A 72,089-nucleotide genomic window follows, 5' to 3' on the forward strand; every position below is an offset into this window, starting at 1 on the left:
TTTGATAGGAATAACTTATCTATGAAATTCTGGCACTTTCTTTTCCATCAGTGAGTCTGCAGAAAGCCGCTCATATAGAGACTGTAGTGGTGAGAATGACTTTTCACACAGATAGTCAGAGGGAGTGGTGATTTAGGAAAGGAATGATGAAGTCCTGCTAACCTTTAGCCCTTCTTTAGACTTTGCAGATATAGCAGCTCACTGTAAAAGACCCGTTCGATGCTTAATGATTATCTTATGCTGAGGAATTTCATAATGACCAAGGCCTTGATGAGATCTCTAATTTGTTAAAACTTCTAAAATATCTGTTGGCTGAATCATCCACAGGAAATACCTAACACCGTGTTATGGCAAAATTGTGCTCCTATGACTCCAAGATATAGTACTATACAGTATTTTGTTGCCAATTCAAGGACATCAAAAAAGTAAATCAAACCATCATCATACTCGCAAAAGATTAAAGCTTGTACCCTTTTGTACTCAGCATGGAAGCTGTTTGAATTAAGGAAGCCTTATTGTGTCAAGTTTCATGTGAAGATATTTCTTAGGAAAAAGTCTCTGCAAATTAGTGGAAATGTTTTAACATTACTCCCACTGAGGAATATTTACAAAATGAAAAAAAAGTTCAAGCCCCTGTAAGCAATATTGCTCCCTTCTATTTGATAGTGTTGCGCCAAATAGGATTATGCAAGAAGGAGCTGCGTGTGATGGAGAGGAGCGGAGACTTCCATGATTTACAAGCCTGACAGGATCAATTAGGAGGGCACACTCAGTGGGCTATTACTCAACACAGACAAAATGAAAAGCCTGCCTTTCATTTGCATCTATGCAGCCATGAGGGAAGCGAGTAGTAGTGTAGCTGAAAAGAGATACTCTTTTTTTCCAACAAGGGAGCCTATTAAAAGCTAAAATAGCCTCTGCATTTGTATTTTGCATGATACAGTAAAGACTTTTTGCTCTTTATTTCCTTGTGTGCTGTATCCTGTTGATAGACTATTGACACTTACAGAATACAACATGCTACAAATATAAAAGGGTATGTATTGTTAGTTGCTCATTATTATCAGAATATGTATAATTGCCATGCAGTACAACTGGTGGGATGATACATAACATTACACTGTACGCTACTGTCATTTTCTGTTACCCACTATATAGTCTGTAATTAAAGACTGGTAATGGCTTTTTCTGTTAATCTAAACCAATGGAATGTGTGGGCTAGACTTTAAAGTAAAAGAATAAATATAAGATGAGAGGATAGGTATTCATGCCACAGCTAATGATTATTAGTCCAAGATGATAGGCATTCAATATCATTTTTCTATACAACACATTCTGGCTGTTTACTTCCATATGAGTGAGTGCAGGTACAGTAGATGAAAGTCTACAAAAAGGACAGCAAAGCAATTAGAGCAGCTGCAGTATTTCTAGGCTGGCCTAATGGGTCACGTGTAAATGCAGCAACGAGGGACTTCAAGCAGCTCCCGTCCCAACATCTGCTGAATAAATAAAGAGATCTCTCCAAAAAAGCACAATGTTCTTTGACAGCTGATCAAAGTGGGGAATGATGCATGCATGTGTGTGTGTGTGTGTGTGTGTGTGTGTGTGTGTGTGTGTGTGTGTGTGTGTGTGTGTGTGTGTGTGTGTGTGTGTGTATGTCCATGACTGGAGGAGCATACCGAACACATCCTATGTTGTGTATAACTTTGTACAAAGACCTGGGCTGCACACATTCATTTTTGTCATACACAAAGTAGAGGAGATAAAGATTTAAGCAGTCCTATTTTTGTTTTATCCCACACCCACCTGCTCCTACAGGATTTTGGACTATAACCGCCTGCTCCTGCAAAAACACCATCCAATCCCCCCTTGTTCTCATGTGAGTTTGATCACTGCAAACTCAACAAAGTTTTCTGTTGAAAATCTGTCTCCCACTTCCCACATGGAAGATAAGACAGATTTTATGGGAATCATACAGTAATTCAGTTAACAAGTCACCTTTAAAAGGTGTGAACTGAAGATAAACTTGAGCAGTGGTAACAAAAAGTGGATTTAAAAAAAACTGTACATCATGCATCAAGTCCTCATACCTAAGCTGCAACTGAGTTTTGTCATCACATGAGGTTGCCAGGCAACCAGAAGATATTCCAGGAAGTTACTGTGCCCGGCCAAGAAATAGTCCAGCGAGTGGGTAGGAGCCACTTGTTAATCTACGATCATTTCTAAAAGTGTCTTCAGTCCCCATGCCTTTGGGAAACACCCCTTAAGGTTTGTAAAATAAGATTTACTGCATGTAACCGACTATAGGACAAGTCTACAAAAAGGGAGCGCAAGAGAGCAACTTAAATTGATACCATATTTGGAGGTATAATTCAAATACTGGAAGGCAATTTATTGCATGGTTCAGACCAACAATTACAGCCTCTCATATGAATTAAAATACATGAAATATAAACTAGACATATGGAATTCTTATTGTGCATTCATCCCATTATATCCCATTGCAGACCTCTAAAAGGGAGGCATGAACATTTAATAAAAGTCTATCCATCCGTTCTCAACCCCAGCCGTTCATTTCTCCTATGCCTTATCTGTATGAAAGGTCACCCAAGTCTTGGATGTAACACTACAGTATACGTATGATAGCTATAGTGAATATCAGTAACCATTATCTACAATGCAGACAAGCATTGTTAAAGGGGGCAGCTAATAAGAACCACTGGCATTTGCTGTGCTGTACCTAACAAGGATACAGAGCCATTTTCTTGTTGGCTGTTCAACATAATCTTCCTTTCACTCTTCACTCAGTGCCCTTCAGTAACAAACATTAAACTCCCTGATTGGCATATAGACCCAAAGTGTTTGGTGTTTGGAGTTGGTGTATGCCATTAATGATTTATTAGGTGTTTTTGTTTGTTGTTTGCTGTAAATTATGTATCTAAAATATCTGTGTGCCACCACTGTCATTGTTTCTAAGCAACCAGAGTTCCTAAAGACCAAAGCAGTATTTTTCTAAAAGAGAGTGAGACCAATTCGATGGCAACTATCTGGATCTGCATGCACAATGATCATCTTCACAGATTAGAAACATATTTTTTGACAGCGACCGCAGTTTTTAAAAAGAATGCCCCCGGGTGTCATGTATACAGTTACAAGAGTTGTTTTTAATTTTGTTTTCAACAGAGAAACATCCATTTTTAATTCATGACGTTTAAACTCAAATTAATATCATTATACTTATTTAATTGTTATTCACTGGAATGAACATCCACAAAGTATGGTGTGTAAACTACAGCACAATAATGAACTCTTCCAAATAAATCAATGTTATCAACTTGTTTTGGAAAGTTGTCAACTAAACTGTATGTTTATGTCTTTCCTATATCCACATGCTACATAGCTCACGTCCTTGAGGCTAAAGAGTGACACTTAAAATCAGTTTGAAAGTGGAGATGCCATTATTTACAGAACTTTACATTATTTACATTGTTTACAGAACTTAGTGTAGAAAATCCATAATTGCTAACGCACAACCCACAACAACTCACACTGCCTCTACTTAACATTGGGTAACATTAGTAGATAGGCTGAAGCTCACATATCCCGGGTTTATATCTCTGATAGACCAAATCTTACCTGAAGCAATATTTTGCAAGACTGATCTGTGATGTTAGTGCTTTCCAAATTGATTTCTCACCATTCAGGAAAAGCTTAAACATCTGAACAGTGTTAACTGTATTCCTTCTCTCGTTTGATCCATATAATCACACAGTGTTTAAAGTAATGTATAAAATGCCTACATGTAAATACACCATCCCCTTCATGTAAGGGCAGAAGAAAGAGGCAAATGCTGGGGAAAACATTGCTTTTAGGGTTACATAATTGGAAACCTACTGCTTCTCATGCCGGAATAACCAATTTGCCTGCGACCTGTGTCACACAGCTATAATTACCTCCATCCAATTAGAGATAGATCTTTAGCTCAGCCTACGGCCGGTACCTTGAATTTCCTTTGCCAGGAATATTCCCTTTTGACTTCAGATCTCTTTTTATTGTGCCTTTCATCAAAATCGGGGGCCCCAGCCCCACACAAAATTAATTGGTTGGTATTCTGCTGAGTCACAGCAGCTGGAGGTATGTGTGCTTACATCTGTCTGGATTGCAAGAGAAAGCTAAAGAATGATTGACCTTTTTTTTGTGAATTATTGCCAGGTGCACATTTACAGCAGGCAGCCTATTCTCTGTGACTTTGGCTGATGTGAGAAACATACCACATACAGAAGACATCCTAAGCTACCATATACAGTAGTGTATGTATTTTGGCAAAAAGAAGTCAATGGGCATTGGAAACTGCACTGAAACATTCAATAAGCGGTATATGTCCAGTCTATAGAGATCAACGATGGGTGTTCAAGAGCACACAGTGCAAACCCAGTGATGAGTAAGCACTTCCACTATTGCTCTTGACAGATCTGACAGCTTCTCTCCAGTAATACCAAGCTGCAGCTTCATCTCAAGGGTGTCTGAATTGAGACAGATTATTTGGGGAGTGATTTAGAACTTTCATTATTAAGTCTTCTGCAATGCAATCGGCTGCGATTCAATGGCGCCGCCTTGAACAGAGGTTCTGCGAGACAAAGTCTGAAAACGATTTCAGCTAACATAGCCATGCAAGTAGCATTTCCGAGATTAACCAGTGTTCCACTACATGTGGTATGGGACAGAGCATTATAACTGAGTAGGAGACGAAGAATACACAAAGATAGGATAGGATTGAAATAAAATGAAAGAATGGCAAGTCAGTTAGAAAGGTGATGTGGGGAAGTGGTTTCAACCCTAGAGTAGCTGATATATTCATGGACCACCAGAATTGATATTCTGCAACTGCAGTCCTAACAGCAAAGTCTTCTGTTCCAGGTTTAATGTGTGTTTGCAGGTCTGTGTATGCACCGACTGCATATAATATGATACTATATACAGTGTGTGATGTGAATGTTTGTTTGATTTGTGTGTGTGTGTGTGTGTGTGTGTGTGTGTGTGTGTGTGTGTGTGTGTGTGTGTGTGTGTGTGTGTGTGTGTGTGTGTGTCTGTGTGTGTTAATGGCTGGCTGGCTACAGGTCATCACACATCATATTAAGCATCTAGTTAAAGACTGCCATATGGTGAGCTGAACTGTGGAGACATGAATTTTTTTCTTTATTTACACAAATTAAAATACACATTTAGTCTGGTTTCATTAATTTGTGCAGTATTATTATTGAGCATGAGCTGCTTGAAAGAAAGTGGTTCCAAACCCCCCCACCCATAAACATTAAAAGTCATCAAGAAAACTAATTCTATGCTATTTCACCTTAAAGTGAAGAACATTGGCCAAAGGGTAATATAGTTGAAAAATGGTTACAATGCAGATAAATAATCTCATAGAGTATATTATGCAATAGATTACAGTGCTCAGAGCACTGAATGATAAATGCCTACATGCCTGCATGGTCTTGAGTGACATAACATAAATCTAATTTCAATATGCACTGGTGCTGATGTGGCCCACAAGGTTAAAGACACTAATGGTTATGTGGGAATATTGTGTTCGTTGGTAATAAAGTATCATAAATCATGGTTCAAATATGCTGTATCAAGGGTTAATCCCCTGATATTCCAGCTGCTTAAAGCACAGTCTGTATGTCTGCTTCACTAAATAGCCGGTGGGGTTAGTTACCACTGAGATAGCATATGAGCTCAAATGGAAAAACTGATGAGTAACAGTTATTTAATATGGATGAGCAAAGATGTCATCTTCACACATGAGGAAACTTCAAAGCCATATATGGTGAGTCACAAATAATGCCCCACTGAGAGTGGTGTTCTGTAGTTCTTATATTAACCGAGATATATCAAAGTCCTAACTACACATGTGTGATTAACATTTTTTTCATCTAACCTATTTAATATTGTTCGAAGCTCATCGCTTTTACAAAGCCGCACAGATTGCATATTTTTACTAATTCTGCGTATGTTCTGTTCTTCAGTGCTATTCTGAGAGGCATAATTTTTTCGATAAGATAAAACCGCTGCAAAACGATTGCATATCTGAAAATATCTGATTAGTCTCAACAATATGGGCTGCCATGGAAACAAACATCTTCCTGTTTGAAGTAGTGCTTGTGAAGAGAAATAGGAAGCACATCCAGCATCACTGGGGATCAGAGATCATTTCTCACATTGAAGTGTGTCGTCGACCAGTGCCTGCAGTTGGTGTTGACACAGACTGGCAGCAAACAAAATCTGGGCCATTATGTATTTAATGATGGAGAGGAGGTACAGCCCCCCCACCCCAACAGACCGTAACTGTTACTCTTTAGGCACTGTGGACACCCGGTCAGCACTACAAAGAGACTTAAAGCTGATATGTGCACAATGTGCAAGTATTGAAGTGCCTGCTGTACAGTGTGAAAGAAAACCATCAATAGAAAGGATAAAGACTGGGTTATTGGGCAGTAACACTAAGCATTTCTTTGTTTATCTTTGTTGCTGTTTTTTCACTTTTTGTAACCAAAAATTTGATTAAGAGCATGTTTTTTTAAATTGTTTTCCCCACTGAGATTATTATATGGTATGTAGTCATATTCTGCAAATATGTCATGCTTACAGAAGCTCAAACCATTTGCACTAAGGGAATAAACTGTCACATCCTGCATAAACCTCAAACTGCTGGTACATTATGTTTACAAGAAAAGTAACAGTTAAGAGGGGTTTTGTGCAGATATTCATGGTCCCCAAAGGATTAAACACACAAACTTTGGGGATACCCTGACATTTCCTCTACACCACCATGAGGTTGACATTTGCGGTTCATAATAAAATACCTTGACAGCTATGTGATGGATTACATAAGAATTTGCTACATATATTCAAGGTCCCCAGATGATAAATTATAATGTCTTTGATGATCCTCTGAGTTTTCCTCTAGCACCACCAGCAGATCAAAGTTTTCATTCATTCAGTGAAATACCTCAACATGTACTTGATGAATGAAGACAACAAAAACAAGAAAATGTGGTGCAAACATTCATGTTTCCAACGCAATGAGTCCTACTGACTTTGGTGATCCCCTGACTTTCCCTCTAGCCACCATGAGGTTGACATTTTAGTTATTGTAATATGTCATAATGGATGGATTGCTGTACAATTTGGACATTAATGGTTCCTTACAGAGCCACTAGCATGGCAGTGGACTCTTAGTCGTGTTTATGTATAGTAACACTGAATCAAATGATAACCCTTGTAATGGTTTGCTAATGCCAGGCCCACTGATTCTGTTTGTAATTTTCCCTTGCGGGATTAATAAAGTATGTATTCTTCTTCTTTGTTAAATCAGGTATTACTGTCAATATATCTCTGGAAATCTGCCAAATTATCTCAAAGTGAAGACCAATTTCATAATCTAATATTCAAATCAACTTTCACTTGTGTGCAAACATTAAAACTCTGTTACAAACTTACCCATTATCCTATCTAAAAAACTGTCAAAATTCCTTGTCTATCGTGTGTTGATCCAATGAAAGCATGCTGCTCTGAGTCCCTCACGCTAGATTAGCTGTGTTTGAATGTGGTCTCAGGAGGGATGGGCACACAGTGCATATGCAAATAGATTTACAGACAACCAATTACACTGAGAAACTCCTCAAACAAAAGTAGGCCACAAAGGAGAGACCTGTCATTTCTGGATAGGGAAGGCAAAGAGAGCAAAGAGTCAAAGAGTGACTGAGAGTCAGATACACAGTAAGACAAGGTTTACATTTTAATGTGTTGGATTATTTTATAAATAGTATTGTATTCTGATTGAGTTGTGTCCCTGGTATGGATGAGAGGGACACTGAGACTAATTTCAAAACACCAGTATATTATGACTGATTTGTAATTGTGTTTATACACCACAGTAAATAGTCAGCCAGTAATCATCTGCAGCCAATGGAGAAATAATTGGGTTATGTAACAATTCTATATTACATTGATTATTTATTTATTTTGAGTTTACGTGCCTGTGTTGTATAATGGAAATGAGTTAAGCAGCATTAGCATTGGCTTCTCTGTGGGAGTTTTTACAGATAGTTAAGCCAATTGTCCAGAGACATTAATAGTGATTAACGGTGCTGTGTTTTTATTGCCATTTATCGGGATAAAACTGGAGTGGCAGTTTGCTGTGAAGACTCCTAAAATAGACCAGGAGTCAATACACCAATGACTGTTATCTCCTTAACGAGGACAATATCATTTAACATTATGGCAGTTTGGAGAATGACCACCATCTGTGTTCAACAAGGCGTGCAGTTCTTGCGAGTGTGTGTGTGTGTGTGTGTGCGTGTACGTGAATATCTGTACCACATGTCATGACAATCCATTCAAACGTTTAGCCACAAATGTCAACCTTGTGGTGATGCTAGATGAAAGGTCATTGGATCACCAAAGTCATTAGGGTTCACCATCTTGCAACCATGCATAGCTGTACCAAATGCTGTGCCAATTCATCCAGTAGTGGGAACTTTTGACCTGACCTACTGGTGGTACAAGAGGAAAATTAAGTGGATCACCAAAATCAGTAGGATTAATCCTATGGGGATGTTAATACAAAAATGTCATGACAATTCATCCAATAGCTGTTGAGATATTTCAGTCTGCACCACAGTGGTGGACTGACTGAACAACTGACCAACATTGCTATCCCTGTTGCCACGCCACTAGCATGACATAGAACTGCAACATGATCAGATGTGATGTCATCAGCTATGATCATTGTATGTTTAGTGCTGGTTCAAATATCATTTACCAAAAGCCTTTTTTTTAGCAGGTGAAATCCGGATATGTGAAGCAACCTCTCATGAGGAAGTCCTTGTTTATGCATATTTGTGGCTATGTGGAGTGATCTCACTTGTTCTGATCCCCATGTGTTTGCTGCATACAGTAGGAAAATAATTGTGAATAATTAAGATGAAAGATAAAAGCGTATGTGTACTGCTATGGCTGTTTTTATAAGCTATAGCAACCATTTCTCTGTCACCTAGGGATGCTCTGTGGATCTGAGGGAAGCATTTGACAGTGCACACTTCCCTCACCTGTGAGACTAACAAAAATGACTAGTGTTTGTGTCTGAACCTCAACATTCTCTTTCAATCTTTTATAAAACATCTGCTGTTTTGCCGTTCACACATTTTCACTTTCCCAAGCCTTCATTCAAATAAATATTTCCCTGGTTTAAATGGTGTATGACCACATTAAAACGTCTTAAAAAAACACTTGAAATTCCATGCTTTTTGGTCTAAACGTCATACCCAAATTAAAAGTGGTACAGCTCCCATATACTTTGACACTCTGGGGTGTGCCTGATATCATTGGAAAGGTAACACTCTCAAGGTTTTGTCAGGGTGATTCTAGGCCTTACTGACAGAGTTACAGAGGCTAGAATGGAGGGTTTTTATTTCCGTCCAAGTCATACATCTGTAAAATGACTAAAATACACTGCTGTAAAAACATCTAGGTGAGATACAACACAAGACCATAGCCACATGTCTCAGCTTACTACAGAAAAAAATGTGAAGACAAAAGACTCAAAAAATGGATTTTATATGAATTTCTTTCTACAGGTATGTCTGTCCGTTTTTCTTAGATCCATTTGGAAAGTTCAAAGAAAAAAGCCCAAAAAGTGCAAAATACAAAACTTCTCAAATACAAAAACACACCCACATCAATCACACACATACTTGAAATAACTATATACATAATGATATAGAAATAAATAATTATAAATGTTTCAGGGAGTGCTATGCATTATAACAGTCCCTGTTTGTGCTTTGAAACAGCTACAGCCATTACAGGGTTAAAAATGTCTTCATGTTGCATGGGCTCATTTGAATCGTCTCTTTATTGGCTAAAAAGGTAGGAGGGTCTCGTAACATGAAATTGTAACTGGCTGAAGCAAATGTCGATTGAAGCCCCCGTGACCCAGATCGACTGCTGACCTATCATTGGGCTTTCAGCTGGCTATCTCCGGCTCCCGGGAACGGATTGGCTTAGGAAAGGTCTTGTTTGATTCTTAAGACTTCAGAGAATAGAATGGATGCCCTCATTGGCCGTTAGAAGTCTAGCATGAGACGCGTTTGAAAAGCCCGGAAGTGGAATAGAGTTTGTCTTTTTCTGTAATTCGTAATTTCAAGATTGTTAGGCAAACAGCTAGGTTTGGATAAAATGGCTTGGATATTCCATTTCCTTGGAGTGTTGGCAAGGTATGAAAAAAAGGTTTTTGGGACAACATCACCGATGTCGATAAAGGGAGAATGAAAAAGGTATGAATACTCACAGTACAGATCCATTTGTCCGACACGACTTAAGCGTGGTGTCGCGACGTCACACATCCATGGTTGATGCTCCACGCCCTTGACCGGCAGCTGATTGGACGAATGTGTGACATGGGTCTGGCTTCTCAAGAATTTCAACAGAGTGTCATGGCGGCTCGTTGAGAATAGGGTTAGGGTTAGGGTTAATAGTTCACCGAAACGTGTTTCTGAAAACATTTTAAGCGAGAAATAGGCCATACAGTTGCTGAATCTGTCTTCATGCCAATGCCTTCTTCATTTCAGATCGACAAAGTTCAACGGATTCATTTGCATAAAGATGGGCATCGGCCAGCTTTTTGACTCGCAGCATTTTTTCAAATGCAGCACCACCTTCCCGGAATGCTTTGCGTGCACTTTGAAGTCGCTTGACGTCACCCATAGGAATAGAGTGGAGCGTAGCGCGACAGAAGCGTTGCACAGTCAAATGGATCTGTACCGACACTCGACTCTCGACACTAGCTGTGCAGTCTACTTCTGTATTTCATTATGATGACATGATGATTACAGTGGTATAACTGCTATAAATCATCTCATGCTTTGTGTGTGGGCTTAATTGAATCATGAGAGGCGAAGCTTTCAATTGTTATGTTGCATGACCGTATATTTTGAAGATTTAATGCTTTAAAGTTATAACAAAGTTTATGAGTGGAGGTAACAGCGACGCCACGAAGTGTGTCGTTCACGGTACACTGTTCTTAAAGAGGTTTAAAGTCTCTGCATGTACAATATGTCCTTAGGGATCCGACCATAATGCATGGTTAAGCTGACAGTCATCGGCGAGCAGTGAGAGAGAGAGAGAGCTCTTTTTTTGCATAAATCTAGACACTCCCCTCACAGCCTTTGGCAGGTCAATAAATGGCATAGTAGAGAAGAGATTAAGGAAATTGGTGAAGGGGGGATTTTCCCTACTTGTCATCTCTGTGTTGTTCCACTCATTAAGCACAGTGAAATTAAGCTGGTGTTGAGACTGAGGGCAATCTGTGGTTTGTGGCGGGTTGGATCAGCATGCATGCAGTGGGCGCAGTCAAAAGCTTGTCATAGGTCTATGAACAGGCAGGGCTGAGAGGAAAACAGACAATTAAATCAATAAGACAGCAGTCAGCTGATCACTGTGCTGGCTACCGCTCCCCCTTGCCGTTTTGGAATAAAAACTCCTTTAAAAAAGCTTTTTTTTCCTCTTTAGCTTGAGGTTGCTTAGATAATGCAAAGAATGAGAACTGTACTTTAAAAATATAAAATTGACTTAGAGCTCCATTCAATTTTATATTTAATATGCTTTTATTGGTAATTATTGGTATGACTGTAATAAAGACAATATTGTAGCCTAAGTATATTATTCATACCATAGTAAATTACTAAACTTGTATCAACTGTTACTGTGAAAGCTACATTGGCAAGATTTAATCTATAACCAAAATCTCTTAGAAAACTGTATGAAGCAGAGTGCCAAACAAACAATTCTGTATGATCCCCAGGAAAATAAAAGTATTAGTTCACTGAATGTACTCCCAGCTTCGTCTGCAATCAATACAACAGTATGTTTCAGGGAAATTAAACTCAACAATGAAACAGTAAGGCCACGTGTAAGTTTCAGAAAACTGTAAACTATATAACAATGTCAATTTCAATGATATTTGTATAGCACCTTTCATTACATGTAAACCCAAAGTGCTTTACATTTAAAACAGCATATACATTAAAACTAAGTATGAATAGAAATAGGAATACACAAAAGACAATCAACAAAAACAAACATTTTTTGTTTGGTTTTGATTGTGGACACAGTTGTGATGGACCTCAGGTCATCAGGCAGCTTGTTCCAGAAAACAGGACCACAGTAACTAAAGGCACGTTCACCAGACCTGGATCTTTTTCTGGGTACTGTGCTAGAAGTCCTCTGCCTGATGATCTGAGAGGCCTGATGGGGTTGTGATTAGTGAGCAAGTCAGAGATATACTGAGGAGCTAAACCATTAGGTGCTTTATAGACTATTAGCAGGATTTTGAAAGTGATTCTGTATTGTACCTGGAGCCAATGAAGTGATTTAAGTACCGGAGTAAAGTGTTCTGATTTACGTGTACATGGACTTGAGAGTCAGTCAGTTTGAGAAATAAATGCTCTAAGTGTTGATGTATTTTTTAAGTGATAAAATATGGGCTGAAATATGTTCCACCAGAAACTGAATTTGAATCATTTATATTTGAATTTGAATTGCTAAACTTGAATAATTGCATTGAAAAACTGAATTTGAATCACATAATTTGAAATTGTATTCTTTAATTTGAATCACTGCGTTGAAAAACTAAATCTGAATAATAAAAATAATAATAATTTGAAATTGAATTTATTCGTTTGGAACTGAAGTCCAATAAAATTTGATCCTCACTGAAAATTCAACTCTCTATATATCTTCACATTCAGTTCTCACAATTCAATTTCAAGTTACTGTGACAGACATCCGGGTAGTTGAAGGATGAAGGAAGAGCAATCGAGCGCAGATCGATAGAGTTCAGTGGCGCAGATACACAGGACTCCTCTTCGGCCAATCAGCACCTACGTTTTGGAGCACAGTACCCGCCATGAAACGAGGAAGAAGTGCTTGCCTTGCCTTGACCCAGAGACTGGCCTGAGCCGCATGACCACCATGGATTCGGCTGGGACAAATACGGTAATGACAATTTAACATATATCTACGATCTAACGATCTTTTGTTTAACTCTTGTTAACTGTTGTTAATGATATAGCGTCCGCGAGCATAAACAAATCATGTTTCATGAGTACTGTGCTCCAAACGAATAAACTCAATTTCAAATTATGTGATTCAAATTCAGTTTTTCAATGCAATTATTCAAGTTTAGCAATTCAAATTCAAATATAAATGATTCAAATTCAGTTTCTGGTGGCACATATTTCAGCCCATAATAAAATGCTGTTTTGGTGATATTGGTGATGTGGTTTTCAAAATTGAGTATCAGTAACAAAAATAATGCCATGGTTGTGAATACATTTTTTGTCTATGATTTTGAGGACCAACCACCTGCATTTAGCAGTAGAACGTTTTTGGACATCCAGCAATTAATATCGTTAATACAGTTTAATGGTTTGTTAACAGAGTTGATATCATCAGAGGAAAGCGAAATTGTCATCGGCATATGACTGGTAGGATATATTGTGTTTCTTAATGATAATACCAGGCGGGAGCATGTACCGATTATTTGCCTGAACCGATGTGATCTTAAAATGAAATTCCGGTTTGTCAAAGAATCGTAAGTAAAAAAAGTACTTTTTTTTCATTTATGATGTTACGCCATTACCATGGTTACGTTAGCACGCCCTGTGAGAGTGCGAGTGAGAAAGAAGGAGACAGGAGAAGCAATGTCAGCTAAACAAGCGCGACCGATTTTGCAAACACTGGATTACATAGACTTTATTGTTGAGTTTGAAGGCAAGAAGGCAATGAAAGTGACTTTCACTTTATCCAGCATGGTAAGTTGAACGCTATATAAAGCTTTAGAAAGAATATGCGACATAGTGACATGCAGCTGAGCTGCCATGCCGAAGGTCAGACGGCATATTATTCTGAAAGGTAAATAGGCCGTTATCTATCTTAACATCTCTCTGGCAATGCCTTTCATCCTATCTATGTTGGCATGTATTTCAGCAACATGGACAGAGGGCGTACGTCCACATTTAACACAAGCACACATAGCAAGGCACACGAGAACACACACACACACACACACACACACACACACACACACACACACAATAATATTATCTGTAGTATTTTTAAAGCAATGAAAGACCGATTTAAACAATTAAGTAGGGATGGAATCTTCAGAGAGAACAAGTGCTAGACTTCAGGCGCTGAATTACCTCCTCTAAATCTTCGGAGTTGACAGGTGAGAATGTTGACAAAAAATATTTATGGTGAGGCTTTTCAACTATAGGGCAACTTTGGTTTACTTTGATTTTAGCTTCTTTATTTAGTCCAACTCCTGAGAAAACTATTTAGGTGTCTTTGGTTTGCTAAATGTTTGCCTTTCTTCACCAGCTAAAAGGATTTAAGGTCTTTTGAGATTTTATCCATAATGATATAGATTTAATTGCTGAATTTTACAATTTTATTATTATTCTTCATAATTTTGTGAAAAATATATATATTTTTTTTAACCTTTCAGTGATGTTAATATTTAATGTTTTCATTGCAAATAAACTAAGCTTAAAGCACCCTTAGGCTTTTCCAATACTGCCACCAGAACGTGGAAAGAAACAATAAAAAAAGAAACACAGGAGCTTTAAATAAAGCAGCCTGCTGACCTGAAAACTAGAAATTAATAAATAACTTAAAAAAAAAATTATTGTAGAGGAGCAATGTTCTAAACTAAAAAATGCTGGCTTTAGATCCCCCAAAAGGGCTGCATCAACTTAATAAAAACATGATTGATCTTGTCCCAATATGATAATTTGAGTATGCAAATTATAGCCCTTCTACCCAAAAGACAACAGATCTCCACAGAGTGTAATATTGTATTATAAACTAACATCTTGTTTTCACAATGTATGTTTTTTAAAGAGTCATATTTGTAACTTGTAGCAGTTGTTGTTTGCATTACTACAGAAACACAGTAGATTATTTATTGGCTTGCATTAGGACTTTATGGACTTTACATTCTAAGAAACTTAGAGAAACCTAAGAAATTTAAGATGTCCGCAAAATCAATATTCCCCGTTTACCAGTGAAGTAGGCTATATTTTTCTCTGTGCATCTCTATTCCTGTCTCACTGTCTCTATTAAGCCTACTGCCTCTCGTCATTTCATTTCCCTCCTGTTGGCTCCTTACCTCCTCTATTTACCCTTTTGTACAGCTACAGTACTTCGCTTTTCCTTTGCTCGTCTCAGCCCCTTTCACCACCTCTCATAAGCAACGTGTCAGATGTATGAAAGTAACGGGGGCAAGAGACATCCAATTAAAAGCACAATCCATTATTATTATTTCACAGTTCCCCCTGTATGCCGTCTCCTGAAGCCCTTCAGATTATATAACAGCTCAGTGTCACCGTAGCCAGCCTGTGGAGGACAAGTTAAGGGGGTCTACGTCGGTGATGCAGCTCAGCGACTCTGGACTTTCCCCAGCAGCTTGCGTACTACCCGTCACCCCTCCTCCTCCTTCTCCTCCTCCTCCTCCTTCCTCCCTTTGCCATATCCACCCACCAGCCCACCCTCTCCCTGCCTTTCTAACACACACATACACACAGACACTCAATCACGAATGCACAGGGATTGCAGCAGCAGCACCGCGAGATGGAGATCTCCGCTGCGTGTGTGAGTGCCTATTCCCGGTGAGTGCAGGGACAAGAGCGAATGAGTGTCAGTGATGCTTGAATGAGGTGTATAAAGGAGAAGAGAGCAGAGAAAAAGGCAGAAGGGGGATAACAGTGAGGACCCAATGAGGTTTTGAGGCAATGTCTTTCTGCTTTTTTCCCTCTCCCATCCCAATAACCTGAATCTTTGCCTGATGTGCCACAACTACTCCAGCTGTCACTGTGCCGGCTGCCTCTCTCTCGGTCCTCCCGCAGCCTGTGAGAGCTGCTCCAGTGGCTGGACAGTACCCTGCTGGCACCCACTGAATACATGGATAAACACTGGCTCTACAGGGGATCTGCGCTTTCTTGTCCTTTGCACCTCTGATCTGTTTCTCAAGGTAAGAGTTCTGCTTCTTATTTTGGAGTTGCTTAAATATTCACAGTTACTGCAAAATAAAGTGGGGGTTTCATCTGGTCTGCATTTTAAAATCTTAATTGAATCAAAGTGGATATCAGATGCATGCATCAATTCTGATACAATACTGTTGAAGTCTTTTGGTTAGTGATGCATGCATGTGTATGATCCCTGTATCTTTTAGATATGGATACATTAGGGAGGGGACATTTCTGCATCCAAGCATTAAAAGGTTTAATGACTAATCAGGAGAACACAGCAAGGTTTTTCTTCACTATTGAAAATGAAGATGAATGGTGATGAAATTTGACTTGGACTTATATACTTATCATAATGTGTGTCTATGCAGCCTTTGACAGACAAGCAGTATTTATCAGATGATGCAGAGGCTGATTATCGAGATTGCTGTACTTGTGAATTGTCTGGGCTTGATAGTGAAGAATATTGATGAGCTCTCACTAATAGACTATTGTATATCGTGCTGTAACAGACTGCCGGAATGATGATCATTTATTGGAAAACACCGATCGTATTAAGTGGCGTAGACTATACGACAAATTTGTATGCGATGAGTGATGTGCTCCTCAAGGCTGAATTTGATAAAAGGTGGATTCAGATTAATGACATGTGTGATCTGGGAAGCTCTAGGGTACTGCATCACATACAGAGCTGCACTTGTATTTGCTCTGAGTTGTTGCCTCCCCCCTTCTCTCTGTCCCTCTATTTTTTACATGTCATTCCTTGACTACCTGACATTACAGGAATCACAGACGGACACAGCTTTAAGGTGTCAAACACACTGTGGCTTGTCTATCTCAGCATCTTTTTCACTTGTAAATCATCTTCTACATTACACCACAGTCAATCATCAAATCGACCTGAGTACACATGTATGCCCATAGCCCAACCCCTTATTAATCAATGAACTCATCAGGCTGATGCACTACAAATATAAGTGCTAAAGTTTAAGACTGTCTTATCCATTATGTTATACAAAAAGAGACCCACACTACAGCATTAAAGCATGGGATCACAAAAGCCCCCAAATACCCTTCTGCATATCAGCCTCTCCAAACTTACTCTTCCCAAGGATCCATTTCACAGCCAGTGCTCTCATCCAGGAGATAGAGGGAAGGGAGCCTTTTAAAACCTCCCGCTTTTCCCCATAACAGAAAGTGCTGCTCAGTGATAAATCTTTTAAGCCAATGTCATAAAGCAAACTTTCACAGGTGTAGCCGGCAGCACGGATACAGATAGCTCTGGACGACTGCTGGAATAAGATGGTGTGTGTATGTGTGTCTTTGTGTGTGCATGACTGTGGAGATCTCAAAATTGGCTTGGATTGCTTTCAAAAATTGAACAAAAGACAATATAAATTCTGGGACCAAAGGGGTTTACGTTGTTGCTGGAAGAAGAACGTGATGGTGTGATGAGAAAAAGATTACTGCAACGTGGAGGATGTAGGGGGGCCAGAACCTATACTGTATAATTGCACAGTATTTTAGGAATGCATTTGCCTACGCACACACACACAACCTTATGGATTGAACAAAGAGAGCGGTATCTCGTCCTTTACATTGTGCTTTTTGGTGCAATGTCATGCTCTGTAATTTATGCAAAAAGTCCATAGTATAGTACAGTATAGAATGCATGGGGGATGATGAGCACAGCATCAACCTGTTATATAATGAAGATTGAAGCATTTAGCTTGTGATACACACTATTTTTAGCACATGATTACTAAAATGATGAGCTGCAGCATTGACGAGCATCCCGTGTTCACAATGCACTTAGTTTGTATTGATGGTGCAGTGGAGGTTACGATGTTTGAGGCCATTATAATAACATTACTTAACCATTAATGAGAGTGGCTAGACAGTGTTATCCTATTTAAATATCCTACAGATGCACTTCAGTAATTATTGTGTTGATCCAGGCTGTCACGGATGTAAGACGATCTAAGCAAAGCCGCCTCTTTGCTCTTTCACTTTGTTTTTCAATGGGGCATAAATCATGAGTCAGCAGCGTTATAGACCTGCAGTTGCATGGAAAAATGGATCCATTCCCCCTATTAACATTTTTTACAAACAACCACGTTTCTACAACGTTAGGGTTATGATAAATCAATCATGATACTGTTGTGAAACGTGTCTTCTTTCTCATACATGCAGCATTTTAGCATTAAGAACTGAAGGGCAATTGGAACGTGGCCTGCCAGGATACGTAAGGAGATTTCAGAGGATTACTTTTGCAATTTTAGAGTCAATGCATTAGTTATAATCCTTTGGATAGCTGAGGCCAAATCAGGGAAGGACCTCAGGTCATTAGCAGAGATATAGCTTGCTTTGAGAGGAGGAGGAGGACGAGAACGCAGACGACGAGGCGAAGGAGATTCTCGCTCAACCATCTGAATATATTCATATGTCACGTCAGTCTCTCTCTCAGTCTGTGTGTATCTGATACCAATAATAATAAGTAATTGAAGAGCTTTTCTTGACTCCCTTTGCGTGAAATACCATTTAGCTACTTTACATGCCTCTCATGACTGCATAAGAAATTGTATGCACTTAGAGGAGACTTCCTGCAGATGTGATTACCTTTTCAGTGGTGTGAGACCGGTATTTCTGAGTTGTGAAATAGTATGATCCCATGTGAATCAGCCTTGAACAAATTTATTTTTATCCGTGGATCGGCTTCTGACAAACAACTTACGCTAAATCAAAGTGCATACTAAGCTATGTTTCAGAACAAATACCACCCCCAATAAAATTCAGCTGCTCCAAATTCCAAAACAACTGTGTTTAAATTCATGACACAGCATACCATATTGTTCTTGTATAATGAGACTGAGCTAGTTGCATGTTGTTGTTTTTTCTCATCTGGCACTGAATGCATTGCAATGACTGAAGTGACACTAGAAGCTGTTGGCTTGCCATTTTATTCCAGCATTAATAGGAAGCAAGATGAAACATAGTTGCCTCTAAATATATTCCATTTCATCAACAGTTTGAGCTCAGGGTTAGATTACAGTGGACAGTCTGCAAGGTGAAACACATGGCAGGACTCCCAAGAAATACAACCTCATGCTTTTTATTATCTTCCCTTGCCTGCTGTTGTGTGTGAGTCTGTGCATGTTTCTGTTTGTGCACACACTCCTGGCAAAGGCCTCTTTTTAAAAAGGTAACAGCACACACACACACACACACACACACACACACACACACACACACACACACACACACACACACACACACACACACACACACACACACACACACACACTAATACACATAAAAATGCCCATATGCATGCATATACCCTCACACAAAAACAATGCAGAGTCACAACAAACAAAAGTTTTGCCATCATTGTAAAGTGTGTATTCACATGACACTGAGTTACTCGTTCTTTGGTGAGTGCTTTTACACATTTAATCATTACGTCACTGGAACTCAACATGCACTGAAGATCAACTGCAAATCAGAAATGAACATTCATCTTTTCTACTCATGTTTTTCCTTTTACTAATTTCATGGGAGTCGTGAAACTTGACAGTAAGGAAATGTCTCTTCAGTATAAATTTCCCCACCAGAACAATCACATTGATGGATTTACAATGTCTCCGACTGATAAAACATGATTACTTTCAGAGAAGCAGCGACACCATGAATAGCTTGCTTTTGTGTGGTAATAAATGATTCAATGGAGTATATTTATTACGTGGTGTCTTGTCATATGAAAATGATTAACCAGCTTCTTCTGATGTTTCCTTTCAACCGTATCAGATATAAATTCAGTTCCTTGTGCTGCATGTCAATCTCAAGCAATGAAAAATGTGTTTCATCACAGATGAGACAGAAAATGCAACATTTCTTAGTTGATCATGGGCCTTAATTTGAAACTCTGCATGGGGAGTGACTACAGCAGCGATCCGTGTATTATGAAAGTAATGTTTAGCTCCTTTGCATGATCAAAGCAGTTGTGATTTATTACATATCTATATATGATTTGTGATCATATGATTTGTGTGTCATAAAGACGCATACTCGCTATTTCGCGTGTTTATCAACACCGTTTGGCCTCCATTGACTTACATTACCTTGCAATTGCGTGTGAATTGATGCTGTATGAAAGGCTGAAAATCCATGTGAGGAGGTTGGTTGGGGTGGTGGATAACACAGGACTTTCACCCAGGACTTTCACCCAGGAGAGCGGGGATTGCGTCCCACGTGTGATGTTTCCTTTCCATGTTTGTTCTTTTCCTAAACCCAACCCCGTTCTTCTTTTCCTAATCCCAACCGTTTTTTCTTTTCAACCTAAACCCAACCCCGTTCTTCTTTTCCTGAGCCCAACTGTTTCTTCTTTTCAACCTAAACTCAACCCCGTTCTTCTTTTCCTAATTCAAACTGTTTTGTCTTTTCAACCCAACCCCCACACGCCACATGGCTTTAGAAAGACGTTGCAGACTGCAGTCAGCTGTATACAACGTAAACATACACGGGGACAGCTGAAAATGCGTACAGATAACACGCCTCTTGGCTTTAGGAAAGTGGCGTGTATGTTTACGCAAAATCATGATGTCATGTTGAAATATGAATTAAACATTAGAAATTAGTTACTAATTCATGTTAATGATTGGTTAAACGAGATACATCTTGTAAATGAAGCACATCGAATCCAGCTTGTCTAATGATGCATTTACAAACACTATAAATTATAATTATTTTGATTAGCAGATCATAACAACTAGGGTTTGAATGCTTCAAATCAATTATTTAAACTGTTATACAAACCCATGTTTTATAAACCATTGTGCTAAAACAGTTGTTAGAAAATATGCTTCACACGTTTTGGAGACTTGACCACTCTTACTCTAAAGTGAAAACTGTTGCTCATTTAAGAACATGTTCCAGTGATTTCAAACCATTCATAAACATATTCAATCACTTTGTCAACTGTTTGTTTCTCAAGTTGCCCTTTAATAAAAAGTTGTAACAACAGTAATCTGTAATCAAAGAATTAAAGTTTAAGTTCAATTCAGTCAACCAACTTATGTGAAACCGATTCATTATGTGATCGCAGAGCATGTAGAGACTTTATATTTGGTGTCTAGGCTCTGACCTCGTCACTCCACTCAGCACAGCGTAGATTGGGGAGTGAAGACAATACATTTCCCCCTAGGGAGTTTAGACACAGAGCCTGCAGGTGGATACAGGTGGAGGAGCCAAACACCAGCTATTAGTATGAATGGGCCACAACTGCTGTATGGTCATTTCCTCTGCCATGGACCTTAGACCACAAGGGGAATATATTATATACTAAACACCGTCTACTAGTAGGCCAACCACCCCACAGCTATTCCTTAACAAAACACATCCAACCATTGTGGGGAACATATCAAGCAACGTAAATGCAAAAAGAATGCACAAAATAAATCTTCTCAAATGTCATGTAGCACTGATAAGTAGATGACCATAAGTGGTTGGATATACAGGAAGTTTGAAGGAGACAATAAGTGCGGCTGAGTGTGCCAGTGCAGAGCAGACAACAGGAGTTCAGCCGTTTAGATTAATTATGATATGAAGGACAGTAAAGCGAGCTGTCACATAACCCCATTTATTTGACTTAGAACGTTTCCCTAATGTATAGCTGAACAGGATCTGTGTGAATAAAATGTACATGTGATTCTGCTATGTGCGACAAAAGAGGCCCCATGAAGCAAAGAGAATGGGCTGTGTGCAAGGCCGCTGTGTGTTTAAATCACTAAAGCTAATGTACACTCTTACCTTCTAACAAGTAAAGAGAGATTGGAGTCTACAGTGATCCAATAGAACATCCAAAGAATTGCATGAGCCGAGGGGAAATAAGCCACAAAACAGATTAAGCCCAAAATACGTAATGCTGAGCCATTGCTATTTCACAACTACATAAATCAATAACATAAATGAGTCATAATGCATTTGTTAAAAAAAAAAAGCCACAAGAAAAATCAGGTCCGCTATTCAAAGTTTTCATTCACAAGCACATCTGACAGTAATTACAGCCTGAAGCTTTGACATTCGTCCTATAGTGTAATTATATTGTCAAATACACAAATACCTCTTGAATGACATAAACTCATGTTAAATATATGTTAGCATAACCAGCAAAAACTTAGCTTGGTGAGGTAAAGCCATCATCTGGTATCTCGACAGTGATAACACCCCGAGGTTAACAGCTACACTGTGCTTCCAGCTCGAGGTTTGTATTTGAGGCTGAAAACTGACATAAGTCAATGAACAGTTTCTGAATAGTGACAGCAGGAGCGATGAGCGTTGCGTAAACACAATTATTATTCTAAAAAGGTGTCCTGAAGCAAATGAAGACTTTTGGCAGGCGAGCTTGCTTATGAAAAACTACATAACTGCATAACTGGCAATCACAATTTTTGGCAGAGTTAGCAATGAGCTGTGCAGCAGAAGGACTAGCAGGACTATTGGAAGGTGCTATTTTAGGCGCCCCTGGTTCTGGAAATAAGGACGTTCCATTAATTTTCTCCATAGCCAATGTTAGGTGACTCACAGTTGAAGCACCTTTTAAAGCTGTGATGGACATGAAACTCTCGAGGTTCAATCAATAGTGAAAAATATGAACAACTGTATTATCAAATATAATAATAATAATTTATATTTATTGATCTTGCAATGGAAAATACAATTTTGTAATTCAAAATATTGTGGTTATTTAATAAAAAGTAAAGACTTGTGTAAACGTCAGGTGAGAAATTAACTAGGACTCTGAAGGTGCATTTCCGTAAGAAACATTATGCGTTCAAGGTTTGCAATAAGTCAAAATTATGGCAATAACCTAAACCTATAGGCTACAATGAGTTTTGGGGAAAACAATAATTGTGGGACTAATTACATGTTACATAATTGGAGAGTTTGACTTGTACATGCAGTATGACTATTATTTATTTTTGTCGTGTAGTGGTTTTCAGTGTTTTACTTTTGGCACATTTCATTTAATGTGTATTGATAGAGACCATGTTATACATTTTGGATCTTTGATTTGGAATTTTGGATCACAGATTGTGTCTTTAATAAAGGCTTATAATGTGTTTCCAGAATGTAAAGTTATGGTCCCAGAGGAGAAAAGAATCATTTGTTACAGTATCTCACAGGAGTGATTATAGATTAAATTCCTTCTCACTATGTAACAGAGTAACACACAGACACTGATGTTTTTTCTCTTTTACCTTTTTCAGGAAATATGGTGAGCAAAGAAGACACCAAATGCATTGTTCTGTCAAATTCGGATGAATCAGATTCAGAGACAGGCCCATCACACAACCTTGATGCACAGTCAGGACCAGAATTAGGCAAACAGCAGGTGAAGAAGAGAAACAAGGCCTTACAAGTGCGTTTTAGGGATATTTGTGACGCTCAGAATGAGCATCGGGGAAAACACTCCAGATCCATTTCCTGCAAAGTGACACACAAAAAGTACATGACCATGCCTGCCAGACGCTCTATTCCAAACGTGACCAAGAGTACTGGTGTCCAGACCTCACCGGACCTCACTAAGCAATACAAGACTTTCCCTTTTGACAGGAAAAAAGGACATACATTTAAACATACTGCTTTGGTGGAAGATTATAAAGGACAAAACAATGGCTTTTTGAGTGATATAAAGACAGGAGGAAAGGATGGACAACCTATCGGGGAGTCCTCCAAGTACAAGGGTAAGATTGTGGGGCAGACAAAAGCATTGCTTCACCACACTGATGACAATAGCGATACAGAGGATTTGCTTTCCAGTGCCAACTGTGTGGATGAACCCTCTTGTCCAGACCCTTCACATTTCTCAGAAGAGTGCCATCAGAGCAGCCCTCCTTCCAAAAGAGAAACAGAGTACCAAGTTTGTGGGACAAGGACCAAAAACAAAGGATTACCCAAAGAAGACATGGAAGCTGGCACTTCCTCAAAGCGCCAGCTGGCTAACTCAGAGTTTTCACAGGACACGTCAAAGGGCAGGGGCCCTGTTGCGTGGAACTCTTTGACACAGGTGGAGTCTTTAGGAAGCCCGTCTGTGAGCTGCAAACGGAAAAAGGGTCCACAGCTAAACGAACAGCAGTCACAAACACTTCCCCATAGTGCCAAATGTGCCGTGCAGTCACAAGGGCAGTGTCGGACAAGGCATGTGTCAGCCTCCTCTAAACTCCAGCAAACAGTTGGAGGGGATGAGGGCTTTCCTCCAAAAGACACAGGAGCCCCAGGCATGGGGAGCAGCCAGCAGATAATGCCCTTATCTGGAGACAAGGATATCAAAGCACAGCTGCAGGCCATGGAGAGCCTCATCAGCTCGAGCCAGGAGACCATAAAGGTCCTACTTGGAGTTATTCAGGAGCTGGAGAAAGGTGAAGCACAGAGAGAGGGGTGAGTAGAGTAAGCTTTACAGTTACTTACAGACGTTTATACAACCAAACATACATTATATATTGTACATAACATTTCACAGCGTGCTGTCAGGAAAAACTATGATAAAGGGTCATTTCAGTCTATTACAACTTGAGTCTTGAGTCTTATAGCTATGGCCATTATTTCTATGGGTTATGATAACGTTGTACTCACCAAAGTAATTACTAAGTTTTGGAAACAGCAACATCAGTATGACGATGACAAAAAATACAAGCAGTCAAACTGGTTGTAAAGAAGCCAACCGTTAAGTCAGATTATTTAACACTTTATGTGGATTTAAAACCAAAGGAGAGAGAACCAAAAAAAGTTAACCTCATTATGGGGCTAGAAGAAACATCAGGGCATCATGAACGGCATTATGGTTAACAAAATGCAGTGCCAATCCGTCAAGTAGATGTTGAGATATTTCACTCAATAAGTGAAAACGTCGACCTGCTTATGGCGCAAGACGAAAATCAGAGGATCACCAAGTCATACACTGAAAAAATGGGAAATAGCAGGTCTTTGGATTTACAAAAATGAATTTAGAATATGCTATGCAATTCATTTATATTCCTTTCAAGAACATGGTTCAATTATGTAGACTTCAGTTGTTTTTTAAAAATGTTAACTGTATGAATTCCTTTTGCGTTGATTGAAATTGATGAATTAAACATTTTAAATGATCAAATTAAGTTTGGTCACTACCGGAAATGGTAGGCTATATTTGAAACAAATGGCGCCAGGAAGTGTAGGTGGCACTGCCAACACAGTCAAACTGTTTCAACCGTTCTCTTAATATGGTTTCAACGAGGACATCCCCAAAACAAGAAGAATGTTGAACATGTGTTGACTGCATGCAGGATTCATTCTACAGCAGCCATGTGTGGTCTCCTACATGAAAAAGTAAGTTAACATCAATCAAAATGATTTTATTCATGTTCATAAAGGCAACATTTTCATTAAATGTATGTTTTAGTACTGCATGTAACAGTTACAAAAGTCCGTTCACTTTTTTGTGCATAAAGTTATATAAATAAATCGCTTTTCTTATAACTAAGTTAGCTAATACCATCACTAACTAGTAACTACTTAGCTAGTTTAGCATTGATAATTGTGTTTCTCCCACTGACTGTCCCGCTCCTAACAACAGTATTTCAATGTAGCTAACATAACGTTAATGGCAGCCGGTGAAGAGGAGCCAATCGGCCTCATGAGAATGAGTGTTAAGTGGTCGGGTTTTGTTCGTTACATTTAGATTACATTGATGCTGTTGTAATGTTACTTTATGTAACAATTAAAAAGGTCAGTCGAGTTGTTTGGGCATAACATTATATATTGGTTTGCTAATTAGTTTAGCTAGCTGATCCACCACTAGCTTATAACTTAGTTTAGCATGGATAATTGTGTTTCTCTACTGACCCCCTGGTCGAGATAACGGGGCTTCAATGTAACGTCGGGTAAGAGCGAACGAGTGTTGTAAAGCTGTCGGTTATTCAGTTGCTGTGTGTGTGTGTGTGTGTGTGTGTTATATGCGGGAGGGTGCTGCTGACATGAAAATATGTCCGGGCAACTAACGTTAGCACAGTGTATAACATTAATGGGAACTCTTTGTTTATCATGTCATTTTCCTAAATTCACTCTCTCCACTCGTGCACACTAAAGAAGCCCTCCCTAAATCACTAAGTTTTCATATAAATAGAGGGTTTTCACCGATGTCACGTTCTGGGTGGTAACCTGGATGCACGGCCATATTGGAGGCACTCGGTGTAAACAACTGAATGGAGTAATGGAGTATTGTGCACTTTGGATATTTTAATACTTTATGTCTAAACAACAGAAAAGCTCATCAAAATGCGTCCAAGATGCAAAGGCATGGAAGGACTTGGACCACAAAAAAAGGCACGTTATTTTGAGAAATTACAGTTTACTGGCGGTGCAGATCCCTACAAGTTGGCTCCCTCTTCTTGGATCCATGGCGACCCGGTGATTCTTCCTTCAGTTGCATATCCCGATACAGTCAACTACATGGTTTTCTCACCGAGCCCATACACAGCGGAAGACCTTAAATCCTACAAAAGTTTGGAGGCTTATAACCAGATGGTGTGGGGATGGGTGAGGGAAACGCAGTACCAAGTCATTAACGACCGTTGTGTTGTGAAGGCCAAAGTAAGTAATGCAATAACGTCTTTAATCAACCTAACCTTAACTGTATGATATCATTGTGATACTCAAGGTGTAGCCAAGTGACTCTCAATAGTTTTTTTTTTCAATTCAAAGACCGAACAAGACAGAGTTTTCCCTCGTAGATCCTGGTTGAGCTTTGCCAAACACAAGCACCTCCTTTCCTCTGATAATTTCTGACATTCCTCTCCCTGGTTTTTAATAACTTTTGGAAGTCGATAATATTCCAAATGTTTTTCTCGGTCTGACCTATTGGTACAACCTAAAACATGGCAATAGTTAACCATTTTCCTTAACGCCGTTTGGGATCTACTTCAGTGCCTGTGCTTTGTTGTGATGCGGAGTACTTCCAATCTCTGACGCGTCTGATGACGCGTCAGATGATGCGCCGTGAAAACCCTCTATAAAGCAACATTTTTAAGGTCAGACTCAAACTGGATTTTTAGCTTGCCTTTGTGTCTTTACTGTGTGCTTTATTTTGTGTGGTCTTTTAATTATTGAGCCAATGTGCTTACTACTCCCTTATGATTTAATAATTATGTATTTCTCGATTGGTCTTATTTACTGGCCTTTTTTTTTTTTAACAGGGTATGGATGAAGACGCCATCAACGAGGCCACTGAAGACACCACTGTTAGGATTTATGTTCTTAAAGGACATGCTTCAAGTGATGAACCAGAGGACATCAGAATTGTCCTTGAAGGCATCAAGATGTTGCAAGATCTTGATAATGTAGCATTAGCTGTTGCTATGCTGTTTGGACTAATGTACTGTATGCCCTGAACTTCAGCTACCCTGCTGGCCTTCGTTATACCTTTTGAGGTAATCTAAAAGATTTTCATGGAACTTGATGGAGGGAAACTTTCCACAAAGCCCTTGCTCTAAAAAACAGGCTCTTCCAGTGAAAGGGTCGGAAAGACTGCGCCATCAGCCAAACAGCGTAGTTGTCCCTAAAGGCATCGTTGGTATGGCTGTACCCTTTGGACTGTTTTAAACTGGACATGATTTACATGGAGATGCATGGAAATAACCTTTTGCAAACAAAGCAAAGGTTTTCTCTCTAGAAAACAGACTTTTTTAGTAAAGACTGAGCTGTCCAACAGGCATCTTTGGTACTGCTATACCAGATGGACTTTTTCCCTTGTGAAGCCATTATGAAAACAATTTTCTCTTTGTGTTTATTCCACAGGAAAAATGTTTTACACAGGGTTAATATTTTTTGTCATTTGTAAAAAACAAAAAAAAAAAAAAAAAGCAGAGTGCACAATTTAAAGGGTAACTTTGGGTTTTTCAACCTGGACCCTATGTTCTTGTTACTGATGGGAACAACAATCTTCGACATTGGTCCAGTATCAAGCGAGTACGCCTGTCACGATAACAAATTTTGCTGGACGATAAATTGTCCCAGAAATTATTGGGATAAACGATAACATTGTCGTCCTGAGACCATTTTCATCTAATATAATGATGATGGCATAATAATGCAATAATGCACACCTTTTCAAAGATCAAAAAAACTTTTATTTCTAAAGAATATTTAACGCTTGAACTGAAAGATATTTTACATATCCACAATATGTCTTTGATCTCCTTTTAGTATGTCGTCTTTCACGCTTTTGTACAGTTGTGGAATTGCCGTTTTTGACATGTATGTTCTCCCAGGCAATTCGTACTGGCTGTCAAATGTTTGCAGCGTTCCTCGAGTGTTTGTGCGATAGACTACAGACTCTGTACTACCGTTAACAATTATTTATTAAACACTAAATATTAAATTTAAATAATATCTAATTAATAAATTATATCTATCTATTTCTATGTGGCAATCTGTCACATGGCGAGTAAATATTTGTACCAAAATAGTTCTGTTTTTCAGTCTTCATTTTGGTGAAGGTGCAGCTACTTTCTTCTGTTCCTCTGCAGGTTGGAGATATGCAGGGGTGGGCCGACACGAGCACGCGCGCACACACACACACACAAACACACACACTGGCGCCACTTTCCTGAAACCGCTTGCCAGACATAGTCCACAGCAGCGTTTATGTCCGAGCCTGTCTCCACCGCTTCCACCTGCAGGTTGTCAACTGTGTGCTTTGGAATGAAAGGGAGAAAACACGGCGGATATCGCTCATATTGACCCTTTGCACGTGACGTCACGCTCCACTCGCGCGAATTATGAACGCCATGACGGACGGCGGAAGAGCTATATATATATATATATATATATAGCTAAACTCGTACATTTTCGTTCGTGTTTGTGTTCTCACATTAACAATCTGCAGAGTAATCCTCACCAACAAAAGCATGTGTATGTATTGCCTTTCTGTTTTAAATGAGTGATAAATAAAATTATCCTCAACCAGCTAGCTGCCGTGCTAACCAGCTGTCCTGCTAACAGGTCCAACCCGATGATGACCCACATAACTAGCTAACATCGGTTATTCACTGACCTAGCTACATATCCAAAAAAGAAAGCCGTTCCCTTGATCATTTAACTTAACACACATACAAAAAATATCGGTTAAATTAAAGATGACATGGCACGGAAACTACCTTCAAAAACGAGTTAAATTCGGGTCTGCGGAGCTCCTACCCCGGCTAGCTGACGAGCTAGCTGCAGCTTGCTTTGGACTGCTCGCTAGCTGCTGCCCATCGCATCGTAATATCTAAACATAGGCTACACAGCGAATATAATCACAGATAAGAAGATGGCTAGAGGTTACAATTATGTGTGGTTACTACTTATCATATACACTCCGTGATTTACTGCATGGATTAACGTGTGATAGATAATTAATGACTGCACTTCCCAGAGCTGGGATGTGTTCAGGCATCCATTAGCTAGGAAGTTGCATTGGCACACCCAGTGAACAACGGTATGTGGGTAGCCACGACCGACCATGTCCTCTAAAAACATGGGCTACGTGTTATATAAATCTTTACTTAAGTAAAGAATACATATTAATACAAAATAAACCCTAGATTGATGTCTTATCTTTGCCATTATGAGGTACCTCCCCCCGCCGTTAGCGTAGCATTGCATACCTGTAACCCAGCCAGCTACAAAGAACTGGGAAGCATCCAGACTTTTAAAAGCTTTGAGATCAGCACCAGTATATGGGGATACCTCGTTTACCACATAGTGGTACAGATCGTGTGGACTGAAGTCGGGCAGACTCGGTGATTTAATGAGGTCCGTGAAAACGGAGGGAGAACGAATTAAGGGTCAGTATGCAATCCTGCTATCTCCAACTTCTCCAAATACTGCTCTTTGTGAGCACCTACCAGATGCCCTACCTCGACCAATAACAGCACGACAACTTGCTTTTCAATAGAAGAAGCCATATAAAGTCATAAATACAGTTTATTTAGTGTTATGTATTTCAAACTGATTGAAACTATGAAACTTTCTGCTCGTCCACTACTGTTTAGCCTGTGCTTCCGCCGTCCGTCATGGCGCCGTCACGTGGTCGTGTGACGTGTTTGCGTCAATACTTTTTTTTTATGGCGCCTTAACTGCAAAGTGCGGAGAGAGAGAGAGAGAGAGAGAGAGAGAGAGAGAGAGACAAGGAAAACAAACAAGCATGCAAATGGCATTATCTCGGCCGGAAAAATTATCAAGCTAATTTTTTTTATTGTGCAATTAATTGATTTATTGACTATCGCTTCAGTCGACAGCTGCCAAACAAGCTTCAATGTAAATTATAGGACAATTGTGCACCTTCAATTTATGGCCAAGTGCTGTTTTTGCCGCTGACAGTCTCAGATTAATATTCTACTTGTCATACAACATTACAGAGATAGACTTTTTTGTTAAAGAGTAAGATTCTAAACAGTGCTTTTACTTCTCTCTGTAGTTATCCTTTCCATAATGTTGTCAGACACTTAGAATGATAATCTGAGTCTGTCAGCGGCAAAATCCGAACTTTTAGTGGAGGCTAACTGACCTTGCACAGTTGCCCTATATAACATTGTAGCCCGGTTCACAGCAACCAATTTTCAAAGATTCATACAAAAACATAGGAAAATAGGGTCCAGGTTGAAAAAAACTGAAGTTACCCTTTAAGCTTAGGAGTAAATTCAGTAACAAAGCACTAGCTCTTATTTTGCCTTATTTACTTTGTGCCATGTTTGATTTAGACTATTTCAGGAAAAAGGTGTTATTCTTTTTTATTTTCTCTCAGGAGAGCACTGTTTGTGACAGTTCACAGTATTTTGTATTTGCACTTTTAAAAGAGTACTATAATTGTCTTTGCCATGTCCACTGAAGATATGTTTGAAGTATTATAAATGTCTTTGCTGTTCAAGGTCCACTATCAAGATATGTTTCGAAGTACAGTATGTACAGTATATGCTCCTATTGTTACACTGTGAAGATGGTTAGTGCGAGGTTACTTTATATTTAAAACCATTGCACTGTGTAAATAATTTACGATTTGAAAACATTTTGGTTTGCATAATTGTGTGGTTGAATCCACTGCTGTTGATGTAGAGGTTAAGATTTTTGATCCCTCTGTGAAATCTGTTTATGGCAACTGCACTCATTCGTTTTGGGTAAAATTGGTACGTAAGTTTTAATATAGACAATTTTGAGTACAGAATTCTAACTCTGCCTTTTTTGTCAATGCAAGTCATTTCAACATACAACTGTATTTACCTACACACAACAAGGAACCGATGGCTACGATACATTTGGATAGAGTTAACTTTAACAAATCATGTTAGATTTAGAGACCCCACTCAGGTACCAAGGACATGATGAAATTGCCTTAAAGTTACATAATACCTTTACATAATACTAGCTTTAAGAAATCAAGTTGCAGTTACAGTCTAAAATCAGGTATCCTGAACATGATTCAATTACTGAACATTACACAATAAATTCATGTTACTGTAACGGAAAAATAATATGTTAAATTAACACAATTTTAATGGACAGTCTTATGTGAATACAATATGTTGGTTTGACAAGAAATAAGTAATAGAGAGGAAGAAATTTGAGTATTTCAGTTAACCACATTCTGATCATGTGGGACCGATGTACACATTAAAATCAAGTAAATTCAAAAGACTTTTTTTTTTTCAGTGTACCGCTAGCATGGTTAAAGAATATTCTACAAGTGGTGACATGATCAACCATCAAGGTCAAATTATATGGCGAATAAAATACACAGCACGATATATGTTAATACTGTCACTGTGTAATTTTAATGCAAGAGCAAGAGTGCCTCCAAAATGTCTGTGTCATAATTGATATATATATTTATTACATATGTACTTGTAAAGAAGAAAATGCATTAACCAGCTTCATAAAGCCCTCAAGCCATGTCCACTATCAGACTGCTACAGCAGTGCAATTGTAAGAATCAATTTACTTCATCTCTAAAACACAAAGCAACACAAAGCAAATTGTATTTAAGTCGTATCCATATCCAGTGGAGAACAAGGCCCCCAGTGTGGCTCTGTGGAATTTGGTTTTAAAGGCCCAATTAGTGCAGCCTCATGACACTTTGCCTTTCATCTCCATGAAACTGTGCCTGCTATAGTGCGTTATTAGAGAGATGCAGTTACAGGACGCAAAGCCTACAGTATACCTACCACAGTATGTTCCCAAATACACTTCTCTTTTTTGCATAGCTGGATAGTCAGATAACCTTCTTTAAAGATACACTTTTTGATGAATCCAACCAAAAGAACCAAAAGAAATACACAATGTCCACTGCTTTTAGCATACATGTAGTGACACAAGGATAAAGTAATCTATTGGCCCAGCAATGGTACAGGCACAATGTTTGTAAGAAGGCATGTTATACATTAAGTTATCTCTACTTCACTGTTTACATTGGAAATAGCATTATTGTAAAATACCCCACTCCTCCATTCTTTGGGGGGATTTTACTTGCTGTCCCATACGTGTTGTATAAGCCAATCACAAACAAGACAAATATTCCCTGCAAAAGTACAAGAACGCAACAGAAATGCGTGTGATTGTCATCAGTTTCGTTCTCTGTAAGTTTGATGAAGTCACAAGAAACTTTGGATAGTTACCAATGACATATTGCAAAAAAAGGAACTACAAACAATGCATTTGCTTGTCATCTGTATCACATATCTGATGTGAAACTCTGAAACCCTGACCAGCTTCATTACCTAAACTGTAGTGTTCAAGGTTTTTATCTCAAAGTGGTTGATCGACAGTCAACAACACAGTTACACACAGAATATTGGTTTAACAACAGCCCATAGCTTAATATTTGTTATGTGTGATGCATGCCAACTCTAGGTTATACTGTACTGATAAAACTGCCATAATATCTCTACCCATTCTAGTTAATAATGACAATCTCTACCCATGCTAGTCACGATGCTGCATCAAATAGTCAGTAAATGTTACTGATGACATAGATGACACACAGTTCCGTATTTACCCCATGTTTAAGCATGCCATGTGAGACAATATGATATAAAATAAAACAATAAATAAAACGCAAAATAGTATGCAGTGCTCAGGCAGAGCAGCAGGCAGGGGGTGTGGACAGTAAAACTGGAATGACGAGGGCAGGACATCTCCCAGGACAGCTGACGTGGGCAAACAACACAGCAGTGGATCTGTGCCAACAAACAGTCAGTTAAGGGAACGACTTTCAGAGGTCCAGTTATTTTTTCCCTCAAGAAGCATCTATGAAATCATCCTCTGCGACATTCTTTTCTACAGTGGCACTATATTGGGGTCATGAGCATTTTACCCTGAATGGGTAAAATTTGTGCTGAGTAAACGTGGTGATTATGAATTTAGGTTAATGCATTTTGATTATTAGAGCGAAGCTCTTTAAATTACAAGGCTGTACATGAAAAGCCAGGCAGCAGCACAGCACTAGAGTGGACCTTGCAGTGAATTACTGTCTGTGCTCACAGCTGTTCAGAGAGACTTAATTTGGGAACAGGGCAGGATGGATGAACTTGTTGACCTTGAGCTCCCATCAGCGTTTTCGACCCACGCGCTGTTCTCTCACCCAATGAGGTCACCTCTCGTGTCATGGTGAGCGGTTGAGGTCCAACCCTTCCATGTCATCTAACGGGGTGAATGGCTGCCGTGACAGCAAGCAATTACATGTGCAGCTCTAACATAGCCCCTCCCATCATCCTCAGACCACTGCAGCCTGCCATTGCATGCAAACTCAAATTAGGATATTTAAACAAAAAACTGGCAATATGAAAGATAAGGACTTTAAATTGTATATTTAATGTGTCATCTGTGACGAGTACATATACTGTAAGCCTCCATCGGGCCCGAGAGATGGCTTAAGTTGCTCCTTTGTGGAGGTCTTTCAACATAACGAATTACAACTCTTATACAGTAAATACAATAGACCCTCTGGGCTGTGTAACAATGCCATAAACAAAGCAGATACAATTTGTCTTCTTGATTGCTTTTTTTTAAATCCTTGATGTTCATTATGTCTGTAGCAAATTGAGTTGGCTGAGAAATAAAAAACATGTACAGTATAGCACAGAATGTAAAGGTATTGATTTTTCATTACACATGATTCATGCAGCATTTAGTTGCTACCTACTTCCTATTGCCTATAAAATAGAGACACAGAACACATTTTAAAACTATGTTGTGGCAAAGCGAGGTAATCCTGTTACGTAAAATCAGCAAGTCTACACACTTGATTAACCAAATCGGAGAGAACTGCAGGATCAGAGCCCCTGCTGCATTTTCAACTATTAGGAATAGTAACAACATTGGGTGAAAACAAAGCTGAACAAATTGTACCTGATAGCTGATGCCCACAGGTGTTGAAATGTGGAAGCTAAAGCCTGTCACTGGGTATCACATATATCTTTTCATCTCTCTGTTAACAGGCTCACCTACCGAACAGGACAAGACACAGCAAATTGTGACACTTGCCGAAACAGCGCATGCATCATTTACAGGTGGGCCCTTTTCACTGCCAGTGTGTCATTAATGCTGCATTAAATGCAGTTTTTTTGTTGTATGATAATTTGGTTCAGTGTGTAAGGGGGATGCTTCAGGAGATGTTTGGTGCAGTGATGCTTTACTGGGCAGAAAATGTAAATGTATGTATGAGCATGCATGCATGCATTTACAGTGATCTGGCTAAGGCGTGAGTGATCAGGCAAAGGCAAACACATGTTAGAAGAATTACAAAATATGTATCAGGGATATGGAAGGAATAACTCAAAGAAGTAAATGTGCATATACTGGCAGTATTGTACACAGTTGATTGGCTGTTACACTAAAGCATGTTTTTCTACAATGGATGATAAAATAGATAATACCACCAATGTCATTTGCAATGGTTTCTGGGGGATGTAGGGCCTCACTGTATGAATAAGTAATCATACACAGCAGTGAGAGGTGAATTAGATAGGATAGGACATACAGTTGATCCTGTGAGGACTTAGAATTTTATCACGTCCCATAAAATGTACCAAGATGTTTTTTTAGAAACAATGACTGGTTTAACCCTCTGGATAAAAAACAAACAAACACTGTGTTTCTGACAAAACACACAGTGTTTTATAGTAGTGTAACTGTTAAGGCCTGAAAAACGACTCAGGAGCAGGTGGAAAATCCACTCAAGTTTCACCCTTGTGTCATTTGTCACTTCACTCCAAAAGCCTCCACTGCTGAACCCGCTTGTTACCTTGTTCTCTAAAACGGGAAACAGACAGCTGCTTGGAAAAACTCTCCAGACAATACACTTTGTACAGTGGGACTTCACAGCTGTTTTCACATGAGCCTGTGTTAAAGTAGGTTAAAAAGCACAAAATCATAGATGTTAACTTTGTAGCATTTCTGAATGTGAGCGTAAAGTGATCTTCCCAACTTCTTCTTCCACAACTCAAGAACAGGTGGTGGTTGATCACGTTTAAACTTGGAGCACTCCAAGCCGCAGGGAAACACTTATATTGGATCTCGGCCGCACACACACTAATCAAGACCTACTGGATATGAACACCACAACTGACCCACACGTGAGCACTCAGGCTTGCCTAAGGACGAGGACTAAACATTATTTCGTATTCTGCTCCTGGTGCACCAAAACAAGAGCTTTGGTCTGATGTTGGTCTAGGTAGAAGCAAAAATAGAAAAAAAGGCTTTCCTTCATCGATATCGCTCCAAAAACACAACAGTATAACAGTGCTGCAGAGTGAAAGCCACCCTCAACAGTGCAAAACAGACAGCAGCTGTGGACTGTAATAAAACTGGAAAACAGATTTAAGCCTCTACTGAATAAGCCTGAGTCACCATCAAAGAATAAGAATCACCAACCAAAGGCAAAAGGGAGATCACCTCTACTCAGCAAGAGCTGAAAAACTGACTTGAAACTCCTCAGTAAGGCAAAACAAACATACCAGATCAATCTATTTCTGCCATCAGAGTCACTGACAGTTGTCAGCAGAAAGGCCTATTTTTCCCTGATGACCTGGTGTCTGACTTGACTAAAAAGATCCTTTTAATCCTGTCTTCCTACCAATCTGTGAAGACCCTCGTAGGTCTTAATGTTTATTAAGAGTTCAGCTACATTAAATGAAGCTGTTCACCTTCAACCTACTCCTACACCTAGCTGTTCATACCACTCATAAATATGTTGAAGTAAACAAGGCCAAGGTTAGCGAAAAGAAAAGAATGTCCCATTTTTCCGAGATGAATTGTGTGATCATTCTTTTTTAGAAGATTATTATAATCTTTTGTAATTTCCACGTGATAATAATTTCCATGAATCCTGCAAAGATCACAAATAATGAATGTGACAAAGCATACAGTGTGAGGCTTAATCAAGATATGCATTGTAAGAAAGATGTTTTTTTAAATATATAAAAAATATAAAATAAATATATATTATGCTGTCTTCCTTCTCCTACATTTCTTTCATTATGTAAAGTACTATAGGTGCAGCAAGAGTACTGCAGTGTGTCTGTGTGTGTTTGTTTGTGTCTCTATTGATCAGACAGGCCTTTTCTTTGATTTGTCTTCATGGGTTAAGCCATTACTATAAGTAAGTGTCGCTTTCAGTCTGGGGGTTTAAGCAGAGTAGGTATGTAAGAATATTTATAACCATGTAAATAAATTGTCATATGAGCCCATGAAGGGTATTATCCGTGTCGTGATTTTGTTTCATTGTGTCTTACTGCAGATACTGCATTTGGGAGAAGCAAACATTATAGATGTAACAGTAAGACTGAAGCAATGAGCCAACTGTGTAGAGGAGCGAAGAAAAGACCTAAAGCCTATAGCTGAGTTTCTCTTTTTTCGCCTCACTGATTTTATCTTCTGCCAATTCTGTATGAAGCAGCTTGGCTTAATTAACATACTCTGAACAATTTCTGATGGCAAAAGAAGTGCCCTCAGTCGGTGGTTACTAAACCAAAGCATGTGGTATGCTAATAAAGTTTTTCACAATAAAAACCCACTCTGTGGAGTACTAATAAAGTGGGAGATCATCATTTACTCTGTGCTCTGTACCATTAAACGTTGTTTATTTCAGATCAACCATTGAATACCTATCTATCTCTGCCATAGCAATTGTCATCAATATCTTAAACTCTGCAAATAGTGCTGTTTAACAATTTTTCAGATGCACAAAGCTTCCCAGACTGAATTATGTTTTTAGAGAGAGAACAATGAAAGCATTTCTTTATGTTTATCTCTGCTCTTGATTTCAGGTGTACCTTTCACTGTCAACCTCACCTTATCACCAGCATCCTCGTTATTATAATAGTATTTTAATACAGTGAGATAAACTGCTGATGGTGATCACCATCCTACTTATGACATCTTGATGAGGAGGCCTGAGTACAGTGAGGCAAATTAAAATGAGAAAAGCAAGTTGAGACCAAAAGTTAGCCTTCAAAGACAGCAACTGCATGTTGCAACTGTAAGTAAGATTAGCAGCCCCTGAGATTTAGCCCTTAATTTCAGAGCAGTCCAGCATCTCCAGTATGTCCGATAAATTCAGGGCTTGAGCAGTTGCTGAGCTCAGGTACTCAATCTATGGGTCTTATCCAGACTTCAGCTCCCCCCTGACAGTCTCCACCCACTCTCAGTATACTGCAGTATCTCATACATCACTGCAACAAATAGGGCATACATATGGCAAGTAAAACAGAAGGAGCTAGAGGTTCAATGTATGGACGATTATTTAATGGAATAACTAGAATGATACTGTCTATCACATCACGGAGAAAAGGGGTCCGTTAAAGGGTCCCCCTCACCCATGTTACAAAAGAAAACATAATTTCACACCTACCTCTAGTGATGTTTACAGTGTTGAGGAGTAACGTTACATGTAACGGCATTACATAATTTAATTACAAAATAACTGTAATCCTTTACGGTTACCTTTTCTGTTAATATTTTCTGTAAAAAGCTAGGCTATATGTTGAATAATATTATTTTTTTTGCTTTCCATGTTTTTCATGTGTATAATATCTTCTTTTGCCATTCACAGCCACAGCTGTTTAGTAAAGTTTGATGCTATTCTGATGGTTTCGATTGGTTCTCCTGTTTGAATTTGCAGCGCCACCCGACTGACTCAAGCGGTCTGGGAGTTTCCACTATGGCTACGGATAAAAACGTGTTCCACTGCCGGAACTATAAAAAACATTTCATACAAAAACCTGAGAAGGGTTCTAACATAACTGTGCAATGCAAATAATGTTTGTGAGCAGTCAAAATGCTATCAACGTCGAAAATGTGGAAACATCTGCAGGTATGTAAATTAAGTTAGCTTAAAGTAACTGCAAGCAGTCATATTAAATAAAGTAGGGAAGACATGCCCACCTTCCATAAACATTAAACTCAAATATGAAAAAGATGAGACTGTATCCACCTTCTGCTGTTTTATATTCCCTTGTTATCTATTTGTGTAGTTCAAACAATTAAATAAACAGTTGCAAATTGTATGTGGCCTGTCACTAAGTCAACCTAGAGTACAGCAGGAAGCCCAGTTTAACAAACATGCTCAGATCAAAGCATTAAAGGATTTTATTCCTATCATGCTGTGTTGAATAAGAACCAGCATTTGAATCAAAGTATACAGTGTAGTTGTTTCCAATTTAGAACAATGACTTTGAAAAACAGTTAAGTTCAGGGAAAGGCAACTGCAAAGCAATATGATGAGACGCAAGGAGCTAATTAGCACTTGTATCCCACGCTGAGATGGCAGAGCCATGGTTGTTTCGGTGAACAATTGTCAAGATTGCCTATTCTGTTTTGTTCTCATTAATGAGATTGCGTTTTTCTCTGTGCGTCTGTGAAGCAGAAAGCTATGTAATAGACATCGACAATAGCTTTAATATCTGATATACATGACAGGAGAAGAATTTCAGCATCTAATTTGCATAACCTGTGGCAAGTTTCTGCTTCAACTGTTGCCTGTCAGTGGAGGAAATAACTGTCAGTCTCTAGTGATTCAATCTACTATGCCCCGTCATGTAGTTCTGAAATGTAACACTATACTGGGTCTGAACCACTCATCTTGTCAAGTGGAGAGTTTGAACACTGTGAATGGCCAAAAGGGAAATCACAGGACGAGAAATGACTTTACGCTGAAAGATGCCAGCAGCAGAAAAAACAGCAGCAAGCAGGTATATGCTGCTGAATGAATAGAGTTTGTCGTACTAAAAAGACATCTCACAGCATCAGAATCCCTCCCAGGAGCAACAATCATTGAATGGTGCTCAGCGCACCACGACCACAGACAAACAAACAGCTCGCCACTGATCACAACAACAGCTACTCACACTGCATAGCTAAAGAGATGATTAATCTGCTTTGCTGAATGCCCTAGAAAAGCCTTCCTGTCTCCAGCAGCTTCAATCTGTTTGTGTACAGATGATCTTAGATATAGGGCTTTTGTTTGCTGAAGCACCTGCTCCCTAGTGCCACCCACATCATACAGTGCTGCCTCTGACTTCCCACCGAGGCATTTTGTCCACAGTAATTGCAGTGATCTGTGCAATGATTAATTGCTTAATAATTGCTGAGGCTATTCTATGTTGCACTGTGCTGCTGTGATTCTGCTCTGCTTTCTGTCAAGTCAACATTGTTTAAACAGCAGTTGTAAAAGTGTTTTTTTTTTAACATAAAACAAAAGATACAAATAGAGATAAAAACTGTAGGAAATGAAACAATGAATTATATGAATAAAAGACGTAAAACAAGTGCATCACATACTGCAGAAACAGCAGTTCTGTTAAGATAAGGGCTTCAGTGTACTCTAAAAACTAAGTTTCTCATTGTCAAGGATTCAGTGTCCACCTGCAAATGTTCTATCAGGAAATCAGGAAAAAGCACATACAAGAATGGAGAACGAGCAAAGCACTGTGCAAAAAGAAGTTTCATTTTGATACAACCAAACATGCTTAAAAACCCCTTCATAAATCAATAATGATGTTGACTTTCAAGCAGCCACAAACCAAGACTCCTGTACATTTTTTACTTGCTTTTAATGTAATCTAGCGTATTGATTCATTGGAAGTCCAAGCCTGCCAAACTACTATCCAGCCCTGCATTCATTTTCTCCCCTGAAGGCTTTAATAGAGCTCTGTTCTCAACCGACACTTATCTTAAGGGTAAAGACAGTTCCCAAGATTCATTATGTCACTGTGAGTATAGCATATCCTGCAGTGAACTAATTACACTGCCCATCAAAGCCGTTACCCTGGTAGGCCAAACTTTGTACCTTAATGTCTACTTGTGTGCCTGCAGACAAGGAGAGGACTACATGTTTGACCTTGACATGTCAGATGTCATCTCGTTTGGCAGCTGTACGTCTCCCTTCCAAATTTAATCCTCCAGACTTTGAATGACAGGACTAAGCTTTGTAAATCCTAGTACTCACTGTGCTTTTAAAATGCAGTGCGTTAAGTAATGTTGGCGATTAAAAAAATGAATAAAATGAGGACAAATCAACAAAAAAAAGCAACAGAACATTTCATTATCAGGTTGAGAAATGTCACTTTGGCAGGCGCATAGCAGATGATTCATTCTCTTTTATTTCCACTTGAATGCTTTCAAAATGTATTGCATACCCCAGGAATAAATACATTAACAGAACACTACAAATCAATAGCAATAAACTGAAAGGATATGGTGTATAATAATGTATTTATATCCTGCTTGAATACAGGCAGTTAATCAAGGTCGGCTTGGCCTCTCAATGGTTTCATTTGGATGGGATTAAGCTCCGCATGTCTCCCAGCCCTGAGAGATTTAATCGGAGAGAGAGCTCAACTACGATGCTGGAACAAAATCAGACGATGACCAGCCTGGGATTTTACTGGCGGATGTGGAAGTCTGATGTCAGGAGCAACCCACATGCATAATCTATGCAGGAAAAGCCCTTTGACTGCATGCATGAAAAATACAGAGATGATGCAAAGGAACTCTATTACTTGGAGGAGTCTCTGAAATGTGGATATGTGCCACAAGAGATATGCGCTGCCAGGATGTCTGTCAGTGCATTTGAACTGTTTGCCTCCCTCCCAGCCTCCATCTGGACATCAGTGAATTACTAATATAATAATAAGTCAAAACTGAGTCATAAATGTTATGGCCACCAAAAAGAGAAATCGCTATAAAAGCCTTCACATCAATGCACCTGATTTTACTGTCAGTCAAGAAATCTATAATCTAATCTTTGTTTTTAAAGTACAATACTGAACTGAGTAATGTAAATGTTCTATATGTCGCCCTCTTATGCTTGTGTTACAGCGTCGAGCTGGACTTCAAGCTGCAGGAGGACAAGCTACAGCCCCTGATTAAGCGACTTTACCCCCTGGACAGCCAACAGTGCCCCGCTCTGCCTTACTCCAATGAAGTGTTCACATCCACCCCCAAACGCAAGTCCAAGACAGAGTCCAAAAAGCATGCTCGTTGGAAGTTATGGTTCCTTTGAATAAAACATGAAGGCTTTGGAAACAGCCTTTTTGTTGGGCACATTAGTACCTCTGTTATTCTCGAAATGGATGAGGGAATATTCAGAGGGAGTAATCAACATGTAAGGATGGATAACGACAGAAACCAGCTCATTTGGGGTTCTGAGTTGAGACTGCACATTGAGTCAGCTGGGGGACAACAGAGACTAAAACATTTTAAATTCTGTCAAACCTTTTTCTGGAATGTTCACTGAAGAGGATGGGACACACCTGCAAAAACTAGGTGAGCTTTGGGATACATATATGTTTCTAAGCTGTGAAAAGATGGATGCTATTTTTTATTCTGGGTACCTCTCACATTATGTGTACGTCTTTTTATTGCCTTCTCCAATGCAATGCACTTTTGGTCTTTTCCCCCTCACAGCATATTGCTTGGCATCAAGAGGAGGCGCCATGTGGAGGGCCCTTTATGAGTGAAGCTATAATCTTTGAATGGACATCAGCCCCACCTCCGGCAAAGCACAAACATTTGACTATTGAGAGAAACGTGTAAAAGACTGAAACACAGTATAGTACATGGCAGTGTGTCAGCGCTGTTCTTATAACCCTGTCTATTCTCTCCTCTTCCTCCTTATCTGTTAGCATCCTGCCCAGTTTGTCTTTCCGACTGAACGTTTGCCTGCCATTGTTAATAACCCTTCTCTTTCCTCTCTTTGTAACTCTGTCCCTTTATCTCTCTCTGTCTTTCTTTCCGTCTCTCCATTTGCAGTAGCTCACTGTGCAACCAACCAACCAACTAGCCAGCCAAATTTGCCTCAGTCATCCTGTCATTTTCTGTTGGCTACACTGACACATAATGTTCAGAATTTATTTTTTAGAATATCTGCATCTTTTTAGCAAAGTACTGTGAGATGAAATTGTGGGCCCTTCCTCCTGAAGCAGGTATAATTGTTAAAAATTAAGTTTTCTTGGTTAGGTCAAATCTTTTAACAACATATATAATGTTTTGACTATTTCCAAGTATTTTCTATGATAACTTAATAGGGTTTGGGGTTTGTCTATTTTGAATTTCAAACAAAAAGTAAAGCCTATTTTGACATTTCTCTTTGAGTCCTTTAAGAGTTTGCCTTGTCACTCATTGTGTCACAGCAAAGCTCTGATTCAAAGACTCAAACCTAATCTTCTAAGTAATTTGTTTCATACCCAGTTAGCTCCCACTTGACATGTTGTTTTGTAATATAAATTTATCTTGCAACTGCTTGCAAAGTTCCATCTTGTAAAATGACAATTTTTTTTCTCGCTTAAAACAATTACAGAACACCAAACATCTGTTTACCAACCCACACAAACAACTGTGCACTAAACTTGCTAGAGTAGAATGGCTATACAGTGCTAGTATGGTAGCAACCTTACAGCAAAGAAGACTTGTAGCCACCAGCCTTGGTTGAGTACAAAACAAAACACTGATGATGTAGCAATGATACTGAACTTGCACGCTGTTACAAAGCAGGTATTTACTGTCAGTAAGTAAAGTCAGTAATTTTATAACAGCAGCTCTTATGTAGATTATGGTACTGTTAAATGTCTGAGAAATGTCTCACTGGCCTCCCATCGTTAGACTGCGCAGTAGGTTACATTATTCAGGTCATCAATTTCCATGCAAAGATCTGTACATTGAGAAAGTGCAATTTTGTGAGTATATGCAATATTATGCATTTTTCTACTGTTTCTACATCACAATTAAAACATTTTCAACTGAAGGTGATTCAGTGTGCTCCTGTTTCTACTGAAAGCCCATGGCAACAGAGTTGTAAAGTGATAGGAGCTATATAGGGTTCTCCTGGTTCCGGAAGTAAAAGTCCCATTCATTTAGCTCATAGACAATGTTACATGATACACAGTTGGAGCATTTCTACAGCTTTGATTGGCATGAAACTCTTAGCTCAGATTAACAGCCACATTAGAAAATATCTCTTTCCTTGATTTAAAAAATGGTAAGTACATGAAGGTACAAGCTTGTGAACACAAACATTTGGGCAAAGAAGTTAACTACGATTAACAACGTTAAAAAAAAAAAAACATCTGATAATTTCATCCTAACGTGCTTTCACGTGCAAAGACAAAGCTTTTTGAATTCTCTGCCGCTGTGGCTTGTGCCTCTGACTGGATTCTTCTCCAAAGCAACGGTGGCTGAGGCTTATGAATATTGTAGTATTTAGAGCCGTCCCCTCTGCCAAAATGATGGACACAACATGATTTCTCAGAAACAAAGTTTAAATAACTGAAACCAGTGGCCATAACATAAATGTATATGGTGATTGCATTATTCAGGAGAGTCCTGTGTTTAAGTAAAATTGAGTATACCGTTAAAGGTAAATAATTCAAATGGGAATACAGAATGGAGAAAAGCATCTATTCTTCTACTTCGCAACTCTATTTTACAACTATACCAGTAGGTGTAGTTACAGCCCTGCATTCACCCAATGTCAAACAGTCCACATTTTACATCTTTTGTGCTTTAGTAAAGCAGAGTTGGACCATAACCAGGGCTTAGCAGCAGCAGTGTGGTAGAGCTCCTTCTTCTCTCTTTTAATGTGATTAGTGCTCAATTGCAAGAAGAGACACAACCTTCAAGTCAAAGCCCAGAAAGTGAGTGGGGATTCCATTCCATCAAACTAAGTGATGTAATCCCACATCCATCCCTCTCCCCTGATCACCCCTACTCTGTCTGTCTCTTTCATTCTCCTCAGCTGATTCTCTTTTGCCTTTATTTTACCAGTGTATTTCCTTCCTCTATTTTTCCCACAGCTCAAGGTTCTCTCTGCATTTATTTCCTTCCTCTGCTGTCTGTCCCTTACTCTCAAGCACGTAGGAGTTTCCATTATCAGTTTCTGTTTACAAAAGCCAAACAAACAAACAACATTTTGTATCATTGTAAGCATGTTATACATACATATTTCCTTATTATAAATAGTTTTAAAACAGATCAAAACAACATGATTGCACAACAGGCATTGTTATGATTATATGCATCACCCATTTTCGAACGTGGACTTCATTTTAATGTCAACTACACACCTATAAAGTTTTGTGACTGTATCTTGGACGGTTGTCGGGCCAGGGCCGCAAAGTGGAGGGGCAGAGGCTGTTGCTCGGACCACACCCATCTTCGAACTCAGCCTTCGTTTGGTGCTCAACTAAACTCCTGTAAAGTTTCGTGACTGCATCTTGCACAGTTGCGAGGCTATCACGTTGACAAAATCTGGCAGCAGACATAAACAACTGGCAAAGTACTCAAAACACCTCTGTGGTAGCCCCCGCTACAGGTAGCAGCAGGACCACATCTGGCCATGATGCAACACTAGACGTAGTCCCTTCTGTAGCATGGTCAGAAAAGGTTTTTACAATCATGTCATGTGATTCAATTAAGTATTATGTCAAAGTAAAGTGCATTTTTTTAATTGATATTGAGGGTAACGTGGAAGCCCATTTCTGCCTAGAAAAAAATAATAATACATAAACATTTAGATTTTTTGTTTGAGATATTAGGTCAAAAATTGTCTTTTCACGTGGGTCTGGTTTCTCCATAAAATCAATGACAGACTGTCATGGTGGCTTGTTCAGAATACGATCTCATATTTTACTAAAATAGTTCACCGAAACGTGTTTCTGAAAACATTTTAAGCGAGAAATAGGCCATACAGTTGCTGAATCTGTCTTAATTTCACGCTCATTCTGCTCCCCGTTTCCGGGTTAGCACTCTACCAATCAGATGGGTCATTTGAGTCCGACTGCCGGCAGTGCCCGCCCCGCCAATTATACATGTCAAATCGGCCAAAATGAAGGCCGACGGATGACAGCACGGAACATGCCGAACAGCCTCGAGTCACTGACCTTGCCAGACTGTCCAACGGCTGATTATCGGCTTGGTCTGTCTCGGGCTTAGGGGGTCATGGTTACTAAGAGCTAAACATTTAGCAAGCACTACATGTTGCATAGCTGACCTAGCCAATTTACTAAGACTTAAATTCTAGTAACAACAAATACAATTGTCTAATTAGAATAATGGAAATAATGTCTGTTGATACTTATTTTGTAAACATTTCATAAATGCAACATATATATATATATATATATATATATATATATATATATATATATATATCACATTTCAGTTTCTTTTGAAGCAGATGGTCTCTCTAAAATTAGTGCTTTTTGAGTGGTGTTACGAACACTCTTGAGGAAGACCATAAGACTGGATCCGCCTGTCCCTGTTTCATTCAGCGCAGTGCCCACACCTCTCAGCGGGCACCTCATGGCACAGGCGTGATTACCGGGCACAACGACATACTTGGCCACAGTATTGAGGTGGTAGTTTCGTAAATCCACTAGCGCTGAGACACAGGACTTGTAGGCCTGGCAGAGATCAGAGCTGGAGTGGGACAGGATGAAGTCTCGCAGAGAAGGACAGACAGACAGAGTTTCTATCAGCTGACGGTGGGCAGGAGGCATATATTCCCTCATGCGTGTCAGGAAGGATCCTAAATAGGCCGAATCAATGAAGAGAGCAGAAACGAGACTTTGAAAGAAAGAAAATAGGAACTGTTTCTGGAAACATTTTCTGTAAGAGCAATCAACTGACTGCAAAAACAGTGATTCATTCATGAGAAGCATCTGATGGGGTCAAAAGGGAAATGCATTTTTACCTGTCTCATCTTCATGCTGGATGCACAGTAAAGCATCAAAGCACTGAATGGTTGAACTCTGGGCTGCACTTCCACCTGATAACAAAATTGGCTCATTGCTCACACCTTCATACAACAGCCCCCTTGAAAGCATGGGGTTGTCTCGCCACCTAAAACAGTTTAGACCACATACAACCTCTGTTTTATAGATGCAATTAGAAGCACACAGTACTATTTTACATGTTATCCAGTTAAACATACAGTGCAGCAATAAAGAAAAGTACAATAGGAGGGTAGAGGCAGAAGGGAAGTTCATCATTTCATCTGCACCAGATGAGATAAATATTAATAATTTCAGTATGCAGGATATTGTAACGGCCCTAAAACTCACCCTGAGACAAAAATTCTCAATGTTCCATGAAAGGCAGTTGGATCCACATGATCTAGAAAGAGCACAAATTCAGTTTTTCTAATTATCTTGAATGTTCCTGCTTTCATAAAAGGCACAGCATGTAAATTGATTAAATTTCGACTGAGCTAGGTTTAATTAAAACTTACTGTGCATGAGTTTGAACGTCTCCTTCATCTTCTTCAAAGACTGAGTTACTTTGACGAGACCTTTCTGTATGCCACTGAGGTCTGAGGTTTTCATAGCATGCATCACCTCCAGAGCCCCCTGGTTAGAGTTGAAAAAATCCATCACTAAGTGACAAGGGACAAAAACACACACATTATGTGGCTGGAACCCAAAAAAGGAAGGGGAAATATGGACAGACAGAATCAGGCTGAGGTTCAGAAAGAGTTAACATAAAAAAAGGAACAGCAACAACTAACCGTTATGCCTGAACTGGCAGCCATCTCGACCAACAATGACACCATGAAAAATCCCCTGCAACTCTCACCACCAGGAAATGAAACTATCAAGTCCATGTTCCTATTTTTGAAAATTATGTTTTGAAAATAAATGAGCTGAACATCACGAGTACCAGACTACAAAAATCATGTGTGCAAAGTGCAGTTGAGAAATTTCAAACAATGTGACAGTGAATGAGCTTTCCTTTTCCTTCTACTCACCCAATTTCCATATCCCTAAAATGAAAATGAAAAGAGAAGCTAGCGTTTTCAATGGAGAAAGAGATATATCACATTCTTTGTGTGTGACTGAAAATAAGACATATACAGTTTTATTGTAATGTTACTATTATAATAAAAGAGTGTCTGTGGACTTGGACATGAAGTCAAGTCATTAAATAAGGCAATAAAACAACATTACTCACCCTGTGGGATCCTTTAATTTCCAGTTGGCTAAAACTGAATCTGCATAAGTCAGGATGGGTGGAAGGCCGAGCCTACGAGATACCAGCCAATATGGCAAGGCAAGGGCTTTTGGAAGAATCTATCAAACAAGCATAATAGTAAAGTTTCAATCCGGTAGTGATGGTTTTTAGTCACGCTATTGGTATGTCTCAAGGGGAGGAAATGGCTGTTGGTCAGTCCACCACTTTGATCTAGACTGAAATATCTCAACAACTATGGATGGCTTGGCAAAATACTTTGGGCCCAGAGAATGAATCTTTTTTTATAAGTAAATAAATAAATTAAATAAGGCACAAAACTCACCCACCCCACCCTGGCTTAGTTGGAATAATATGCATACATACAAAATATAACAGGATGGAACTAAATCAGGGCCAAATGTTTTGTTAATTTGAAAAAAAATATATATATACATATATATATATATAGTTGAAAAACTAAAGCTTGAAATTGAAAATTTAAGAATTTTTTTAAGTTTTAGACCAAAACTTACATTTTCTATTTCAAGCTTTAGTTTTTCAACTATATATATTTTTTTCAAATTAATAAAACATTTGGCCCTGATTTAGCTCCATATAACAGGACTTAGTCTGGTAAAACTTGTAAGTCTGCGAAATATGATAGAAAAGGCTGCCATATACGAAAAAACTTATCAGTGTCACCTCTCATCGTGTACTTAATTTTCTGAAGTTTCAAGAAAAACATAACATCTTTGAGCCACTGTGAAACTGAAGGAGGGTTTGGAGACTTCCACTGTAAGAGAATTTGACGTCTGGCCAGTAAAGAAGGGAAACTAAGAATTTCCTTCTGTGCTAAAGTTAGTCGATCTCAGAGAATATATCTTACTGAATTTGATGATTCCCCTGACTTCTCCTCTAATGCCACTTCTTGGTCAATGCTTTCGCTTATCCTGTGAAATATCTCAGCTTCTACTGAATGGATTGGTACAAATCAATACAGTACTAATGACATTCTCACCAGGTGCACTTTGTGTTCAGTGCCAGTGAACACGTTAGCATGCTAACAAGCTAAACTAAGATGGTGAACATGGTAAACATTCTACCTTCTTAACATCAGCTTGTTAGCATGTTGATGTTAGTATTTATCTTAAAACATTTGTCATAACACATTGCTGTGCCAAAGTACAGCCTCACAAAGCCACTGTAGACTCTTAGGCTACGTTCACACTGCAAGTCTTAATGCTTAATTCAGATTTTTGAATATCTATCTATATCAGATTCCAGTGTGAACTGTTTGCAGTTTCGAACTGACCCGCATGCACAAAAGAACAATAACAATGACATCAGACGCAGCACGCTGTTGCACTAAAGTTAGGGAGGTTATGGAGGAAGTACTGAGAAGTGCTGAGGAGAAGAATGAAGAGAAAGAGAGCTAAAGTTGCTATTTTGTCCTTTTGCAATGTTATGGCTGCAAATTCACTACAGAGGGCTGTGTGGATGCAGAGACAAAGCCAGGAGTGATGGGACTGCGTTGTGAATAACTTCACAGAGACACATAATTGTTACAAATGTCGATGTAGATTGACGTAAAAGCTGCATCAAATCCGCCTTGGTTGTTCACACTGCGGCCGCATTGAAAAAAATCAGACCTGGGTCTGATTCAGGACCACATATGGAAGTCGTCTAAATGTGATTTGAAAAAATCCGATCTGGACTAGATTTGAGTGTTCACACATCTTCTGAAGAAGTCTGACCTGGTCACTTGACCCCAAAAAAATCTGATTTGGGCCACTTTTGCCTGCAGTCTGAACGTAGCCTTCGTGTTACAGTATATGTCACATTGCCAAAACATCATTGACTGAAATGCATCTTCTTCTTTTTTTACTATTCATCATTCCATTGCACTGTAGGGTTTTACCTGAGCAGGCGCATGTTGTCCTTCCTGCCATACATATCCCATGCTGATGAATCCCAGCACTAGATGAGCCAGCCTTAGCTCCCGATGGTCAATCAAGAGATCGGGACTCAAGACCGGCATCTGGATCAGATTTTCAGTTTTTATATTTCCATAAGTGAACAGTGAACACCATCAAGGGTTCCACAAATTAAACTATATGTCTACATTTACATGCATGGGTTCTAAACCCTGATTTGCATTAGGAAAGCATTGCTCATTCTCACCTTGTGAACCAGATCCCGTAGTGTATGTGACTCTATCAGATGTGTGAGATTATTTGCCAGGTCCAACCACACCCGATAATAGTCTGGAAGGTTAGTCTAGACGATAATAACAATAAAGTGACTTGCATGTTGATTTTTTAATTTTGATTTTGATTTTTTTGCAGGGGGGATTTTCATGTATAGTGTAATCAGTAATATAATCAGCTCAGGTTTGTCATGGTGCCTGACCTGCATGTCAAGCAATGACAATGATGGTTCTATCAATCAGAAAAAGAAAGCAATTTACAAGAGGGAAGCAGTAGAAAACTGAGAAAATAAACAAAGCAGAAAACAGTGGATGCCTAGATGGAAAAAAACTGTATAAGCAGATAAGTGGGCTTAATGCCAATGTTTAATTCTTTATTTTATAATTAACATCAATGCTCATATATACGTTTTGCAACATTTACATATCATTTTCGTAGGTTGTTAACGGAGTTTTCCATTATGTACAATTTTACTTCTACCAAATGTCTCCTTAGACATAAAAGAGTTTGTGTAACAGGTCAAGTCATGTGAATGGCTCAATAGAACTATGAAGAGACAGGCTTTTACCAGATCAATAACTCTCTATAATCCTATTCCAAAACAAGCATAGTTATCAGTTTCAGGCCAGAGGGACAACTGTACTGTATGTGTGCTGCTGACCAAATACTTATACAAAGGCAATAGAGGAAAGAGGAAATAGTCCTCGATGGTAAACAAATGTATGTGTGTCGTTGTTATTGTTATGACATATTGTAACCTTGTTTCAGATCAGTTTTGACTGAAAAAATACTGACAGGATAGTCTGTTGTATGAGGAAAGAAATACAACTTACCAGTGGCTCTTCAAGGAGAAATCCAAGCTCCTCAGAAATATCAAATGCATCAAAGTCTGCCTTCAGTGTTTCTCTGCTGTTAGTCTCCATATGCTCTGCCCTGAAAGCCTACTCTGTACCCTGTGTGCTGTAGGAGTTCGGCTTTGAGAGGTAAATCACTCTGTGACTGTGACACACAGATATCAATTGTTGAATTTGCTCTGAGCCTGATTTTACTATCTTTGTCACATCCCTTTTTGCACACTCCCAACAGCAAAGAGCCAATCAGATCTCTTGTATTGTAAGGTTAGGAGTTCAGTTTGGTACAGTGTGCTATGTAAACAATATTTTCCCATTTGTGGCAGATGATAAAAGAAACTGAAACAATAGATGGTGCCAAACAACAGAAAATATTAAGATTATACTTGCACACTTTGTGCAAAACGAACTAGTGACATATTATGTTTATATGGCTCAACCTTTTGCAAAAGTGATGTTTATATTTGAGACCGTTATTGAGACAAATACCAAACAATTGAATAATACACACAACTGCTGTCTGTTCCAAACTCATGTACATTGATCAGTTATTGGAGAAAAAAAAAAACTGTTTATGTTATTTCTGATGGCTGAAAAAAAAATTTCACTCTGAAATGTTTCATGTAATATCAGAAAAAAAGTATTTGTGGATAACGGTTTTGAATTATTCTGCTTTCTGCTGTACCATGCCTTCTACACATGCATAGGTTGTTACATTTGTATTTGTTGCTCTGCAACGAAAATACTTAACACACCAACTTCGATGACATATATTATAGTTAGATATTGTCCTAATAGTCAGGCAATACTAATATTACATTTTTACTTTTGTGTATTTTGGGTGACTTTAACACCAAGGTAGTATAGTTTAAAAAAACAAAGCTTCAAATAATGAGGTGAACATATTTAAAAGAAACCAAAACCTCAGATTTCACATTGTTGTGAACACTAGTTTCAGCAGTTTTTTCTACTCTTGGAGCGTGCCTGGAGAAGATGACCAGGCACGCTACTGCTGTGTTTACATAACTCTGCTACACATAGCTACATGCTAATGCTAGAGAAAGGTGTAATCTTGACTGCAGATGTTAATTTCGCTCCAATTTCGGATCACATTCCTACGGAGCCCTGGAAGGTTCGCGGCGAGATTTTTTTCAGGGGACTACTTTTGCATTCTGTCGCAATATTTTGCGTTCCCTCGCAATATGTTTTGCGTTACCTCGCAAAACCTTTCTTCTTTCATTCCTTCTCAGCCATGTGTTTATTTCCACTCAGCTGCCCAGAGCAATGAATCAGCTTGTTTCATTTTACTTTGTGCTGGGAATTATGCTAATACACTGCTCAATGGGCACATTCATATGCCATATAGGGTATAACCAATGCCTATTTCCTAAATCTATAGAGGTTTGCATGATGTGGCAAAAAAATAAACAATGAATTAACAGAGAGTCTGCAGCACCCTAGTAGTGTTACAAAGAGAGAACGTTAGTTCAGGGACAAAAACGTGAAAATATAGCCTGCACTTTGGTTACAATCAACTATGGCTACAACCCTTTCAGTCGCCTATATGTTAATTTTCTACCTGTAATAGTCTATATTCCTGTGGGCTACTGTGTGACAAATCCGTTTAATTACATCAGATTTACATCAACAATTACCTCATGGTCTGGTGTCTGCATATGGGCTGTAAGGCAGTTTTCTTCTAATCAGCCACAAATGACACATAAGAAAATGAAACTTAAATGAAGGCCAAATAAAGGTATTGTCTTCTGAGCTCTCAGGGTTTTGTTTGACTAAAGGCTATGCCCGATATGGCATTACATTCTTATAATAACAGCCTGCTGTCTAATTAAGCTAAATGTCCAGGTTGGTAAAAGTGTCTACAAGTCTACAATTTGGCATCTACTGTAACACATTTGGGATCTAATAGCATTGTATTTGATTTCAAATTAGATAAAATTGTGTCTTATAATAATTTACAAGTATTAGGATAAATGGCATTTAAATTGTGTTAAATTAAGTGTATAATAGCCTACGTTTTGGGTCTAATGCGGCATATTATGTGGTTTCTAATTTAAGTGGTTTCTAGGTTTGTATGTTTGTTTACTGTCTGATAAGGAATGTATTTATTTGTCTAATTTGATACAACCATAGAAACAAAATGGACACAAGCTACGACTTAGCAAAACATGAGCGGAGCCACATGCGACAGACGCACTTTATCTTTTCATTTATTTAAGAAATAGGTATTGATTATAGAACAGCTATGGATGTGCCCATTTAGCAGTATATCAGCATTCCCAGCTCAAAGCAACACATTTCACAGTATAAAATCCCATAGTCCAAAGTCCCAGTAGCTTACTTATTCTTCCCCACATGCATGAGAAAATCCTATAATCCTGGAAATCCGAATATTTTGATTTGTGTCCAATGTTTGATGACTTTTCAAAAAAGGTAGTGCCATTCGATCATATCTATAGAGACACTGTACTTAAAATTATATTAAAATCTATTACGCATTATGTATGAGTTGGAACTTATGGAACTTATCTTATCATGCAAACAAACATACTGCTTGGTATATTTTCCAGTGGGTAAACCGGCTTCATACATGTGACTACTTTATTGAGGCTGCTTTGACATCTGTCAGCTGGAGGTGCTGGGTTATTTCTCTTGGATTTGATCAGGAAGGGAGTTGAGACCCATATCTGAGCTGCTGTGTCAAACTGATGCATCACAGCAACGTAGAGCAATCGCCTCACCCCAAACCATCATGCAAGCCCTTGGCGGCTGCCCCCCATTGTCAGCATGCTTTACTGCCATGGCCAGCAATCTCTCAAACCGTTTAACCCTCCAAAGAGGCAGGAGAAACAGGCAGTAAGGAGAGAGGAGCAGGAGGGGTGGTGGTGGTGAACAAATTAATTTCAAGACCACTTACCGAGTCATCAGACGCAGGGGGCGCAAGGCACACTACATTTACCCTGTAAGGGGAGAAGTAGAGAAATTGTTAAAATGGACTTTTAGGAATCAGGAAAGGATCTGTGCAGCATACTTCAAGGTGGGAAAGGGGGAAAAGCAGTGTTTAGGTTCATCTTGTTGATTTGTACTCTGTTTCAGTCACAGATCTTTCATCCTGCCATCCCTCATTTCTTCTTATACTCGCTCACTGTCTGCTACTCCCCAACTTGTTTTCTTTGCTCTCCTTCATCCACGGTGTCTGGAGGCAAAAGAATGATGTCCAACTGGCACATCTACTGATGAAAAGAGAAATGCTCAGAGAAATGCTTTCCTTTTTTGCTCCTTTGAGTGTTAGTTGTGTTACAGTATAAGAAGGAATTCAACAGTTTTTGGAAGTATTTAATATCTTCTATTGTTAACATTTTAGGGAAAATCCCAGTAATGCATACTATTAATGGTCTAAGTCTTCCTTACCATCTGCAAATACAATATATGGGCATCTAATCCATCCTGTCATGCTTTTTATGCAGTATGTTTAGTTGCTAATGAAGAACCCTTTGCATTTTTTTAATTCATAAAACACTGTGCCAATGAGGGAGCAAAATATAAACCTCTCTTCAACAAGATAATCCAAGTATTAGTCTGATTAAAATGTATAATGTTTTGTCTTTTAAATGGTGTCAAATTTACATGCAATCGTAAAATGTATTTCAATATGAAACACTGTTTTTAATTAACAAAAAGGTCTAAAAGTTCTTTGGCTTTGTCATCTCATGAGGCACGTCTTGCAAATTGCCTTATTTGTAATTCATTCTAAATAATTCCCCATGCACAGTCATCGTGGCTTTAGGTAAGTTGAGAAGTGAAACTAAGGTTGAGGACTGTCTAAATGTTCTCTATGAAATGTGCCAAATAATGCATCATCAAAGTGTCAAACATAAGCCTGTTTAAGTCTGACAGTCCTCTCCTCGGGGGAGATTTTTTCAAATGTTGCTTAATTACAGTTTTTATTTACCCACAGTTGGGTTAGTAACAAAGTCAATTTCACAGTAACTCACTCCTACACACCGCTCCTCTTGGCTTTAAGCAGGGGCGCAACTACCCAGTGTCAGAGAGGTATGCAGCAACAATTTTGGCACCACCCAAAAATAAAAAAAAGTGTGCCGGACATCATCATGTATGGGCTTTAAATAATAAAGGTTTATTTTAAAGTATATCAGCGACATTAACGGTTGCCCGGTTGCCCTTGGCAACCAAATTGTGACAATTGGCAACCTAATCATCACCCCTGGTTGATGTGATTTGAGTAGTGAGTAGCTACTAGATATTGTCTTTCCATCTCTGTCTGCACTATTTTCCCCCCAAAAAGGACACAGTGAATAGGTTGGTCAACAGAACTTCAAACCATACTGGACATTTAGTGTTGTGTGGTCTAATAGAACTCCTACCTGATGTCATCACTGGTCTCATCTCTACCTGATGTCATCACTGGTCTCATCTCTACCTGATGTCATCACTGGTCTCATCTCTACCTGATGTCATCACTGGTCTCATCTCTACCTGATGTCATCACTGGTCTCATCGCTACCTGATGCCACCGCCGACCTCATGTCTGTCTCATTCACTCCTTGCCTGTGTTCTTCTCCACTAAGACATATTGTCAAAACATTATGTAATAGATTTTTCATTAGTTTTTCCATATTAATACTATTAAGAAATGAATCTGAATCTGGCTTTAAGCATGTTATGTGAAAGTACGTAGTGCCCAAGAAAGTGCTATACCTGATTCATTTAGCTTGTTTTCTGGGTACAAAATTAACTGGACAAAGTCAACACTGATGCATTTAAATTCCATTACATCTCAAACTCCCCTGCCCTCCCACATACCAATAGTCAAGAGTTTCAGGTATCTCCACCAATGTGTTACACTTTTTCACTTCTTAAGGGCAATATACCTTTTTCATTCCCACATTGGAAGAATATGGGAGTTTATGTCTTAAAAGACCTGTATTGTAACCGTGGCTTAAGAACCTTTAATGATTTACAGGCTGAGTATGATTTCCGGGATCATCTTTTTCTTCTACCTGCAGTTAAGGTCAGCCATGAGGACATATGTAATGTAAATGACGACTCCTGTTTAGATTTGTCTGTAAAGCAGAGACGCATCTTATTGGCTGGTCTCACGGCAGCTAAGAAGATGTTGGCCTTGAGATGGCAGCTGCCACATACCTTAACCTGGCAGCAATGGGCCAACTCACTTCTTGAAATTGTTTTTATGGAGTGCCATCATTAAAACTACCTGGGCATGGGATGAAACATCCACTTCATTTAAAGAAATGGTGCAGCTTGATCGACTTTAGTCTTTTGTCTTGTTTTTGAGGGTAGAGATCCGGGGTGGGGGGTTTGGTCGCCATAGGGAAGGGGTGGGATGGGAGGTATACACTGGTTGGTTTTAGTTTTGGAATGTTTTACATTGTATGTGTGTTAAGGGGTAGGGGGGCTGGGGGAAAAAAGAGAAAAAGGGCTAAGTCTGTGATGTGTAATGTTGTTAATCTTGTGCCTTTCTCAATAAAAAAATGTTTTATCAAAAAAAAGAAAACAAAGTGCTGTACCATACTTATTGCACTGGGGCTCATTAACAAAAACCTGGAAGTGGCCTTTTGGACTTACACGTTTTTTTTGTAACTCTTCAAACTCTAAAGATCTTTGTATTTTAAGAAAGCCTATGAGAACTATCAACCTGAGATTTAGAGCTCAGCCTTTCCAGCATGCAGAGGAATGCTTAATTGGGGCTAAACTGGGTCAAATGAGGGTTTTGTTCAGACAAAGCATTATAGTTACAGAACACTGTAATAACTATAAAGGAGGGAGTGTGTCATGTGACTTTGTATGAGGGAGTATTTTTATGTAATTGCATATATTCTTTTTTGTAATTGAGTTGTAAAAATACCAATAATGTGAAAGTGAGGTTCGCACAAATTGTGAGTACAATTCAAATGAGTCAATTCACCCTGTTCCCACTTTTATTTACTGTTGCTACAATTCTTTTCTTGTGTGGTAGCCTGCATTTTTTACAATTATAATCGCTCAAAATTCTTAGTAATTTGTTTTAAATGGGTCCTTGATTTCAGACAGAGGTATAGGCAAAAGCAGGCTTTAGCTCTATTAGCTCCTAGTCAGTTGGTTGAAAATGCTCACTTTTTAATGTTTCCAACTGACTCATTTACACCAAATTGTTTGAAGGATTATCAATTACATACAAAACAACTGGGTAGGTCAGTAAAAGTTCTGTTATTTAAAAAATATCTGGGCCAAAATAAAAGCATGCAAATCAAACGCTACAAAATAAAAGCTTGCCAGGCCCAAAGCAACACAATAAAACAAACCATGCAAAAAAGGAGAACCACAAAACAAGACTAGTAAACAAAATAAACAAGGGCACTGCAAAACAGTTAAAAACTTGCAAACACAAAATAGCTGCCTCACTTCCTGCTCACACATACATACCTACACACTGTATACTGTACATACAGTACATGTTATTCGTACTAAAAGACTGAGGCTAATGCTGCATGGCCCAGGCAAAAAGTTAGCTAATGATCCATGTGGAAGACATGGAAATAAAGAAGCACTGTTGTATAACAGTGTGAAACTAGTTATTTAAATAGTATTATAATTATGAAAGGAACAAATGTAAGATTGTCATTCTAATGTTTGGCTGCTTCAATGTAGCTTACATAACAGTTGCTGATTCATATTTTCAAAATGTATGTTTTCACTTGTATCGTTTCAAGAGAAAAGGCTTTTAGGATAAGGACTAACCAATATGTTTGGGAAATGTAACGCTATCTGAGGTAATGTTGGCTGTGGCTTGTGGTTTTGGAAAGCAGAAAAGTAGAGACAATCCTCTGTACTGTTCTAACTACACACACATGAAGCTATGATTGGACAATCACTTGGTTTGACAAATGGTCAGTTCAGAACTTGAATATATTAAAGTGCCCATATTATGAAAAAATCACTTTTTCTGGGATTTGGGGTGTTATTTTGTGTCTGTGGTGCTTCCACACGCATACAAACTTCCATCCATGCTGTTTTTAGTGAGATTCGGGTTTCTGAATGTATCCTGCCTTCAGTCGCCGGGTGAGCTGGTCAAAATCGGCAGGGCAGTCTACGTCATTGGCAGAAACATTTGGTGTGTGCTAACCACTTTGGCTAATACCACATCAGCTAGCTGTTTCTCCAACTTCGGTCAGTACAAGGCAGGATTAGCCGAGAGACTTCTTCTAAACGAGGGCGCACTTCCAACTTTGCGTTGAATAACTGCAGACAAGGGACATGTAAGTAGTTCTACACAATTTCTTTTGTAGATTAGGGTGAACTCGTGTGTTTTGCCATTGAGAACGAGGTGGCTAACCGCTAGCAGCGTAATAGCCCAGTACCTAGCTACTGCGCATATGCGACTCCCAACAAAGATGGGATAGAAGTGTGATGCCTCACTCTGTACAGTAGCTAAAACAGAGAGCTCAACACTTAGGGTGAAAAGAGGAGCTGCATCAATGTACAGCACAACAAAAATATGGTGTTTTTTGAAAATTAAACCATGTAAACCTATTCTGGTACAACCTCAAAATACAATTATGAACCTGAAAATGAGCATAATATGGGCGCTTTAATGTATCCTTCAATGAAACACTGAAGCAATACACAGCCATCATTCCACTCTCTCTTAGTATCTATAAAAAAGAGTAAAAAAGGGACTTGCATAACAAACGAGCATTTCTGGATATCAATAATGTATACTTCTTAAATATATTCTTTTTAAGATAATTTAAGGCTGTGGATGGTCTGGCAAAGCGAGACTATGAAAACTGTGACTCTGTTGAACAAATGAAAGGTATGACAATGTATGACAGCCAATTTATCAGTCTCCCTATTTCTTGAAGATGTAATATAAGACAAGCACAGAATCCATCCTGCTCCTGGTCATGCCTCTAACATGTGGGACATGTCAACAGAGAAAGAAAACAAAGACTAAACGTTTTGAATAAAGAACACGACCATTTGCATTTCTCGTCATCTGTCTTTTTTTCATTTTAGTTTTGACATTTCACCACTCAAGAATGTACACACACAAGCCTGAATAAACCACAGACTCCATTACATTCAACATCCACTTGCTGCAGCCCCCCCAAACAGACAGCGCCGTGAGTGTGGGTTATTAGTCAAAGCTAGAGGATGAGTTGTTTGAGGGTTATATGGTTCTGCGCTAGAGCAGGATGCCTATTCTGTATTAGTACACAATTGCTGCTGGTATAGACAGAGAATGTTTCCCCTTCCTGTCTCTCATGAACTATATCCATATTTCAACTGAACTGTGCCTAGAGCTGAGGGCACTACCAGAAGTAGCCAGTCAGTCACAGTATGAAGTTCGACACTGCTGCTGCTCCTGTAACAAAGAAGTGGAGTAACCACTGAGTGATCGTTAAAATTACTTGGTATAGTCAAACAGTTAAATAAAGATGGTGCAATTTTATTATTTGTAGAGGAAGAGTACACAATTATGATACTGCTCGATAATGAATACTGAGATTTGCTCTAAGTAAATAATTGATGATTTTAGTGAGAGCAACCCAGATAAGCTCCAGGGAGGTTAAGGTTCATAGTCCTTTAAGTTACTGTATCTGTCACTGGGCCTCATTTTTCAATATGTTAAAAAAATTGTGTTTTTTTGGGTGCATGCTGTTACAGTATGCATTTTACTTTTAAAACATATGTAAAAGTTTTAGCCCACAGAAATAATTGCTAAAACAAAAAATATAAGACTCAAGCTAAGGACAACCAGATCTACAAAATATGTAAGCTTATTAGTGCACATCTGTAACTTTATTCAAGTAAAGCACCTTTCAAAAGTAATTTGGAAAGTGATATGCTTTCAAATGAGATTTAAAAGAAGATAAAAAGCTAGGTTGCATTATTTGATTCCAGAGTCAAGGGGCCTGCAAAAGCCCTTTCTCTGGTTTTTAGCCTCAACATCAGAACCACTAACAAGGACCCACCGGGGGATCTCAGGCTGCACTCAGGCTCATTTGGGGTTATGAGGTCAGTAACATAGTCAGCAACTATTCCGATAAATGCCATTAAATGATAATTACAATCTTTAAATCTTCACTAAAGCACAAGGGTAACCAATGCAAAGAGGCTGGATTTAGAGATATGCATTCTTCTATTAGATATCAAGGATCACGATACTCCATTTATACAAAGATTTCCAGAACTACCACACATTTTTTAAATGGATAATCAGCATAACATTGCTCAGGGGGGCATTGAGGCAAGTGTTGGTAAAAAGGTGAAGTGTGTATAAGTGTGTTATATACTCCTCTTGACAGTGCCATTAGCAGTGCCTGTGCATTCTCTTTACTAGAATGCTGATGCTGCATAAAGTCGTTAGATGTTGACCTTTGCATTATCAGTGTGGAGCCTTTCTCATAGTGCCACTTGACTGTGACACCATGCAAAGGTGGGATGTTTTACACTGGGCCAGTGCTACCTCACTCCTTACAGTATGTAAAAGGAAGGTTAGTTTTTAACCTAAATTGTCCTCTTTCCCATCTTGAGTGTCATGCCGAATTTTGTGAAATATAAGATTTGAGAACTAACTTCTGTGTGTGATAGGCTGATTTATGTACATACTGAAATAGAGCAACCTAAAGGTGATTAAGACACATCACAGATTAAATGTGAACATCGTTAATCTCCACCTGTCCCATATACACACCAAATCAAAATAAGCCCAGTTGAGATGTTATACACTGATTTGTTTGCAGGAAAAGCTAGTGCCTTGATAAAAGAGGAATACAACACCCTGACATATGTTGTGGACTTATAAATGTAATTATGCCATTTTTGTGATAAAGAGAGCATGTTTTAATGGGTATAATGAACGCACCCAGCCAACATATTGTTTGGTAAACTGCTAAGGATAATGTGAAAGCCCAAGGGGTCAAGATCTCTCCATGCAGAAAACTAAAGAGCTCAAAACCATGTTTCAATAATACGTAAAAGAAAACAATAAATGCAGACTTTTTCTTTAAATTATGTTTGGTTACAAGGACTTTTTTATCACAAATGCATCTGGGTAGTTAGTTTCTGTAACAGCTGATAAATGCAGACATAATAGTTGCCCTTGAATAAACTCCCTGATGTGCAAACAGTATTTGATAAATGCACCCAGAAGTCACAGTGTAGCATTTATTGTGATCCACTATGTGAAAATTAAGTTTCTTTCTCTGTGTGCTTCAAAAGTATTCTGTCTAATGGCTGCTGGCTGTGATAAAGTAAACATCACACAACAAAGATTTTTGGCTGACTTTCAAAAGTATGTATAGCTGCTGCAGCATAAACAGAAAATAACACTGCGAAAGTTTCCATACAAAGAGATATTAAAGCAAAACGTCCTTACATACTACTTACTTACTAACATAAAAAATACATTCAAGGATATCTTTGCTCTCACCTTAAGAATTATCTGTTCATCCAGATCATTTTGATCTTTATGATCTTTTTTTGATTATTTATTTTTGGAGATATACATCGCCTCCATGCAATGTCATCTGGTGCTGTTCTACATAGCAAAAGATTACATCTGACGACACCGTCACACATGATAATCCCCAGACTTGTTAACAGGTTTTGCTTTTCTACTAAATTGTGCTGTTTGTCTATCTCCAGGCAGATATAGGAACAAGTTTGCGTCAAAATGTAAGCATTAGTCTGAGCTACTTCACCGCAGCAAAACTAAGGGAAACTATCTGAATGGACAGATTGCACTCTGAGCAATAAGCACATTCTCTCGGGGGAGGTTATTATGTTTTGAGGTGAACCCCCCATTTTTATGCATTCCTCAGTGAAATCATTTTACACAAGGAAAATGATAACAATTGGGATTAAAGATGGAGGACAAATTACATGTTTTTCTTTTTTATATTTTCTGTCCTTTAACCCACAATTGCTGCAGCCAATGATCTGTGTAGAACTTACTGACCTGTAGGTATCATTTAATGGGCGAGTTGATCCTTAGTTTGTCTTTTGAGGAAACAACAGCCCTGAGCTGTTGGACGATGAAAGTTTGTTGTCTGCGATCAGCACTTGTGCCTGGAAGCCCGTTCTGACAACTTTGACATGAAGCGTCCCAGAGATGCACTGGACCAAATACTGTAGTCTGTCTTTTCAACATCAGGCTTGTAATGCTGCCAAACAAGTAACATGAATCAACACTAACGGCAAGTGACATCGATCAAGGGGGAAAAGATTAAGAAGAAATGTAATTAAAGATTTTGTAAATTATAGAAATTCCAGGTTACATTTTCAATAAAACAGATTAGCAGTATACAATTTAAGTTAAAAATAAGACAAGCACAAATGCTTAATAATAACAAGTTGTGTTCTCAGTTGTAATTGGATCAGTGATGATTGCCATCTGTGAATCAATAACTCTCAAATTTATGCATGAAAGACGTGCAAGTTGATTCTTGCACCTCATGCAGTCCAAAGCACTCACATGAATTTATTCATACGTTCTCTGCTTACAGCAGGTTGTAAATAATCATTTGGCTCATACAAGTGGTAGAAGCATATTGTCTGAGGGATAGATTGCTGTGTGAGATTCCTCAGCTGTCTTCCTGTTTTAATTCCCAGACAAATGAGACGTACACAAGTTTTGACGGATTGTCTGTCATTCAGTGTGTGATAGCATTTGGTGCATGTGTGTGTGTGTGTGTGTGTGTGTGTGTGTGTGTGTGTGTGTGTGTGTGTGTGTGTGTGTGTGTGTGTGTGTGTGTGTGTGTGTGTGTGTTTTTCTGGGTGTGTTTGTTTCTGGATATGGTGGGACAATATTCCCATTTCATAAATGAATATTCCATCAAAAACAAATGTGTAGCATTGAGAAATGTCAATGCATCTATAAATATCACCTTGAACAAGATGAGTCAATTTTTACGGAAGCCTAATGCATTCACTTAAGTAAAAAAAATCTGTTTTTCTGAATTAACGAGAAAACAGAGCAGATCTTTTTTTCATGAAAATATTAGCTCAGAATTCCTGAGATAGATATCTCATTAATTCAGAAAAACAGGGCAAACATTTTTTTCTCAAGTGAATGCATTATGCTTCCATACATTTTATCATGGTATGGGTAATCAATTATGTATCTTTTATGGGATGTCATTCTGACCTAGCACAAAATAAACACTTCATGCAAATGCTCATTTAAATGTAAAAGCATTGTGCACAGCACTTTACTGCAAATGTACATTAATATTGTGTGAGTCAACAGTCCTGCTACAGTAGTGCTCCTCGTTTCTTTTACATATTGACTTTTGTCATTACCTCACATGATTGATGTTAAACGAAGTAAATGGTGCAATGAAATGTATAAGAATGATGTCCCCCCTCAGGCCATGAATAACTCAGAGACCTTCACAGTCAGTGAATATGTCTAAAGGCTTCTCCCATATATTGTAAAGGAAAAGGAAGTAAATGTAAATGGTAATGTGCTCCCACACATTTGTGCACACAAATGTGTCTATGCATGTTTTGTTAGTCCAGCTCTTCCAAATTGATTTCAGTAGGTTTAGACCCCGGCTCCTGTTCTAGCCCTCCTTCCTCACCAATTATCTGCCACCATGTTGGCTGCTGCTCTCTGACATGTGGGCTGCAGATGGCCGTTTTGTGTAACACTGCCAGGACAGGGGCAACTGTTTCCTGTGCAACACAATTGTCACAACTTGTCACATGACACTTTCATTCTAATGAGTCCCATTCACTAAAATCGCCATGTCCTCCACGGGCATGCATATATAACAGGCCTTTCTGTACTTCTGCACAGAAAACATTAAACTCTTGCACAGCAGCAGGCAGTCGTGTCAGGAATCAATGTGAGTGAAAGAAAGAAGACCAGCAAGTGTATTATAAATCTGTTGTTTGTCAAGGCACGTTTAATGGGAGAGAAAAGCTCTACCTACAATGGATCATCCTGTAAAACATATTGACCATATGGGACATTTGTCATGCACACTGTATCTTTCTATTACACTCTCTCACTCAATCACCATTAATAGAGCTGGAACTGTAATGTAATTGCCAACCATATGGGCAGATGGTCCCTTAGCTGCATGTTTATTATGTCACACTGCACATTCAACTATCTTTTCAATGTGTGAAAAGTGATCATGATTAGCAGATTCTCATCATATCTACAATATACAGTATGTGTTTTTTTTAATGCTTTAAGTAAGGGAGAAGGGAAGGGCAGTTACTGTGATGCTATTCTAAATGTACCAATGTCATCTGGCCCTCCATTTCAATCCTAATGGGCTCAATGTTTTGCAGTCTGTGTTGTGTGAATATAGATTCAATTCAGTCTTTAAACAATATATTCTGACATTGAATTTGGAGGGGGGAAAGAAAAGCATACACATTGTCACTTGACTGACCTTCACAGGAAAGTGCAATACCCCAATGAAATACATTCTTTAATAAAAAGTGTTTGCATTCAATTTAAGATGCAGTTTTGAATTTATTTTATTTTTGATTTAGGTCTAGCAAAGAATTAACTGTTACAAAACTCATTGTAAACTACTTACAGTAATTTCACCACTACCTGGTGGCAGTATTATAAATAATTTTGTGTTATATCGTCACTATCTAAACTGTCAGAATTATGACAGAAAAAGTATATTCTCTAACCTCTGTGATCACCATAATAACACCAGGATAATGTGCTGTATAATATGATGGATTCACTGGCTTGGTGGTTTATTTGGAGGTTCATCAGTCAAATCAGTTTCCAGTAAATTACTTTCTCTCAGCGGGAGGAAGGTCTTATTAAGGCTGACAAACTGATTAGGAGCTTGTATGCCTCCGTTATACCTTCATTGTAATTACTTTTGCCACTGAGGTTATGTTTGCCGTCCCATTTGTTTGTCATTTCACTAGTTAGCAGGGTATCTCAAGAATCAGATTGTAATGGAATCCAAGTGATTCATTTTTGGGGTGAGGACCTACATTTTTTTATTCTTCAGATTATTTCTTAATAATGCAAGACACAGACATTAACTACCTTTTTTTTTTTTCATTGCACTTTCTACACATTTTCTATTATTACAACAACAAATCTAGCCGGCCTTTGCACTCACTTACAGCTTTCTCGTATTGAGATGGTTTTGGGAGCGCTGCTGGCCTGGCACTGACTCCTGAACATAATGTAAGAATGTCACCAATCAACAAAGCAGCAATATTGTACATCCAGTATTCCATGTATTTCACATTTCACGACTGTTCCAAGTTTGTTTGAGTAAATATCAGTGAGCTTTCCATGTATGAGATCAGCAATTGATCTTAATGCCTTAATTAAAAAAATTAGGAAGAACCCAACCTTTAAGAACACCAATTTTTTTTGTGAATGAATAATGTATCGTAAATAAATAAATGTTCTTCCTTAAAATACAGGGGGCATTTTAATTAAAGGAATATTTCACTGTTGGAAAGATGAATATATATTTAAATTGGGTCACTTATGTAGTAGAAATGTGATTATTTGTTTTAGAAATTGGTGCCTTCTAGGCCAAGATAAGCTAGAAAATGTGTTTTTGGCTCATATGGATGAAAGACACCAAATCCCAGAATGCACTTGCTTCGCTGCTTTAGAGTCCACTCCCAAGCCACACCTACTGTTTACAGACAGACAGTGAGGCAGCATTCAACTCAACTCAAGTGTGTTTAATTGTAATTTTAACCATATACACGAAACAACGTTCAAGTGGTGTTACACATTTAAAATATATAAAAACGACATTATATAAAAATGACATACGAAACAGGCTACATTTAGTGCACACACATTATAGGCTCCGTAAAGTTCAGCTAACGCATACTAGCATTAGCGCTTGGTGGGCTGTAAACACCGAGTATAAACACAGCCGTAAATTTGCGTGGAATGTAGAATGGTAGTTCTAGTGGTAGTTTGTTGTCTAATGACTGAACACTTGCAAGCAGGATTGATGGAACAGGTGGCCGGCTAGCGTCAGCTTTCCCCCAAGCTGCTTTCCACTCCTGCACTGCTGTCGAGGTCCCCTTACCAGCTAGCGGCATCGGGCAACACCGCAGGCTGAGGTGCTGGTCTCTGTAGCAGGCGACACTTGCGTAGTGTGTCAAGTATTCCGTCTGTAATAAAGTGTCCTGCATATTCTCCGATCTGTACCAATGTATCCTGGTGGTACACATGTGCGATAGTTTAAATGCACATAATTGTTGTAAAAGTTTTCTGATGAAAAGACGGAGCCAGTTTAGCGATGCTTCAAGATGGCTGACACTCGACTCCACTCGGCTAGCATCAGGTAGTGACAGTCCCACCCCCTATGGGCGGGTTGAAAACATGCGGAACTAGCTGGCTGTAGTCCATAGACTCTGGGTTTTCCTCCGTGGGTGCTCACGGATGCACGTCCTTTAAAAAAAAGTTGTCAAAAAATGTTTGCATTTCAGAACCTTAGGAAATGGACAGCAGCTGACACGAACACATACGCCTATTAACTCGATAATAAAGCCGTAAAGCAGGCTTTCAACTCAGAACAGCGCCACTTGAAGTTTAATTGACACGTAACCGCGATCAGCTTCGTGGGAAATTAAGAATCAATGCCACCTGTCTAGTAGCCTCTAGGCACACTATGACAGACACTCCACACAACTGCAATGTTTCATTTTAAATGAATGGAGCCACTAGCAGTCTGGCACTGGGTGCTCAGTATTTTCCGTGGGTGCTCGAGCACCCACGGAATCGGCGCCTATGCACACAATACAGAGAAGTCTCTGCTCAGGGGTACATGAGGGAGGGAAGCACGGTCATTCGAAAATACTACTGGATTTCTACTGATACAAAGCTTAATGCTAAATCTGTGAAGTATCCCTTTAAGGCATTAAGATCAATTTTCAAAAGATGATTTTTTTATTCCTCTTTTTCGTCAACTTTAGCATGGGTTCATAAACTTATGAGCACCACTGTAATACATGCTGCATTAGAAGATAACAACAAGCAAAGGAAAAGAACAGATGGCACACTTCAAAGTTGTTGTCATGAAAAATGCAATACAGTGCAAACCAACCCTTTTCTAAAAACAACTAAAAAAAACTGTAGTTATCTAGGACAACATTTTAAAGATTAATTTTCAGCAAGGCAACGCACTGATAACAAACCAGAGAGCTGCCAGGGTTGAGGTGTTTGTGAATGTGTGTGTGTGTAGAGCGAGAGTCTCCCTCCCACATGCTGTAGGCGTGACTGTCACAGGTGATGAGAGTAACAAGCAGCCTCCATCCAGACAATTCAAACACATATACATGCCCTGTGATTTAAGCCAATGACAGCCAATCCTGTCAGCCGCTTACAGTGTCACGCTACTTATCTGTGTTAACAACAGCTGCTCAAACTCACCGTATTAGGAGGTGTACCTAGTATAATCTGCTGAGTTAAAGCAATTACTGTAGCACGAGTTAATGAGAGAATAGAAAAGGAATAGTGCATACAATTACCATGGTTGACTGTGAAGCATGGACATTGTTTCTGACTACAGTACAACAAATAACTATATCATCATTAGGGATGCAAAATTGTGCAAACTATACAGATAACATTTGCAAAAAGTGACACTTTGAAGGCTTGTACACATGTTATGAGTATGTCCAAAATATAGCTGGACTGATTCTGACTTTTTCAGGTGGCAAAGCTGAGGAGCAATCACATCAATACTGGCTTTCCTCTGTTGTTAAAGCTTCAACAACTAACTTTTTTTTAAATACTGTGTATGTGTGTGTGTGTGTGTGTGTGTGTGTGTGTGTGTGTGTGTGTGTGTGTGTGTGTGTGTGTGTGTGTGTGTGTGTGTGTGTGTGTCTTCCTCCATGTTTGTTTCTCTCTGTGAAAGTTCATAAGCTCATCTCTGCCAGGGTTGTCAGGTCAGTGAAGCCTCATGTGTCCTCCCTGCCTGTCAGTCAAACAACAGAAACGTCCCCATGTTCTATCCAGTGTGCCTGCTGTTTAGTCACGAATGTTGTGCAATGGAGTGCAAATGACTGACATTTACACCAGCGTACCCCTACATCGGATTTTATATAAAAGTTGGAAAGTGTAGCAACGTGTACAACCTGCTAAGTATATCTTCCTAATAGCAGATATCAGATGTATAGTATTAATCTTGCAAACCATTCTCAGGTCATAGACTCACTGCAGGAGAAGTCATTTATGATGTTTCTCTTCTCCTGCAGCCAGTGTTAATAGAAACATTATGCAACTACATTACCATTGTCTCCAATGTTGCTTCAAATAATAGAAAATGTTGTAATATAATTCACAGTACTTCTACAGTCTAATCCTCTCTGCTCTGTTCACCCACAATGACTTAAATGTGAATCTCAGTGCTGTTTTCAAGGAGCAGGAGATTGAAATAAGCTGTGTGTCTGTAGCTTCATTATTGCTAAAAAGTATTACTAATGTTTTCAGTCATTTTGGTTTGTTTGTCAATGAGATCTGGTGGAACGATAGCTATGGGTCAAGGTACAAGTGATTCTTATTTTTTGCTGTTTTGGATCCAGAAATTGTTTTGATTTCTAATCATTTTCATCATTTTCCTATGAATTACAAAATGGAACTAATTCTCCCTATTATTGAAATAGCTCATAAGGTGAAGAAATACAAAATACCATATTGCAGGACGTGCAGGTGCTGGATTAAAGGTTAACATCAATCCATCAACCATATTATGGAAATAGTATTACAATACACAGCTTTGGTGGAGGTACGTGCTCTTTCCGTGCTTTCTATTATGCCTGTCAAAATACAAAAAAAAACTCAGCACTTTTTTAGCCTCAAATAACTTCAACCACACCACACAAAGTTTAAAATTCAATGCTTAAATTGCATTTACTGAAAACTAATAAAAAAACCAACAATCCCAGACCTAAATTTTAATAGCCATAAAAGACAGTTACATAATCATAATCTTAAAAGACATAACGTTTTTTGTATCTAGTGCTTACGAAACTAAAGAAGCAAAACAAATTATTCCACTTCTCAGATCATTGAGATCAGCACTGGATATATAAGTGCCAGAGGATTGGTTTTAAGAATTGTATTACTTGTTTATAAAAGCACTTAATGGTTTCAGACGAAATTACATTTGTGATGAACACTCCAGACCTCTGATCACCTGGGAAGTGTTTGATTACTGCCAGAGGATTAAACCAAAAGTCTATGTTTGAAATTTTAGAATGCCATCATCTTGGTATATTAGCTACTGTTGTATTTGCCAGTGTTTCATTTCACTTATTCAATTTGTGTTGCCACTGAAACCCAAAGCCAAAATGGTAAGATGTTTGTTAAAAATCAATAACAACCCCATACAACACAGTGTTTTTTTCCACGACACATTCTGTAAATGTAAATGTAAATGAGATATATTGTAAGGGCTTTTGCTTAGACTCATAACTCTTGATATATTCATGAAATTGTCATTCAAAGTAAATGGTGGATATGAGACATGAAACACCTGCCAATATGTATTTTGACTCCAGTTTTGGTTTTTGTGTAAACCAATACTACTTTTTCTTGTGTATGCATACATGTGAAACAAAACCATAGCGGAGTTCTGCCGCTGATTCAAAATATGGAACATTGATGTTCTGTGCAAATGTTTTATAGACTTATATGTGAGCATGCATGTGTTCTGTGTCCTGTGTTTTATGTTTGGTGTTTGGAATTTGGTGTTTGGTTTTTTAACACCCAAGTTTTAATGGCATCCAACATTTTGCCCAGAGAATCAAATATGAATTACTATGAATTATATGAAATACTTGTGGTGTATTCTGTCAAACACTAGCCAAAAGTCATCTAAGGGGATTATTGTTCAGAGATGACGGCATACCAAGCTCCTGGGATACTGTAGGTTTTAATAGCAATGTGAGACAGCCACACATTTAGGACCATTGAAATTCCACTTGGTTTCCAATAACTTGTTAAATCCTGTCGTCTTTCTGTACGATTCTGCAAGAACAATCAAACCTTGACAGCGTCTTGACGGGCAGACGGACTGGTGTTCAGCATAAACTCATTATATCAGAATGGAAGCCCCCCTCTGCCAGTCCCTGTAAATCGTTGGCATAATCATTTAGGTAGACCAGCCTGGAAGGCCTAAGGCCACACAGACTTAAATGGAAGAGTTACATTCTAACATCAGTCAGTGGGACTCAGGTACATTTCCAATGTTCTTTCTCACTTTTATTTCTGTGGCAGGGGATTGGCCTGCACTACACCTTATCTCCTCATTATTGCTGTATTTGGCATCGCTGAGTGTTGAAGTTTGCTATTGTTTGGTATTGTCCTGCGTGTCTTTATTTATTTGTTTTACTAATCTATTTTTTCTTTCTTTAGTTGGTCTGTCTGTTCCAACAGTATTCATACTTTCCATGTACAAGTACCGACAATAATACTGCTGGTTGTCCCATCATCAGATATGTGTCACATGCATGCTTAAATGTTTATCTCAAAATGCCAATAAAAAGAAGGTAAAACAAGTGCATATCACTTAAATCTATGATGATTGAAGTAACTATACGCTTTTTATTAGATGAGCTGAGGAATTTACGATCACCCATAGGCTCATTTTCCATTTACAAGACCAAATGTTTACTGCAGTAGAACTTTAACTTTAATTTTATCAAAAATGAGAGTTGCGGATGGTTCATAAGAGCAGGTGCTACCAATATCTTCTCGATCCAAGCCCTCCACATGACACACAGTCATCCTATTCTCTTTTGCTGCCTCAGTTTTAATTCCAGCATTATTGTAAAATCAGGCAAACTATTGTGTCATCAAAATCCAGCTGCCTCCTCTTCAGATTTCATTAGAAAATCAACACAAAAGTGTCATCAAAATGCCTGGAGACGTCTTCTTTACTGTTACTTTGTGCTCATCAACAACTTTAGGCAAGATCAGATTTCTGGCACAGATTTCTTGTCAGGCAAAAGTGTAATACCCCCACAAAACTAACTAAATGTAGACATTTTATTGAGGATAACGTGCAGTCAGAATCTGGACTTCTGGTTTAATCGACCAACTTGGAAATTAAAAAGTCAAGTCTTTGACACTCCCCACAATACAACCTTGTACCTTAGAATACGTTTATATATTACTAAATTGTTTTCCCATATGTATGTAGAGTTTAAAAGTAATACAGAAATAAGAGGAATCTAAATTTACACCTGCTCTCCCTGCAGCCCTCTGCCTAAGGAAAATATTTTGAGAAGGAGAACATCCTTACTGCAAAACTAACCCTGCCATTTCATTTTCATATCAGCAGACCTTAACTTGGAAATGAAAATGCAAACTGGTCTTTTTGCATGTAAATTCAGGGCGTTTTCACACCTGTAGTTTGTTTGCTTTGGTCCGAATCAGTTGGTGAGTAAACTTGGATTGATTTGCCCTCGGTCGGTTTGGTTTGGTTTCACACCTGGAAAAATCCAAGCGTACCAAAATGCGTCATTACAAATCAGGCAAGAACGTCCAGCCCTCTTATTGGTCGGATATGTCTGGGGGCGGGAGCAAGAAAGTAAATACTGGAAGAAGGTCCTGTGTTCTGGTCTAGTGGTCAAACCAAGCCCCCAGGAAAAGCGCCATGTCTAAAAGCCACCATGGGCTTAGCGGATAACGATGGTACTGCACCCCATGGCCCAGAAAGACTTTTTACATAGACTTTGCATGGCGAAAGAAACGTATATATTTCAGAGGATCATTTGTTTCGTGGTATATCAACTCACCAGCCCGAACAATTAAAGGGTCCTTGTTTAAAACGTCACGTTTTGAACATTTTTAACATTCACCAGTAGCGAATCCAGAATTATTAAATTAGGCATGATGAACGCGCATAATGGACGCGAGCAGAGCCGCGGGACTGCGCCCGCCCGCTCACATAACTGTTCTCCCGAGGTCAAGTAGCTAGCTGTAACAATGGATATAGCTAATGGTTGTAATTCACCATGTGTTCTATTAAAACGTACATGGTATTATCTTATGAAGTTATGATACATCCGACGGATGTATGTATGCTGTAAAGCCTGTTAGCTACGTGGATGTAACGTCATTAGCATTTCCCAAACTGGTGGGCTATCGGCTAGCTAGGTAGTTGCTAACATCAGGGGTAGCTAGCATGGCTGTATTAAGATCTATAGCTACATAGCTAGCTATATGCCTACATAACGTTACTACAGACATAGTGATTACATCGCCTTGGTTCTTTCTTGTGATACATCCGAGGGCTGTATGCTGTAAAGCTTGTAACGTGGATGAGAGCTGAAGCCATGGATGAGCTTTGTTCACGAAACTGCAGGCTAACTGCTAGCGCTAGTTATTAGCTAGCTAGCTAGCTAGTAGC

At 38.8% G+C, this 72,089-nt stretch overlaps 2 protein-coding genes across 2 annotated transcripts; one reads left to right on the forward strand and one right to left on the reverse strand.

Annotated features, from left to right (window-relative positions):
* Window positions 1-23,361: 23,361 nt before the first annotated feature.
* Window positions 23,362-41,661, forward strand: insyn2ab (inhibitory synaptic factor 2Ab). The gene is made up of 3 exons (XM_078272872.1): window positions 23,362-24,527; window positions 34,598-34,669; window positions 41,478-41,661. Exons 1-3 carry the CDS (start codon window positions 23,362-23,364, stop codon window positions 41,659-41,661), a joined length of 1,422 nt encoding a protein of 473 aa, XP_078128998.1.
* Window positions 31,918-50,828, reverse strand: LOC144532221 (indoleamine 2,3-dioxygenase 2-like). Its single transcript, XM_078272871.1, has 10 exons — window positions 50,644-50,828; window positions 49,785-49,880; window positions 49,522-49,641; window positions 47,604-47,722; window positions 47,401-47,415; window positions 47,161-47,260; window positions 46,885-47,002; window positions 46,718-46,769; window positions 46,348-46,496; window positions 31,918-46,182 (listed from the first exon to the last, which is right to left on the reverse strand). Exons 1-10 carry the CDS (start codon window positions 50,731-50,733, stop codon window positions 45,806-45,808), a joined length of 1,236 nt encoding a protein of 411 aa, XP_078128997.1. The 5' UTR covers window positions 50,734-50,828; the 3' UTR covers window positions 31,918-45,805.
* Window positions 50,829-72,089: the final 21,261 nt, after the last annotated feature.

The sequence above is a fragment of the Sander vitreus genome, chromosome 17, assembly GCF_031162955.1.
Source record: "Sander vitreus isolate 19-12246 chromosome 17, sanVit1, whole genome shotgun sequence".
Classification (NCBI taxonomy): Eukaryota; Metazoa; Chordata; class Actinopteri; order Perciformes; family Percidae; genus Sander; species Sander vitreus.

What these genes read in the sequence shown, in the direction of transcription:
- LOC144532221 (XM_078272871.1), bottom strand. Translation starts at nt 50,733, where the DNA reads ATGGAGACTAACAGCAGAGAAACACTGAAGGCAGACTTTGATGCATTT. An exon ending in GACGTTCAAACTCATGCACA is followed by an intron (nt 46,770 to 46,884) that starts GTAAGTTTTAAT and finishes TGCTCTTTCTAG; the next exon opens with ATCATGTGGATCCAACTGCC. An exon ending in CCAGCATGAAGATGAGACAG is followed by an intron (nt 46,183 to 46,347) that starts GTAAAAATGCAT and finishes CGGCCTATTTAG; the next exon opens with GATCCTTCCTGACACGCATG.
- insyn2ab (XM_078272872.1), top strand. Translation starts at nt 23,362, where the DNA reads ATGGTGAGCAAAGAAGACACCAAATGCATTGTTCTGTCAAATTCGGAT. An exon ending in GGTGAAGCACAGAGAGAGGG is followed by an intron (nt 24,528 to 34,597) that starts GTGAGTAGAGTA and finishes CTCTGTTAACAG; the next exon opens with GCTCACCTACCGAACAGGAC. An exon ending in AGCGCATGCATCATTTACAG is followed by an intron (nt 34,670 to 41,477) that starts GTGGGCCCTTTT and finishes CTTGTGTTACAG; the next exon opens with CGTCGAGCTGGACTTCAAGC.